At 43.3% G+C, this 63,933-nt stretch overlaps 2 protein-coding genes across 2 annotated transcripts; one reads left to right on the top strand and one right to left on the bottom strand.

Moving 5' to 3' along the window:
* Positions 1–16,966: 16,966 nt before the first annotated feature.
* LOC308299932 (phosphatidylinositol 4-phosphate 5-kinase-like protein 1) lies at positions 16,967–37,460 on the top strand (the record flags this gene model as incomplete). The annotated part of the gene is made up of 8 exons (XM_080743709.1): positions 16,967–17,182; positions 22,096–22,146; positions 22,270–22,424; positions 24,714–24,867; positions 30,057–30,112; positions 32,095–32,207; positions 34,709–34,871; positions 37,070–37,460. 8 exons carry the CDS (start codon positions 16,967–16,969, stop codon positions 37,458–37,460), a joined length of 1,299 nt encoding a protein of 432 aa, XP_080599835.1.
* Positions 37,461–42,790: 5,330 nt separating this feature from the next.
* LOC308299931 (G-protein coupled receptor 35-like) lies at positions 42,791–53,020 on the bottom strand (the record flags this gene model as incomplete). The annotated part of the gene is made up of 5 exons (XM_080743708.1): positions 42,791–43,255; positions 46,048–46,313; positions 47,023–47,181; positions 51,624–51,777; positions 52,784–53,020. The coding sequence occupies 5 exons, from the start codon at positions 53,018–53,020 to the stop codon at positions 42,791–42,793; spliced, it is 1,281 nt and encodes a 426-aa protein (XP_080599834.1).
* Between the last annotated feature and the right edge of the window lie 10,913 nt (positions 53,021–63,933).

Below are 63,933 nucleotides of genomic sequence, written 5' to 3'. Positions count from 1 at the left end.
GGCAATTTGTCCTGCAAATTACCCTTCCACCCCACGCCCCCCACTCGCCCGCGGTTGGTCATATCGTTCACACGGCAGCCATTTTGCTCCGATGTCGTGCTCGGAGGATGAGCCCGGTTAGAGCAGTGGTTCTCAACGTAGACATAGAAAGGTAGATGCCTCCTTCGGCTCTGGTGCATAAGCATTGGAGGACCAAGGGAATCTGTGTGCATTAGGGCATTCACCAAATATTCGATATCAAAGTCACTATTCGACGTTGTTCACTGAAGTCGAATATTTGCTTATTTTTATTTTTGTATTGTTTTCTCTTTAAAAAATATATAGTTTATGAAGCTTGACTAGATAGGAAGTCATAAAAATTTGTTGTCAATGCCCCTGGTGGATGAATTTGTTAATGCTCTATACCAGGGCTTCTCAAACCTTTTTAGGCTGTGACCCCCAAAATAAACATATTTGAACTGGGGACCCCCGCTCTGACAAGCACTTGGAATTGTAGGTATTAATGTGACTTGGCTCCACAGATAAATATTGTGAAAATAGTAGATCTACATGCTCAAATTGTGTTGTGAGCATGTAGATGGATTGAATGGATTGAATGGATGAAAAGATGGATTGTGCGATGCGAACACTTTTGAAGTGAAGTGTGGGGGCGGGGGGGGGGACCTGATTCAGAATAAGGTTGAGAACCAACTGTCCTCCTAGAACTCATCTCAAAACCCGGGGTCCTTCTAATTAAAAAAAAAAGGGTCGGAAAGCAAAATGGAAGTCGTGTGAACGGGTTTTTAGTCGACGGAAACAGTGTAACGCGCAACGTTCACACAGCGACAGAAACATTGTGGAACGTTCAAACAGCGGGCGCAAAAAAAGAAAGAAAAAAAAAGTCTTCCCGGATCTCGTGACTCAGTGAACTTTGCCGCTACATAGCCGATCTATAAGCGACGCGTGCTCGTGGGTCGGCCACGTATCGGCAAGACGAATGACTCAATGAACATTGTTGTTACATAATGTAAATACATAATGTCTCGTCTCATTCTTTGTCCTGTGTGTCCTTTTGTGTGTGTTTTTTTCTTCGGTTTCTTTTTTTGTGTGGAAAAGCTATAAACTCGGGTGATTTACTGATTGTCTTTGTATTTAAATTAGTAACTAATTGTGGCCGCACCTACCTTTTTTGCGTGGATCTTTAAAAAAAAGCATTGATCTTCAAACTGCGGGGCCAGGCCCGTGGACAGACACCTTGCTGGGGGTCTGACAGTAAGTTCTTGGCTAATTGTGTTGTTTTGTTTTGTTTTGAAAAGGCCCTGAAACATCATTAAACCTTTCTTTTTTCATATTTATTTATGGTGGCACTGCTTTACTAACTGTATTACTGCACCTGATAAACACTGAAGCTCACAGATGCACACACACACACACACACACACACACACACACACACACACGGCACTTTCCTCTTTACTTTCACTCCAGGGGTCATCACCATGCCAATCTGGCTCACCATTGTCAAATAAAAGGGGAAAACAGCGCCCTCTCTGTTTTGTTCCTTTTGCATTAGATAGTCCATCTTTTTTTTTCTTTCTTTCTTTTTTTTGATTTGTTTTTGGGCTTTTATGCCTTTATTTGATAGACAGTATTTGATAGAGAGATGGAGAGTGACATGTGTGGCGGAGAGAGTCACAGCCCCAGCCTGAAGCCTCAAAAGTCTAGCATCTGCATTCCATAGGAATATCCCTTTGGAGTGATGGTTAAGATATTGGACTTTCACGCGGGAGACCCAGGTTCACCTCCGTTACACATGCGGCAAAGGTCCTCCGGATCGGGAATCGAACCGGCGACGCCGTCAGGCATCAATAGCGACATTAAGCAGACCGTTTCTGCTACCGCAACGTGAGGCGGGACTACGGCTGCTATGACGTAATCGCCGTAGCGATCAAAATGGTTAAGCAAAGCCTCGGCGGCGACGGGTTCCCACCCCTTTCATTGAATGCTTTGGTTCCCATGGCGACGCGCACATGCAGCAGACGGAGTAGGTGCTACGTGGGAAGGGACCTTCTGCCGTAGTAGAGACGGCCGCGGCGACGGCAGGTTGATCTATCGAGCGCGGATCATTTCCGATTACCGTTGTCATCTGCCGTTGCCCTTAGCGTTGCTTAAACTGGCTAATGCCTATGTGGTCTAGGCCTGGACCAGTAGGCCAACCCTAGATAGTCTGTTCTTGAGAGACTCTCGCCAAGCTGGCTTGTGGTGGACATTTTTGTCAAAATTATTGACAAAGTGAGAAGACAATAACAAAAACCAGAAACACATAAAGAGCTATCCCTGAATGACCATAACAGGTCTGTAACTCTGAGAGTGTGCAAATGGAACCTTAGCCTTGCATTAGCCAGACTGATATTGTGGATTCACTCACACGTACCTCCGCCTGTGAAGGAGCGTGTGAGTGAATCAATGTTTATCAGTCTGCCTAATGCTAGGCTACCATTTGGTTCCATTTGTTGTACACTCTCAGAGTTATATAAAACATTTGAGAACCACTAGTACTAGCATGGACTCATAGTGTCGTAGTACATGTCATATTTATTCTGAAGAAAACCTGGAGACTTGACATCTAGTGATATCTAGTTCTTTTGATGAAAATAAAGACATAATGGTGTGTAAACAAAACAAAAAGCCTAGCCACGGACACATTTGTCTGTGTATGGTTGATGACCCCTGTTTCACACACACACCGGGCGTGTGCACGCGCGCGCGCACACACACACACACACACACACACACACACACACACATAGGGCTGTCACAATTATTACATAATCGTCTAATCGCAATTATTTTACATAATCGCGATTATTTTTCATAGTCGTCATAATCGTGAATGTTGAAAATGTTTCATATATACTGTATATATTTTTTAAAGTAAAAAATAGTGGAAATAGCAGATCTACAAGCTCACAACGCGACGCGTTGTGAGCTTGTAGATCGGCTCTTTCCACTATCAATGTTCTTTTTTAAGTAGAACGTTGTCAAATGAGTCCATAATTTCTTTGTATATATAGGTTATGTGTCATATCTGCCATGTGCAACTTCAAAGCCTAAAAGCCAAACAGAAATGTAATTGTCAACGACAAATACACAATTAAATCGTTAATCGCAATTACTTGAGTGACAATTAATTGTCATGTAAAATGTCATATCGTGACAGCCCTACACACACACACACACACACACACACACACACACACACACACACACACACACACACACACACACACACACACATTCACGGTGGTGGAAACCATACAGGGTACCAACCTGCTCTTCAGGGGTTTAGTGTCTTGCTCAAGGACACTTCCACACTAAAGCCTCTATCATAGTCCCAGGTGAAGAGGTATCACCTCACCGCGGTGTCGTTTTCTAGCTATCACCTAAAAATGTCATGCATGGGCAACTGGCGGCCCGGGGGCCACATGCGGCCCCCACCTTTCACTTAATGCGGCCCGCAGGTTAATATCAGAACACTGATATATTATTGATTTCAGCTGTTACAATTCCAAACATGACCTGCTTTAATTCCATCAGTCTATCTTAGTAGCTTAATGACTAGTATAGTAGTATTCATTTATTTTATTTTATTTAGATTGTATTTAGATTCATAAAGTTAACATGAGTATATAACTAAATGCGTTTGAAATTAAATCAAAAATGTTACATTTCGGGATTCCAATTAAGAAATAAAAAAAAAGAATTCAGGATTCCAATTCAAAAGAAGCAAAAATAGCCGATCTACAAGCTCAAAACTTGTAGATCTGCTATTCTTTGCTTCTTTTGTATGAGATACTAGAAAGTGACAAAGTAGGACGTGAGCAATATGCAATGTGGCCCTCTGGAGTGAAGGTGGACATACACTGTATAGTGGCCCTCGCCATCATCAAAGTTGCCCACCACTGGCCTAGGTGATAGCTAGAAAACTACACTGCGGTGAGGTTAACCCAGAGGGCGCTGGGAACCTTTCCGTTTCCCAAGCAGACGCTCTACCTCCTGAGTCCTGAGCCATGAGTCGGACGTAAGGATTAAGTTGAAAGCAGTCTGTTGACTCAGAGATGAACCTAGGGGCTTGGTTTGTTTGCAGGCAAATAAAACAGAGACTCCTCCAGTGTTTAGCTTAACTCGGGTAGTACAAATGTAACCAAATGAACCTGTTAGGCTTCATTTGGTTCCATGTGTACACTGTCTGAGTTACAGACGTGTATGGGTCAGTTTAGGCCCCCATAAAAGAAACCACAGTCCCTGGATTCCACTTTGGGAAGGACTAGGGTTAGGGTATCAGTTGCTCGGGGACACTGGAATCGACGCATCGCTGGGGCCTGGAATCAAACCTTGGAACTTCAGCCTACCAGGCGGGCTCTTTTAACCATTCAAACTAATCTATTCACACTTCTCTTGTGGGTAAATACAGGGGCTTATTCTTTTCACCGTCAACCATGCTGTCAGATAACAGCACCATCGCTGTGTTGCACCTGTAGTGGAAGTCCCAGACTCGCACCAAAGCCAAACTGGTTTGGTGAGCTGTCGGCTGCCTAATAGCTGTTGGTCATTTGGTATATTTAGTTCTGAAGTCAATATTAGACTAACTTCTTAAGTACAAAGTTGCTGTGAATAATTCTTAGCCTTGTGCTGGAGAAGAGAAGCAGGCAGGTAGTCAGGGTTCTTCTCCTGCACAAGGCTACAAATTATTCAGAGAAACTTAAGAATTCAGTCTAATATTTACTTCAGAACTCTTTAAAATATACTACAGCCATGAGGCAGCTAGGCTACTGTTGGTGACAGGAAAGCTCAGTTTTGACACAAACTACAGGTGCTCCTTCTCAGCTGTGGAAGCTGTCTCTGGTGAGTTACAATAATTGTCAGTTGCATTTTTTCAGTGGTTGACAACGAGTGGTACTCAACCCCATTACTTGAGTCAAAGTAGCCTATAGAAAACTCCTGGTCAAATATTACTCCACTACAAGTGTAAGTTGCTAAAGTACACATTTGTATACTTAAATATTCAAATGTACAAGCTTTTAAAAATTACCTCTGGCATGAACTGCACTGCCACATGATGATTATTATTATTATAATATTTATTTTCCTTTCCTCGTAGTTTGTGTTTGTGCAAGAAAATCCCACAAGATCAGACATTCTGCATAATGACTACTCTACTTTTGGTACTTTGAGTACATTTTGGACGTTAACTTACATAACAGAGTACTTCTAAATTGCATTATTGATACTTTTACTTTGGTAAAACATGCAAGTACTTTTCCCACCACTGCCCCTGAGCAGGCCAACCAGGTGTGTGTATGTACCATGTCACTCTGTCCACCAGAGGGTGCAGTTTGTCAAAGGTGACATTTCTTTCTGCTGGTGAATTAAAAGGAAACGGTACTGAGGATAGCAGAAGCATCGTGAGTGCACCTCTACCTGAAATGATGGGAACTGCACCACCGTGGACAACAAAGCTCTACAGTGGTTTGTGGGGACGGCTCGGCGCATGGACGCAGGTGAGCTTCAAGTCGGTCGGTCTTACAATGATGTGTGGCACGACATTCTTTCAATATTTTTGAGATTTTTCAATGTATTCCCTTCAAAAATAGCAGATGTACAAGCTTGTATATCTGCAATTTTTGAGTGGTGCTCCTGGAAGGAGCTAAGCTCCAACATCTGGCTTTGTCCGGGCCTCCCAAAAAATCTGAAGCGTGGCGTGGCCTATGCATTTACAGTATGTTTGTTGTAAGTTTGTTGTACATTGTCCAAGTTTGTGTGATGCTTAATGAAATTAACTCATAAATAGCACCCCTCAATTCACTTTTTTCTAAATAGCCAATGTATAAAAGATGGATAAGTGGTTCAAATGATTTCTATGCTGTTTTAACACATTTTGCTGTTGACCCCACTTTGAGAACCACTGATCTGTGAGAAAGTCAAAAAGTGATTGTGCCTTAAAACCAGCACAGTGACAGATATATGTCCTCACTGTTTAGAGACATTATTGCAGTTACAGTGTGGATGAACATGGGTTCAAATGGACAGATAATGTGTAAACATATTGATTTATAGAATATATCTGTAGGGCAAAGATTCTCTGGGTAGAGACCAACATTTTTAATGATGATTGCATCTGGCTACATTGTTGCTAAATTACATGTTCCCATTCAAGTCCCGAGTGGGACTAACTTCATCAATAATATTGATGAATTTGGAGATATTATCTCCAAATGTACAATAGATATTAACTGAACTACTCCTTTAAAGTGGCAGTGCCATAGTTTTGTTCTTTTTTCTGGTTTTCATGTGTCTATGAGGTTGACAGTATTTCGTTAGACCCCCTGGTGTGGTTGTTATGAGCAGTTATGTATTCCCTTTGTTTTTGGGGTTTCTTCCTGGAGGCTGACACCTTGTGGGTCAAAAGTGCCGGTCCAAAAACACAGATAAAATGACATTATGTATTACCATTCAGCCAACACTGTGGGTGTGGCTAACTTCAGCTGGGTCAGCACCCAGCACGACAACCAGGCATACTTATTGAACTGGTGGGTGTGGCCACATAAAAACCAAATTTTAACACTTTGGGGTAAAGTAACATAGTACATTCAATTTCTTTTTAATTTTTTGGTACTTTAGTGGAGTATTTCCTTACTCTACTTCTACTCCACTACATCTCTGAGGTAAATCACTCAGGCCATTTCGTCATGGCAGCCTTTCGTACATCGAAGCTACTGTATAGTGTGTATACTGTAGCTTCGATAGACAGATTATTGTTTGTCTTGATTGTTTTTTAATTTCATAGATTTTATTGAATAGGTTATCAATGTTGATGTATTCATGTATTACCACACTGTCCTTATTGTAAATCGCTCTGGATTAAATTGTACATTGCAGTATTGATACTTTTACTTATTAAAGCAAAACATGTGAGTACTTCTTCCATCACTGGAAAGGTCAAGGAACGAGGATATTTTTTTTATAGCAGTGCAGTGGAGGACTTTATTACCATGATGACTTTCACCACAGTCACATCAGCCATTAGAAACATATAGTACGTTTTTTCTTTTCTTGAGTACTTGAGTACAGATCCCACCTTCGGGCAGGTGCTGAGTGACGAACAGTACAGTATATAGAAGAATAAATAAATATACTAGGGATGCACGATCAAGAAATGATGAACGATATCCGATAACCGATATTTGCAGGGTCATCCAGGGACGTGCTGGGCTCCTAATTCAGCCTGGGAAGTGTAGGTGGAGAGGCCTTCAAGGCACTGTTGCACGTCGGCGACCACATTTTAGGTCACTTTGACTTTAGGTCCTAAAGTTTTAATGTCATATTGCTTCAGGTTAAGTTTAGCAAACTTACTTACTTACTTAGGCCTTTAAATTCCCTTGGGAACATAGGCCATCGATGAGGCTCCTCCATTAAGTTTTAAGGGCTAAACTTAAGTTTTAAGGGCTAAACTTTGCTAAACTTAAGGTTAAGTTTAGCAAACCAAAGACATATTGATTCAAGAAATTAGATCTAGCCTTACAAAAGGTTGTATTAATGCAGATACTAAGTATAGCCTTAATGCAATAATAATATTAGCCATTCATTCATGGTGGAAATTAAATTGTCCTTTTGGTTTGTGGGAGAAGTAGTTTCATGAGGGACTAATGGGAACAGAATACTTTCAGTTGGACACACACATGCACATATGTCTCTCACACACACACACACACACACGCACACACACACACACACACACACACACACGATTCCAGAGACAGAAATGTTTACAGCTGCAGTTAATGACAACCCACATGGATTGTATTTTGGTCAAGTGGTGATTACAACAGCAAGGTATAGTAAACACAAAGGTTAGTATATTTGAGATTTAGTATTTATGAGCATTCCAGGCTATCCAAACAAGACAAGAGATTATGTGTCTGCGTGACGCAAGCATAGACTTAAGGCTACCTACTGTAACATTTGCACATTTGGGTTGAAAACATCCACTGAGACATCGCTACCCTAATCTATTGGAACTCACATGGATTGTATTTTGGTCAATTGGCGATTACAACAGCAAGGTACACAGTACACACAAAGGTTATTTGAGATTTAGTATTGATGAGCATCATAGGCGATTCTAGCCTCTTCCAGCAGGGGGTGCACGACCTCTATTACCTCATGCACGTGCGCGCGCGCGTGCACGATGCTCGCGCGCACGCGAAAAAAATTGCGGATATTAGCGGTTTTGTAATGTTGTTTTAGCGGATTTCTGCAGTTAATTTTGTACCCAAATGTAACACAATATAAACAAAAAAAAGTGTAAAACAGGTGCTTCTTTTTCTAGACACCATATGTCTATCTATAGGATTTATTTACTTATTTTGCAGACAGAGGCAGCACAGCCAGGACATATAAAGCCAAACATCAAGTTAATCATCATTCATCAAGCAATCAAGCAGTCATTTACAGTGTCAAATAAGCATTTCACAAAAACAAATAGTAGACACATCCTTATTACACAATGAACTGCAGCCTCCGGGTTTTGGCACTTGCAAACCTTTCAATTATTTTCTGCACTTTAATTTCGTGTATTTTCTCAATCTGTAAAATGCCTATATCTGACACTCTTTTATCAGTCATGGTTGTCCGTAAATACGTTTTTAGTTGTCTCAAAGTAGAGAAACTGCGCTCATAACATAATAGACTATGCACTTGGAGGGAGTACAACAGCATTGTGTAAACAGAGATGTGTCTTTATGTACCTGTCCTCCTGAAAGCTTGCTCGGCGTTCTCAGAACCAAAGGCCCGACATGGAAAGCAGAACGCCCGGTCATGGCGCACGCTATACTCCAGCCAGGCAAAATCTTTAAACCACTCCTTTCTGAATTTGCGTTGTTTTTCGCCAGCGGCCTTTAATGGACATTCTACATCTTCTGGCTGATATGGACCCAAAGCCAAAAACTGCTTGGCTTTATCCGGGCCATGGCAAGGGTCTCTTTCATGAACAAAGTTGGCTTCATTTGGCTCCTCTGGGTCTGGGCCTGGGGTAACAACAGTTGAGTCTGGAGTGGGGCTTGCTTGCTGTGGAGGAACCGGGGCCTCGGTCTCCGGCAACGGCGAGCCTTCCACAGTGATGTCGGTGGCTGGATCACTGCTGCTGCAAGCTCCGTCCACCTCCTCTGGTTCACGTTCATTAGCATTACTGTCAGTGTCGAGTGAACCCGTGTTCACATTTCCTGATGATGAATTATCGGTTGTGGCACTGGGTTTGCTCTTTTTTATAAAGAATTGGTCAATTGTCTTTGTATTTATAGTTCGTTTCGCCATTATTGCTGCTCTGCTGCTGTATCCATATTGTTTTAGGCGGGCGGAAACAGATAAGGAAATCACGGAATTGTGGGTCATCATATCAGAGAGTCACACAGCCGGCCAGCACAGGTGTCAATCTCACAGCCCACCCACAGTGCCTGCCAAGTCTGCCAACAGCGCCGTCGCCAAGCAAGCTGATAGGTCTTACATTGCAAGCAAGCAAGCTGAAATACTTGCCCCTCCACCTCTCTTTTTGCGCACATTTTACAAATCACGATCACTGTTTTATTTAATAATTACAAAAAAAAATAAAAAATCAAAATGGCCGCCTGGCGGCCAGGGGGTGCACGTGCACCCTAGGACACCCCTTAAAATCGCCTATGATGAGCATTATTCCAGGCTATCCAAGCAAGTTAGAGATTGTGTGTCGGTGTGACGCAAGCATACAGTAGACTGTAGAGTAAAGGACGCAAGGCTATTGTGTGTAAGCGGCAGCGACGAGCAGCTGTGCTCAACTTGGCCAGCCTGTCACAGTCACGCACGCGCACACGCACACGCACACGCACGTGCGCACACGCACACGCACTTTTTTATACTGTTGTAGTGCAGTGGTCAGTGGAGGACTTTATTACCATGATGACTTTCACCAAATAGTCACATCAGCCATTAGAAACAGTTTTCTTTTCTTTTCTTTTCTTTTCTTTTCTTTTCTTTCTCAACCATCCCCAGGGTTTACAGAGAATGATGAGGAACAGAACCAAAGGAAAGATAAATCCTGCGAGTGGCGGTTCCGTGGAGGAAAATACCTTGTTGATGTCAGAGGTACCTTACATTATGAAACAGGGGGTCCCTGCTCCATCTCCCCATCAGTTTGGGGGTCCTTGGCCTGAAAATGTTGAAGACCCCTAGCTGACATGGTCTGCACTACTGCTGGGGTTAGCGAGCAGCAGTCCCAATGGTTTCTTTAAGTACCGGTATGTCAAAAAACTGGATTTATTTTACTCCTACTCATTGTCCACATTTTTTTTTACTCAAAGTAAAAGTAGAGTATTTACTATTTAAATTACTCAAAGTAAGAGTAAAAGTAGAGCATTTAAAATGTACTTTAAAAGTACAGATCATCAAAAAAACTAATCTTGAGTACTTGAGTACAGATTTTCCACCTCTACCAACCCATACATTCGGGCAGGTGCTGAGCGACGAATTGATTGATTGATTGAAGACTTTATTAGAAGTTTGCATAGGAAAAGGTACAGTTTCATGACGGTATACAGTTCACTGGTACAAGGTCTACTAAAAGGAGATCCTAGAAAAGACTAAGCTTATTTCCATAGGAAACCATTGAAGTATCTCATATAACATAGAAAGACAGACGGATAGAACACAGTACTATGCAGTAGATATAGTCAGGAAAAAAAAGGGAAAACATAAAAAAAAACAATTAAAGAAAAAGTAAAATAAAAACATACAGTAGGTAAATACAAAGAAGGGTCAGGGGGAGGGTAGGGCTGGGCTATGTTTGTTTTTACCAGTTGCGAACGGCTGCTGCGAACAGCTGCTGCGAACAGCTGCTGCGAACGGCTGTGAACGGCTGCTACGAACAGTACAGTATATAGAAGAATAAACAAATAAACTAGGGATGCACGGTCATGAAATTATGACCTATATCCGATAACCGATATTTGCAGGGTCATATTATCTGTCGAAACTGATATATTTTTTAAAACAGTGCCTTGACATTATCATTTTTAAGGCTGAACAGAACACTATACACAGGACCACAATGGAAAGCCCCTAGGCCCTAAGACCTTGACCCAAAGCCTGTTAATAAAGTATTCAATCAGAATCAATCAATCAATAATAAGTGTCTGCTTTCAGCTTCTCCAGAAAACACTGATTGATTCATCATCACAAAGGAAAACACTGATTGATTCATCATCACAAAGGAAAACACTGATTGATTCATCATCACAAAGGAAAACACTGATTGATTCATCATCACAAAGGAAAACACTGATTGAATCTTCAGCCTTCACATTCAAAGATGCATATTAAAAAATAAAATATCGGCTAAAACGATCAATTATTTTGATATTGGTTTGATACCGATATTGCATTTTTATGGCCGATATTGCTGGTACCGATATGATGACCGATTATTCGTCCATCCCTGACATTTGCACACTGAGGGCTCCAATGCAACAGACGCTTTATTACACCACAAAATCGGTGACGTTTCGAGCACAAAGCTCTTCCTCAGACTGAGGTCTGATCTAATTAGTGTATGGCCAGGCATTGCATGGGCAGGCAGCAGTCGCCACATGCCATGTTATGTCAGCGCACTTGGATATGGTCGCTGTCGGACCGGGAGGAAAACTTGATTTCAATAAATATATTTATTTAATGTATTTTTTCGTAAATTAGTGCTCTGCCTCGTCATACTACAGTGTCCCACTAAAGTAGCTAAAATTGCCGATCTACAATCTCACAACAAGTCGCATAGCTTCTTTTTTGTCTCCACCAGCCGAAGGCTGAGGGAGAGTATGTTTTCCCCTCCGTCCGTCCGTCCGTCCGTCCGTGCGTCCGTGCATCCGTGCGTGCGTCCTCGCAGTTTGTGAACAGCTAATCTCAGTCACCGTTGGCCCGATCGCTGCCAAACTGAGCACACACACTCCCTGGATGCCAATCTAGAACCTCTGCCCCACATTTTTCAAATCAGCCTCATGGTGGCGCTATAACAGGCCGATTTGTGTGGCCTGGTTGTTACCAGCTAATCTCCGGCGCCGTTGGCCCGATCGCTGCCAAACTGAGCACACACACTCCCTGGATGCTAATTCAGAACCTCTGCCCCACATTTTTTAAATCAGCCTCATGGTGGCGCTATAACAGGCCGATTTGTGTGGCCTGGTGGAGACCTGTGCTCGGAAGAGCACTGCTTCTAGTTTGTATGTATATTTGTTTATTTCGTTTTTGGTGTTATTATATCCCCCTTTGGTCCCAGGGAAACAAATAAATCTTAATGACCAGTAGGACTCCCTAATCCGAGAGATAAGCGACCGTCAGGTCGCATACACAAACTTTAGAAGGCAGTCGTAGACAATCAGGAGGGAATATGGGAAATGGGACAGATCCATGTTGATGACATGACTTTAGAGATACTGTGTACCGTTTTGCGTGATTCTAGGGCAAAATGTGTCCAAAAATGTGTTTTGCAAGAATAGGCCTCATGGTGGCGCTAGAAGAGGGCCATGTGAGAAATGAGGGGTGGAAGTTGTGGTTTGGCAGCCAAGGAGTGTGTGTGCAAAGTTTGGCATGATAAGAAAGAACTGTTCAGAATGTACAGCCTGGTAGGCTGCAGATAACCAACACACCAACACAGCCAGCGCAATATGTATGCTTTTCAACAACAAATAAATATTGTTTACTGCCACTGGTTAATGTCAGCTTTATTTGCCGATATCGACATTGACCGATAATGGCAAATATCGTCCGATACTGATACGTGGCCGATATATATCGGTGCATCCTTACTTTTTAGTTTATCAATGTATTTATTGAAAGTGGAAGTGTTCACAATTAAACCTCACTATGTGACTTATTTTCATGAATACATTTTAATGTTGTCCTCATATGAAATATCTGGGTTCTCGAAGCTTATCATTAATTAAGTTATGTAGAAATTGGGATTGGTACCAAAACTCGGGGTAGGTGTAAAAATGCTGAGGCCACGAGGTTGAGCATTCCTCTTGTGCTAGTTTGGCTGCTGTCAGAGAGAGATAGTTTGGCTGCTGTCAGAGAGAGAGAGAGAGAGAGAGAGAGAGAGAGAGAGAGGGTGATAAAGAGAAGGAGAGACAGACAGCAGACAGAAACAGAGAGAAAGAGTGGGAGAGAGACACAGACAGAGAGAAACAGAGTGAGAGAAACGCACACACACACACGCACGCACGCACGCACACACGCACACACCGACACACGCGCACACACACACACACACTGCTGCAGAGAGGCCATACAGTGTAGTGCAGCAGAGTGGTGTGTTGCTGCTGCATCACTGCATCGGGGGCCGAGCACGGAGCAACACAGAGGACAGAGCCGGGTGCGTGGCTGGCTGCATGGAATGGATGGACACAATGCACTGACTGGCACCACCACACCACTGACACCCAACCCGACTGAGGCAAGTCCCACCAGCCATGCTGCCAAAACAGCCCGTCCACAAGCCCACCAAGCTTGTAGATTGACTATTTTTGCCAGACATTTTTTTGTCAAGAGGGGGGGAAAAGGAGTGGACCTAGTATAGAGCCTTGGAGGACTCCGTTTGACTTAGCATATCGTCGTTGTCGGGTGGAAACCTTGTATGTCCAATACCGTTTGTTTTGTATTTATAATTTTAAAAATGATTTAAACTAGTTAAAACAGCCGATCGACAAGCACACAACGCCGCGAGGCGTTGTGTGCTTGTAGATCCGCTGTTTTCACTAGTTTTGTGAGACAGCCTTGTATGATGAAGCAGTGCTTTACTTTGTCAAAATAATTAACACATTTGAAACTTGGAGATACAAGGTTTCTGCCAGACAAGTGACGACATATGGGTTTATAGGGGGGTTTAAACTCACAGCATACTAATGGTTATTATTTGCAATGTGATGGTTTCTTTCTTTGTCCAGAATCTGAGTTGTGATAGTTTTGCTTTCCGAGCTGTCAATTTATTGCTAAAAACCTACAGAGTTGGCAAAAGTGTGACTCGTAGCTCTTGTGATGTTTTAGCTTAAAGGGGTAGTTCAACTGTAAAATGACTATTTTCTTCCCCTCTATTACTCATCCCATGAAGCCTTCAATTCACGGAGATTGTGTTGTTTTTTTATTTGTTGCATTCCTGATGCGATATTTATAAGTAAATATGAGGCCATGGTAGAACTAAATTAAAAACATCACTACTGTTATAAGCGAATGTTTTAAATAGGCCTATAGTTTTGCTCTTAAGCCTGGCCTCCTATATTAGTTCAGACATTTTTGGAATATTGGATCAAAAACACAAACATATCCATAAATATAAGGCTTCATGGGGAGAATAGGCCTAATCGATGTATTTATTTTATTTTGGGAGTGAACTCCCCCTTTAATGACTGCAACATGACCAGTAACAATCTGCTTGCTCACCCTCACTTAGTTGATCACATCACGGACGGACGCGTTTCACTTTAAGATTGATCCTCCATTGAATTGTCATCAAGGGAGACGACCTTTATCTAAGAAGCCTTTTGTGACGGCTTGTATTTCTGTTTCAAGATCTGGTAGCATGAAGTAGTAGTGAAGATGTGTATTGTTATTTTTTTGGCTAACAGCAGGCCGCTACATGAATCTCTAATGGAATTGTCTGCTTGTGGGAGAAAGGCTACTCGACTGCATAGAGATGCATTGCATTTATTGATTAAATATCAGCTTACAGCAGGCCTATACATATGCTGTGTGTGTGTGTGTGTGTGTGTGTGTGTGTGTGTGTGTGTGTGTGTGTGTGTGCGTGTGCGTGTGCGTGTGTGTGTGTGTGTGTGTGCCCGTGTTCGCGTGTGTGCGTGCGTGCACATAATCGTCACTGCCGGGTAGAAAAATGTGTATGTTTTTTTTTCCGTAAAGTAAAAGCCCTGCTTCATCATACAAAACTCTCGCACAAAACTAGTGAAGCACACTATGCCTTGCATTGTGTGCTTGTAGATCTGCTATATTCACTAGTTTAAATCATTTTGAAATGATAAACACAAAACGAAGGATTTTGGACATACAAGGTTTCCACCCGACGCGCATGAGTGTGTCTCAAGCATGTCTCAAGCACCGTCTGACCAGTGGTCTTTGAACTTGACATGTGTGTCACAGAGGACCCGCCTCCATGTGTTGTGCCAATTGGGCCATTTGCGGCCTGCGGGGGGCTACTGTCTGGCACCCACCAACCCCAGTAATAATGGTGGCATAAGAGCAGCAACAATACAAGTATATCATCATATTGTCGGGTGGAAACCTTGTATCTCCAAATTTGTACATTCTTTCGCAAAGTAAAGCCCTGCTTCTTCATACAAGGCCGTCGCACAAAAGTAGTGAAAACAGCAGATCTACAAGCACACAACGCCTCGCGGTGCGAGGCGTTGTGTGCTTGTAGATCGGCTGTTTTCACTAGTTTGAATCATTTTTAAAATGATACCGTAAATGCAGAACGGTTTTGGACATAGATTTTCACCCGACAACAACGATATCTGAACTGTCGCTGGAGTAGCGGGAACGCCACCGTCGCCCCCTGCAATGTTGTGGCCCTCGGCTTGGTACCCTAGACATAATTCGGCCCTTGGGGAAAACTAATTGGGGAACCCTGCTGTATGCGGTTGTCCAGAAGCAAAGATGAAACCAAATCTCTGCATAATCTGTCTAGTATTCTGACAACGGGTATAGCATGACCAGAGTGGCATGCATTTCCAACAGCATCGCTCCCAACGGGCACTGCCACCCTAGGACATATCGGGGGAAAAATCTAGTTAATTTCTACTAGGGATGGGACAATATGAAAACGTCATGTCACGATTATTGTGACCAAAGAAATTGCGATTATCGAAATATCCCCACCATCCATTATCTTGGGGCAGAACATTTGCCCCCCAAAGAATTGCAGATCTACAAGCTCACAACGTGTCGCAACACGTCGCGTTGTGAGCATGTAGATCGGCTATCTTTTGGCAAAGAGATTTGGTAGAGAGTGAAAAAAGAGCATGTATACGTTATTTAAAGATCCGTTATACCAATTATAGAATGGTTTAATAGGGTCCAACTCCCATCCCTAATTTCTACATGTGGCGGAGAGAGTCGCAGCCCTAGCCTTGAAACCTAAAAAGTCTAGTATCTCCCTTGTTCCATAGGGATATCCCTTTGGAGCGATGGTTAAGATATTGGAAGCCCGGGTGGGGAGGTCCGATTCACCTCTGTTACACACATACGCTGACAATGATGTTATGTGTGTGTGTGTGTGTGTGTGTGTGTGTGTGTGTGTGTGTGTGTGTGTGTGTGTGTGTGTGTGTGTGTGTGTATGTGTGTGTGTGTGTGTGTGTGTGTGTGTGTGTGTGTGTGTGTGTGTGTGTGTTAGGGCATTCACAAATAGTGATTTTTAGTATTTGAATTATTCTACCTCAAAGTATTCGAATAGTCGAATATTCGACAGGACTGGCCCAATTGTCAAATATTAAGTAAGCAAGAGGCGACCATTGTGAAAATAGCCGATCTACATGCTCACAACGCCTCGCGTTGTGAGCATGTAGATCTGCTATTTTCACAATATTTATCTGCGGAACCGAGTCACATTAAATGTAATACCTACAATTCCAAGTGCTTGTCAGGGTGGGGGTCCCCAGTTCAAATATGTTTATTTTGAGAACCCCTGGTATTAACAAATTCATCCACCAGGGGCAGTGACAACTCATTCTTATGACTTCCTATCTAGCCAAGATTTAGAAACTATATATTTTTTTAAAGAGAAAACAATAAAAAATAAAATAATCGAATATTCGACTTCGGTGAACAACGTCAAATAGTGACTTTGATATTAGAATATTCGAATACGCTGACAATGATGTTATGTGTGTGTGTGTGTGTGCAGATGGAAATAGCGGGGTCTCCGGGCGGGGACGCCCCCGGGCGTCAGCGTCAGCGCAGCGCGGGGAAGCCCAGGCGGAGGTGGGGCGGCCTGCGGCAGCGCTGGAAGATGCTGGGCGTGTTCGAGATCGACCAGCGCCACGCCTTCCACGGCCTCACCTGCATGATGAAGGAGGGGCTGTCCGCGGCCGTCCAGAACACCATCGACAACCCGCCCACGGTGAGTGTCTGAAGCACAGGTTTTCTATAGTCTGGGATCACTTCACTTTTAGAGGTTTGATCCAGTCGGGAGAGGAAACCACTTTACGTCATGTTGTAGTACTCAAAGGACTACAATTTGCCTGAACTATCAAACCAGATTCAGTTTTAACCCAAAATAATTCCCCTGCGCTCAAGGACATACTTTTAGGGCCTACCTAATAAACTCCTTGATGCGGAGTAGTTTTGCTTTTGAAAAATGTGTTTGGCATATGCATCTTTTAGTCCAACTCGTAGCGACTGGAAAGACAACACTAGGCTACTCAAGCATTTTAATATGGATTGGGGAAACAAACGGAGGGAACCAAATCAAAGCGACGCCGCTTCTTCTAGTGGTTTCCGCGTTGGGCGGAAACCAAACAGCCTGTCGTGAACGAACACCAGGCTTTCCCCCAGAAAGCCTGGTAGGCGAGGTTAGGTTTTCTAAGTGGGTGATCATCATTTGATAATATTTGTAATTCATTCGGACAAAAAAATATTTAGTATCATTTTAAACTTGAAGTATAAAGTTATTTTCAGTCAGTTCTAACCAAAATGTCTTTCTCAACGTTTTCCTCGCAACATAATCACTAAAATATCGTCACTGTCGGGCAGAAATCTTGTATCTCCAAGTTTCTCCAAGTTTCAAATGTGTAAAGCAAAGCCCTGCTTCATCATACAAAACTGTCGCACAAAACTAGTGAAAACTGCGTGTAGATCTGCTGTTTTCACCCCCAGGTTGGGTCTGGATTTGGACTGCCAGGGCCTTAGATGTCACGTTAACGCAAAAACCTGACAAACATTGAGCTTGTTGAGTGTCGTGTTGCTAACTGCTCATCACAGAAGTCAGGGACATGCTGGGCCCCTGATTCAGCCCGGGAAAAAGAGTTGGAGAGGCCCTCATTGCGCGCTATAGAGAGAGATCTCTCTATCTAGCGCTGCTGCTACTCAAAGATTTACCATTTCAGATCATGGCAAGTGACAAGCCAGTGGGCCAGTTACATGAGTTATATTTCGTCGTTGTCGGGTGGAAACCTTGTATGTCCAAAACCGCTTGTTTTGTATTTATAATTTTAAAAATGATTTAAAGTGAAAACAGACAATCTACAAGCACACAACACCTCGCTCCGCGAGGCGTTGTGTGCTTGTAGATCTGCTGTTTTCACTACTTTTGTGCGACGGCCTTGTATGATGAAGCAGGGCTTTGCGAAAAAATTTAGATACAAGGTTTCTGCCCGACAGTGACGATTTACTTTGTTGGCCACCCAGCCCCCAAAATGGAACGAAGGCCGACATTTTATTTTTAATTTTTCCCTAATGGCCGGCCTGGACCGGCCGGGAATGAACCGGCCGTTCGGAAGTTGTCCCACTTTTCCCAATGGCCAGCACGTCCCTGACAGAAGTCCAAATATTGTCCATCATCTATTCCCTTTTCTGCTGCAATTCCATCAAGATTAATATAATGTGAATACGGTGAATATAGGCCTACAGCCATTTCACTTGCAAAACTTTCAGATCTGTTTGCAAATGGGACGACCGATGTTTCTGGTCCCTCCATCATAGAGCACAGATTAGGGATGGGACGATATGAACATTTCATGTCACAGATTATTGTGACCAACAATCGTGACATGATTATTGTGCAGATCGGCCATCGACCAGTTTAAGAAACACGTGGTAGAGAGTGAAAAGAAAAGACTTGATCCATGTTATTTCCAGGTCCGTTTGACATTTATATTTTTCTCTGCAAATAAAAGGTTTGATCCCAGCTTGCATGAGGGAGGATAATTTCACGATGAATTCAGTGATTATCATCCCATCCCTAGATGATGGACAGTGTTTGGACTTGTACCATGACCCCGTGCACCTACACAGAGGCCATGTGTTCTAGTCATTGTCACTGGGCAGTGACACAGAATCATGTGCTACTGGGCAGCCCTAATCCACTGCCCGATGACTCAGCACTTTGACAGTCAAAACAAACACACACACACACACACACACACACACACACACACACACACACACACACTCATGCGCGTGTACACACACACACTATATATTTACCCTAACCCTCACTTGTGGGGACATTCATTTTATGCAAGTCCTGTGGCCTTACCCTAACCTCTATCCCTAAACTTAACCCCTAACCCTAACCCTAAACCTAACCGTTGTGGGGACCTACTATTTTGTCCCCACACTGTCAGAGGTCCCCTGCAGGTGACTGTGTGAACATGCGTTTAGTCCCCATAAGTATAGCTAGACAAACTCACGCACGCACGCACGCACGCACGCACGCACGCACGCACGCACGCACGCACGCACGCACGCACGCACGCACGCACACACACACACACACACACACACACACACACACACACACACACACACACACACACACACACACGTGCGCAGGAGCATGCATTCCTCAACTGGTGAAACGCATGCTTCCCCTAATTCGTGGTTGTTTCCAATGACACATTCACAATGGACAATGTTGTGTTATTTTTGCATTCCGTTTTAACACTCCCTCGATTCAGTCTTTTCTTTTGACGTCAGGATGGGAAGCTGCGGGCCACACAGTTCTACTCCTTCCTTGTTGTTCTAATGCAGTGACTGTGGGTCAGGACCCCCAAGGGACCCCCCAAATTATTTTGGGGGGTCCCCAGATGATTAACTTAATGTGCAACATTGTTTTCTCACTCAACAGTAAACAAACCAACATACAGTATAAGTGTATTAGAGGGTATCTGCACATTTCTAAAGTGACAATTTAAGGACTTTTAAGACCCTTTTAATTCCTCTAAAATAAAAATAAAATCAAACCTCGGTTCGAAGTGGAGCGGTGAGTGTGTGTGTGTGTGTGTGTGTGTGTGTGTGTGTGTGTGTGTGTGTGTGTGTGTGTGCGTGCCTGCCTGCCTGCCTGCCTGCACAACAGCGCCCCTCCTTTAACTTGTGTGGCCACTGGCCACACAAGGTATTGCCAGGCTACAGACATACCCAGCCAGCCACATAGCCAGCCAGCCAGCCAGCCAGCCACAGACATACCTGTCTATTGGGAGCGCTTTCACCGCTCCAAAAACGTTAGCCATATTGTCAAATATTATAAGCTGAAATTGTGAAAATAGCCGATCTACGGTCCCCAGTTAAAATATGATTATTTTGGGGCCTGAAAAGGTTTAGAACCACTGTTCTAATGCAGTCGTTAGATTTTCCCCTGTCAAAGACCCCCGCATGTATATGTATTTTAACCCCCATCTGAAATGATTTTGTGGCAGGGACCCTCATACATGATTTGTGTTGTTAAGATGTTTCAAACACATTCTCAATTTTCCCAAAATGTTCTCTTTTAAAAAAGCTCACAACGTGTCACATTGCAAAAGGCTGTGAGCTTGTAAATGTGCTATTTTTGATTAGCCAGATTACTGTATATAGGGTTATAGTAATTAAACTGATTCTGATGCTATGTCAACACATTTAGCTGAGGACCCCTGGGGGTCCCCCGGAGGCCAGACTTCACTTTCAGAACCGCTGTTGTAATGGACGATGAAAAGAAAACCCCCTTTTGGAATTCGAATTTTGTCTAGGTGCAGAGCAGTTGCACTTCCCAGGGACGTGCTGGCCATTGTGAAAAGCGGGACAACTCCCGAACGGCTGGTTTCCGAATTGGCCGGTCCAGGCCGGCCATTAGGAAAAAATAAAACATAAAATGTCGGCCTTTGTTCCATTTTGGGGGCTGGGCGGCCAACAAAGTAAATCGTCACTGTCGGGCAGAAACCTTGTATCTCCAAGTTTCAAATTTATACATTTTTTCGCAAGGCAAAGCCCTGCTTCATCATACAAGGCCGTTGCACAAAAGTAGTGAAAACAGCAGATCTACAAGCACAACGCCTCGCACCGTTTTCACTAGTTTAAATCATTTTTTAAATGATAAATACAAAACAAACGGTTTTGGACAAGGTTTCCACCCGACAACGACGAAATATAACTTATGTAATTGGCCCACTGGCTTGTCACTTTGTCACAAATCTTTGAGTAGCAGCAGCGTTATAGAGGGAGATCTCTCTCTATAGCGCGCAATGAGGGCCTCTCCAACTCTTTTTCCCGGGCTGAATCAGGGGCCCAGCACGTCCCTGGCACTTCCTCTGAAGTTTGTGAGAAACCAAACAGGCAGCTAGTGATGATAGTTGCTCTCCTCTGCCTCCTTTGTTGGGAACTGATCGACAACCCAGGACGAGTGCCATCATGAATGGCTTAACAACTATTATGAAAAATATGAATATTCCACTCAGGGTGAAGTGTATAGATAATGTATTGAAGAATATTCTAGCATAAACACATCATTACAGCAACACCCACACCGCCTCGAGCCTAAGTGTTCATTCATTATGTCATGTTTTTATCAGTCATTCAAAGGCTACAATCTGAAATGTGTTTTGCTTTTTGCTACCTACACCTGACATACAGAAAGAGAGGGGGAGAGAGAAATGATGTATCAATACTGTCTGTGTTATTAAAAAACACCCTAGCTACTGTATCTTAGAACAGTAATTCATCAAGCTTTAAAAGTTGGATTATGTCCAAGATTGCTCCTGTTTGCTGGTTGATAATAAGTGGATGCATGCTAGGTAGGGATTTTACCCCATCTAGGGGCAGTAACGTGTTACTACACCAACAAAAGGAAGGATGGATTGGGAAGATAAAGTTTTGTCATGTATTGTACGCATTGTAGTTTTGTGTTCCGAGATCCACAGCTTTAGACATCTTTTTGCTTATACAACACAGGCTTTCTTTCTTTCTTTCTTTCTTTCTTTCTTTCTTTCTTTCTTTCTTTCTTCTTCAAAGCCGATTTTAACGTGTTAACAGTATTCTTTTCCTCTTCTTTTTTTACCCCAGAATGAACTTTCAGATGATGATTTCCGATCCGAAATCACTCAAATCCACCAGGTATGCCTAAACCTCTACAGCGCTCTGGGGCTTCTAATGAGTGAAATTATTAAGTAGGCCACAGATAGGCTACATTTACATTTACTTTGTGTAATTTTCTCGCGCGCGCGTGTGTACATGTAGGAGTTTAGGATGAAGACGTTTGCAGGCAAGGTGTTCGCCAACCTGCGCAGCTCCTTGGGGATCTCGGAGAGCGCCTACCAGGAGTCTCTGTGCTCAGAACAATGCTACCTCCAGTTCATCAGCAACTCCAAGAGCAAGGCCGACTTCTTCCTGACGTGAGTTCACCTGAAATCAGCCCTGAATACAGGACGGTCATATACATGACCGTCCTGGTGCCGCCTCAATCTGAGGAGCAGTGGGGAATCTAGGATCTAGGGGAGCTAGGAACGTCAGATTTCAAAAAATAAAGTGCTTACCCAAGCCAACTTTGACAACGATTTGACGCCGTGCAACGTTCATTACACGCCACTCCCGGATTTTTGAATAAAAAGCATTTTTATCCGAAATTATTTTTGCTTAACATTGTATTTCCGGCTCAGATCATCATTTGGGGTAAGCGAGGAAATGAGCCGGAAATACAATGTTAAGCAAAAATAATTTAGGATAAAAATGCGTTTTATTCAACAATCCGGGAGCGGCAAAGTTGGCTTGGGTAAGCACTTTATTTTTGAAATCTGACGTTCCTAGCTCAAACCGTTGAGTGTCGGATTCCCCACTGCTCCTCAGGTTGAGGCGGCACCAGGACGGTATGACCGTCCTGTATTCAGGGCTAACCTGAAATGTGCAACCATTCAAGAAAGTTGTAATGCAGCCGCCATGACTGATTTTTTTATATGTTTTGTGTGGACTATGCATGGCAAAAAAACTCCACCTTTTCCACACCCCCTTCCCTCCTGGGTATTGAGTAGGGATGGGACGATATGAACATTTCATGTCACGATTATTGTGAGCAAATACATTGCGATTCACGATATTATCGTGATAATCAAAATATCCCCAACATTCATTATCATGGGGTGGGACATTTGCCAAAAAATTGCAGATATAGAAGCTCACTTGTAATGCGTTGTGAGCTTGCAATTTTTTGGCAAAGAGATTTAGTAGAGAGTGAAAAAAGAATGTATCAAGTACGTTATTTCCAGGTCCGTTTTACCAATTCTAGAGGGTTCAAATGGTACCGGATATGCAGCTCGGCAAATAAAAGGTGAATTGGTCCCAGTGCATGACAGAGGATAATTTCACGCTAAATTTAAATCTCCACTCTACGATACGATTATTGAGCGTGTTTTACCACGATAAACGATAATAACAATCATACCATCCCTATAGTCTTGAGTCTCTGCAGTGTTGCTAGCTCTACTGTTGCGCCACACTGCTTTTAGGTGGCGTGCCTTTCCCTACCTAGCATGTTTCCTTGGCCCAGTGTTGCTTGCCATCAGTTCCCGGATGTCTGACACAGTGTCCAGTCAGCCCATGGGTAACTGGCGGCCCGGGGGCCACATGCGCCCCCCACCTCACTTAATGCTGCCCGCAGGTTAATACCGGAATACTGATATATTATTGATTTCAGCTATTAGAATTCCAAACATGACCTGCTTTAATTCCGTCAATTATGTGCAATGTAGGTATTTGTATTTAGGTTCATAGAGTTAACATGAATATATAACGTGGTTTCACTGTATTTGCGTTTCTGACCAGAGAGAAGGCTTTTTTAGAGCAGGGGCCCCGGCTCTCCCGGTCGCTCCTAGCCCAAGTTACAGCATTGTATGTGTGCTGCAACCTCTTTTGCATCCGTTCTGGAGCACCAGGAGTTGGTGATCCCCGGGAATTCCCCATGAGCAGCCCCGTTGGGGTGGTCATTTGGTCATTTTTGCACTTTATGGCGGCGGCGCCAAGGGGTCCCTGGGGGTCCCTGGAGCTCCGGGGGTAGTGGTTTGGCATGCAAGGAGTGTGTGTGCAAATTTTGGCATGGATCGGGGCAACGGTGGCAAAGATATGAGAAAAGTGTGACGTGTGACGTGTGACGTGTGATGTGTGAGTGTGACTGACTGACAGACAGACAGACTGACAGCCGGTGGAGGTTTTGATAGTAACTGCGACCTGACGGTCGCAATAATACCAATATAAGACAAACAAGATTCTCTCGCTTAGGGTATAGTTAACTGAACAGACCAGATCATTGGCAGATGCCAGGTCCAAATCTGTGGACAGTAGGTGATCGGATAGGGTTTTTGTGAGGCTGAAGATGCTTTCCAACATTAAAAATATGATTTCATAGTATGGTTTTACATAGAAGTCAGTCAATTGTCCTTTACATATTCAAATATATTTTATGTATTTATTCCTTAAATATTTTTCATCAAAATTGGGTTTGTGGGGAGGGGGGACTAAGCCTTCACCAGGGGGGGCTAAAGCCCCCTCTAGCCCACCCCCTAGAGCCGCCCTTGGGCCCCATAGAGGTCTTTGTTTCTGATGTGGTCCACCTGTGTGTGTGTGTGTGTGTGTGTGTGTGTGTGTGTGTGTGTGTGTGTGTGTGTGTGTGTGTGTGTGTGTGTGTCCTCTAGGAATGACAAGCGCTTCTTCCTGAAGACCCAGAACAAGAGAGAGATCCACTTCCTGCTGTCTAATCTGCACATCTACGTGGAACACCTGAGGAACTACCCTCACTCACTGCTGGTCAAGTTCCTGGGTACGCACGCACACACGCACATGTCTTTTGTATATATAAAGACAGTTGGAAAAGGACTCTGTTCTTAACAAATCACCATTATGAGAAAAAGGCTGCTGCAATAATTAAGCTTGTTTATAATGTCGGGCTGCGGGCTGTGTCGGTCTCCAATTGTGAATCATGTATCGGGCTTTGGGTCGGTCCCGGGCTGAAGTTCTGTCGGGCTGGGTTGGGCTGGGCTCACTTTTTTAGGCCCGATCCAAGCTCTAGTTGGAATAACGTGTTGCTTCCACGCGCTATGTCCTACAGGGAAAAAGTCCCACTGTCAGGTGATAAGAAGAAACCTGATCACTTCTAATGCACTGCTGGAAGCATGAGTTCCGTTCGGCGCTCTCCGCAGGTTGGCAGAGGGAGTGCTGCACCCAGGATTACATCTTAGGGCTTTGGCAATTCGCACTGGGTGAAAATGAGTTACAAAATCGTCAAAAAAACAAAAACAAAAACAAAAACGTATCATCCAGTATCATCCATTTATCAAAACAGATATTATGGCAGCATCGCATGCTACATAACAGCACAGCAAGCCAGCGAAAGTGCATTCTATTGGGGCTTAGAGTTCGGTTTTTGACATAAATGCAGGCTTCCACTCGACAGAGACAGTTATGTGAGTTACTTAAAACAAAGTGTTGTTTTTACTCCAGGTCTGGGTCTTACTGCATTTGGGTCCATATGACCACATGGCTGCCAGTTCCCACCTGATGTTGTGTGGGAGTCCCGACAGCTCCATACCGCACTGCATAACGGCTAGCTTACATAGCGTCTTCAGACTGGTGGGTTCTAAGATGTGCAGGTGTGAGCAATGATCTTCTGAACTGAACAGGATGATGCGATCTCTCACCGCACAGCACCTCACCTCTGAGGTGAGGTGCTCATAGGTGTTCTTTGAACCCGCCGGGCCTTTCCCCTTGAGCTGAAGCTTCTTCCAGCACAGGCTGTCTGGATCGAACCTCCACACGTTGGTGCTTGAGTTGTCCCCACCAGATGTGTAAATGTACAGCTGCTCTCCATTGCAGGCAAAGGCTGAACGAACGTAGTGTCTTTCTGGAAGGAGCGGTGCAGAAGGTGCCAGCCAGCGGTCGGTCTCTGTGTCAAACACTCTGATGAGGTCGTGGTAACCCCCGTTCCTCCAGCCCCCAAATACAAACATCTTTGTCCCGATGATGGTGGCAGAGTGACGTGATGAATAAGGAATAGGTCCTCCGGTGTTAATTAAAGACCAGACCATAGTGGTGGTGTCCAACTTGTAGATATCAGTAGTGAGATATATATGGATCCATCCTCCATAAATATACATGACCTTCCCCAAGGCACAGGCTGAGTGGTCGTACCTCCTCGATACTGGAACCGTTCCTGAAACCTGGGGTTTGAACCATCGGTGGGCGTCCACGTCAAACGCGTGAAGGTCTTTGCAGTAACGGGAATAATCACCACCCCAGAGGTAGACGACGCCCTCGATCAGCACGGCTGTGAGTCCCCGGCGTGGGCAGGGAACGTAGACTCCAGTCGTTGCTAGTGGCGACGCCGTCCAGCGCAGAGACACTGTGTTGAAGACATGCACTGCCAAGCGTTTACCGGCTTTATTACACATATTTATATACTTGCTTCCAAACGTGTACACCTGGTGCCCTACTGCGACGGCGGCCTGGCATGGCCTTCCTTCCAGGCGGGCCGACCAGTGAAACATTTCACACGCTCTGCCGTGTGATCAGAACCTCAGGATGTGGCCTCAGAACCGCTACGTGACACTCCAGGTAGTTGAGTGTGTGAAACAGAGGAGTTCAAGATACTCACTATAGAACTCTGTTTATCAATCGCAGCAGTGTCCAGGGTTTCACTTTACAGTCTGGACTTTGAATGAATGACCGTGTAGGAATTAGCTTTCAGCACGCGCGTGTTCGCTTTAACGACTACTCGTACCTCAGCTTCCATTTATACAATTCTTGCCGTGATGTATATGTCCATATTTAGATCATGTACAGTAGATGTATATGTCCATATTTAGATCATGTACAGTAGATGTATGTCCATATTTAGATCAGGTACAGCAGATGTCCATACTTGGAATAGAGGATATCATGACATCCGTTTTTGTTTTTACACAGACTAGTGACAATTTATGGAATTTGTAATACATCTAAAATGACAAATTAAACATTGGCCAAATTGTAAAAATAGCCGATCTACATGCGCCTTGCAACGCGAGGCGTTGTGAGAATGTTATACAAAATGTAATGCCTCAACTCTTAGTGCTCCTCAGGAGGTTGGGGGGGTACCCAGTTAAAATATGATTATTTTGAGGTTCACAGCCTGAAAAGTTAGAGAAAATGACTTGTGTTCAATATTTTATTTATTATTATTATTTAATTTTTTTGCATTCCTAAGTAAAAATAAGTAGACTATTGTAATTTATTTGAAGGCTTGTTTGAATGCTTGATTCTGATCGCTGAAATCAGCTGTGAATTATATCCGTCCAATGACTGCTCAACGGACCGATGCCTAATCAAAGGCTCAGAGCACCCGCTGCACTCAGGCTGCACTGCGTGAATGTTGTGCCGTATCCTAACATGAGAGGCATGTAAACAAACACAGTGTGTTATTTACAACTACATGTTGCTCTCAAGAAGCTGAGGGATATTATGGGATGCGCTTGGTGCTGTTGTTGACTTCATGTTCAGGTCGAGAGAAATGAGGCCACGCATAACACAGTAAAGTGATATTTTTTGAGCGGTGGTCACAACGCTCCTATACGTGGCCGTGTGTGTGGGTCTCCGTCCGTCCGTCCGTGTCTGTCTGTATGTAGCCTAAACTTCGGCGCGTAACTAGTGCCGCACCATTTATGCCACTCGCGCAATATATACATCAAAATGTGCGGCTCGGCCGGGAATGGTGTGCTATTACCTTTCGTTCCGATCCGCCTTACCATGGCGACGTAATCGGCAAAAAACGACGCTTAATTGTCCCCATTGACTTATAATGGGACAATGCAAGAAATCACTTTCAAGTATTTTTCTCTCATAAACCATAGGAGCTACAGTTTCAAACCTCGGAGAGGAGATTCATAATGATTTTAAGAATGAATCGAAAAATAATTACATCACTCGGCCTCATGGTGGCGCTATAACGGCCCACTTTACGTTTTGCCCCGTAACTCTTGAACCGTAGATCGGAAAATTAAAATTCTTTTTTCCCTGGATTCCTTGGGTCAAGACGCATCTCCCCATATAGGCCACGCCCATTTGCGCCAGGATAGATTTTCCTTCATCTTGAATTTTCTCCAAAACACACTTTTTGCTCCTTTTCCTACATATTTTCTTCAAATGTCACAAAAATCGGTACACATGATCTATGAGGTGGGTAAACCACCGCTCAGTTCACACGGGTGTGATTTTTGTTGTTACGGATGATACTGAAGATAGAACCCTGGCTGTTCTCGTGATTATGTGGAATCTTTGTTTATTAATCAGAATGGGTACACATAATTGTGTATCATTATTTTATGCTTTAACTATTGAAAAATAGCAGATCTACAAGCTCACAGATTATTTTATGCTTTAACTATTGAAAAATAGCAGATCTACAAGCTCACAGCGCGGCACCGAGTGCCGCGCTGCGAGCTTGTAGATCTGCTATTTTTTTTAAATCGTGAAAATTAGAATTTTGACCCGATAATAAGTGTCTTTTGAATCCTTCTAAGATTTTTTGAAATACCTATGTTTCTATGTCAGCAATCTGGCCAGCCATTGTCAAAGAAAAGGTCCTTTTCACTTAACTGGAGCTCAGTTAGTCTGTTCTTGAGAGACTACTATGACAGTGGTTCTCAAACCTTTTCATGTGAAGGACCCCCAAACTGATATTTATTTGGCCACGGACCCCCATCTCAAAATATCTAGTTCCAGGGACCACCCAGAAGCAAAATTTGAGTAACAAACGTTCGCTTTGAAAATACATACTTTCAAAGATTTGCACACATTTTCACGACTTTTTTCAAAAATAGCAGATCTACAAGCTCGCAGCGTGGCACTCGGTGCAGCGCTGTGAGCTTGTATATCTGCTATTTTTCACTGGTTAAAGCATTCAATAATTCTAGGCCTAAATGTGTTAAATTGCCAGTTGTCCAGCACGGACTCCTACTTCTTTTAGTATAAAATAAAGTTAAGGATGACTCCGAAACGAAGGGGACGGTGGTTATAGGAGGGATTTTTATCAATCAATTATGACCGCTGAGCAAGACGTTATCCCTTACAAATTAACCCCCTTTGATTCCGGATGGGGACCCAAATGCATTACTCCCAATCCGGAATCAATGGGGGTAAATGTATTATAATCATATTTTTGTCTTAGGAATGCAACAAATACAAAAAACAAATGTATTATTGAACTCAAGTCTCCATGGCGTGAGTAATCAATAGAAAAACAATCTTCTTGGGGGTGAACTACTCCTTTAATTGTCACTTACTTACAATTGCCATTAACGATTTAATTGTGTTTTTGTCGTTGACAATCACATTTCTGTTTCTCTTGTAGGCTTTGAAGTTGCACGTGGCATATATGACACATAACCTAAATATACAAAGACATAACTGACATATTTGACATCTTTATACTTTAAAAAGAACATTCATACCCTGAAAACACTCACATTTGGAGATAAAAGGTTTCTGCCCGACAGCAGCAATGTTTTCTTTAATATCAATGAGTTGCTGTATTTAAATGTGCAAGGTAAAAAGAAAACATCACCACTGTTCACATTTCTCTCTGAATTCAGCCTGACTTCAATGTCAACTGCTTTTAATGTGTGAATGTCTCCTATCTTTATTTTCAAGGTGTTCACAGGATCACTATTTCCCGCAGACAGGTACTGTTGACATTTGAGTTCTCTGTATGTGTGTGTGTGTGTGTGTGTGTGTGTGTGTGTGTGTGTGTGTGTGTGTGTGTGTGTGTGTGTGTGTGTGTGTGTGTGTGTGTGTGTGTGTGTGTGTGTGTGTGTGTGTGTGTGCGTGCGTGCGTGCGTGCGTGCGTGCGTGCGTGCGTGCGTGCGTGCGTGCGTGCGTGCGTGCGTGCGTGCGTGCGTGCGTGCGTGCGTGCGTGCGTGCGTGCGTGCGTGTGTGTACATGTATTAAGTGGACCGTGGTTGTTGGACAATGTTTCCTAAAACGCACACCCTGTCTTTCCTTTGCAGAAATATTTTATTGTCATGCAAAGTGTCTTCTATCCAGATGAGAGAATCAATGCAAGGTAAGCTGACCTTAACTACTAAATTAGTGGTCTTTATTCTGAAATCCCACTCGTTTGCTGTGATTGGTGGAAACAGACAGCTTCCAGGGGAAGTCTTGCCCTATATGGACACTATGAGATAAGAACAGGCTGGGAACCAGGTTCAAAATATATGACCCACAAGCTCACGTGTTGCGAAGCGTTGTCAGTTTGTTGTCAGTTTGTATGACAAGGATAATTTGTTTCTTCCGGGTATTACATTATACAAGAACTTCACCCTAGCCTGACACTCAGCCTGAATTGACATTTCGTTTCACTCCATTATTCAGTCTGAACTCGCTTCCATCTGCCGCAGTTTCTGGTATGGGCGTTGCCAAAGAGGCAGTCTTCTGCGATTGGCTCACCGCCTGACCAATCACAACAGTAGCAAAGCAGATGACGTAGAGTTCGTTAGCTGGCTAGCCTTTTGCTTGCAAAGAAACAGGCAGAATAGGAGCACTACGAACTAGTAATCAAACACAGTAAAACATGTCTGCTACTGATGTTTCATAGCGAGATTGATATGATCACATGTTACCGTGGTGGGCGACGCAATGTTTATGTTTGGCAATGTGCGCATTGTGCGGTATTGTCTGGCGGTGGCGATGGGTTACTTGGAATCGTACATGAGTTCTGGGAAAACCCCATCCACGCTGCTCACAAGCCCTGACGTCATCGAATTTCAACCGAGAAAAAACACTTCAATGAGAGTGTCACCAGACCTGAATCGCCGAAACAAAATTTTAAAGGGCGTGGTAGTGATTCAGGACCAATCATATGAAGATAGGTTAAGACGTGAAGTGCTCATTTAAGGATAGTTTGCTTCTTCCAATTTATGACATTAAGGGTTGTGAGGTGTTCTATTAAGGATATTATTGCGACTGTCAGGTCGCAGTTACTATCAAAACCTCGACCAGCTGTCCGTCAGTCCGTCAGTCACACGTCACGCGTCACACTTTTGCCCTGCTCATATCTCTGCAACCGTTGCCCCCGCGGGGCCCTGGCCACCATGAGGCCGATTCTTGCAAAACACATTTTTGGACACTGCTCCTACAAATTTTGCCCTAGAATCACGCAAATCGGTACACACTTGCTCTACACTCATGTCATCAACATGGATCTGTCCCATATAGCGCCACCATCAGGCCATTTTTTTCCAAACACATTTTATGACACTGCTCCTACACATTTTGCCCTAAAATCACGCTTATTATGCCCTAAAATCACGCTTATCTCCCGATTAGGGAGTCTTACTGGTAGATTGTTTCTTCCAGGTATGCTGTTAAGGGTTGTGAGGTATTCTATTAACCATTTTAGGTCTGAGGCCGATTCTAAAATGCCTTTTCGGAATGGCACTACAAGGGCTCTATTTTGATTGTCTTAAGTACCAGCTCTTATGCCTTAACTTAAAGGCCTGTCCATACTGTCTCCGGCCACTAAACGTTTTGTCCGTTTCAACTACAAAATGATGTCATTCGAATCTTCTGAAAAGCATTACCCCGAATTAGAGTTTGGAAAGTTGCACGTCGGAAAGTCGGAACTCTCCAACGGAATGTTCGGTGGTCGGAGACAGTATGGACAGGCCTTTAAGTTAAGGCATAAGAGCTGGTACTTAAGACAATCAAGATACAGCCTGATTCAAATCGTTATGCTTTTTCGTAAATTAAAGCCCTACTTCATCATACAAAAGTGTCGCACAAAAGTAGTGAAAATAGCCGATCTTGTAGATCGGCTATTTTCGTTACTTCAAATCGTTTTAAAAATAACACAAAAAAAGGAAGATTTTGGACGTACAAGGTTTCCATCCGACAATGACAAAACAATGTATTCCAAAACTACAAAACATATAATGTTGCTATATAATATATAGCTATATTATAGCAACAAGAACCCCGAAAGGGGCTCCCATCTTGAAAGGTAAAAACCCCAAATGGTATTCCTGTATAATAGATTGTTTCTTCCAGGTATGACATCAAGGGTTGTGAGGTGAGCCGATGGACAGAACCGGCTCCGGAAGGGAGCCAGGTCATTGTGGTCCTGAAAGACCTCAACTTCAAAGGACAACACATCGTTCTGGGTGAGTTCCCACCAGGGAGATGCTGGCCATTGGGAAAAGCGGGACAACGCCCGAACGGCCGGTTCATTCCCGGCCGGTCCAGGCCGGCCATTAGGAAAAAGATAAAAATAAAATGTCGGCCTTCGTTCCATTTTGGGGGCTGGGCGGCCAAGTAAATTGTCACTGTCGGGCAGAAACCTTATATCTCCAAGTTTCACAATTGTAAATTGTTTTGCAAAGCAAAGCCCTGCTTCATCATACAAGGCTGTCGCACAAAAGTAGTGAAAACAGCAGATCTACAAGCACGGGGAGGGGTTTCCACCCGTCAATGACGAAATATAACTCATGTAATTGACCCACTGGCTTGTCACTTGTCATGATCTGAAATGGCAAATCTTTGAGTAGCAGCAGTGCTATGGAGAGAGATCTCTCTCTATAGCGCGCAATGAGGGCCTCTCCAACTCTTTTTCCTGGGCTGAATCTGGGGCCCAGCACGTCCCTGGTTCACACCAGCGTTCATTTTGTCGACCAGAACTGTGACGAAAAAATCTTCGTCGACTACCTTTTTTCACTGATGAAAACACCCCAAAAGACTACAACTATGACAAAATGCACCGACAAATTTGTCAACATATAAAAGCTAGACTAAAATGTGAGAGAGGGACTGGTGGAGAAGTACTGAGACAAGTCATTTGTGTGCGTCTCGCGCCGATCTACAAGATCACAACGCTCACAGCTCAGGGTCTTTTGCTTTTCAAATAAGGGACCATTCCTCATTTCAAGTGACGGTTGGCAACCCTACTCCACAGCCACAAATGAATTATTTCTAGCTGTAGGCTATATGCACAGCAACCATTTTGGAGAGAAGTTGGGTCTCTTATCACTTCTTTGTGTCACCAATAATACTAATGAAGGCTCTGTTCCATTCTGGTCAGAGAGTCAAGGTGCTGATAGCCTTGGGATCCATTCAAGTAAGAAAAGCCTGGGTATAGCCCCCAGTAACTGTGGCCCAGCCAACCACAAGCCGCGGTCGTCAAGGCATCGCCTACGGACACTATAGTGTTGGTGTTCCTAATGCAGAGGGGCTCACATGAAAATGATTTTTAAATGTCATTTTGCGCACTTAAAATATCTTATTTTGCATCAATATCGTTCATGTGAGCTGGTTTGTTTATGCTTATTCACTCATACAAGTTGTCAGTGCGAGCAGACCAGGGGCATAGTTCCGCCAATTTAAAATGACTCCAATACGGAACTAAAACTTCCTATGATTGGCCGCTAGAGGGGGAGGCGGGCACAGAGATCAGTGAACAAATGCTATTGGCCGGAGTGATACTCCGTCCTGCACATCCCCGCCCTTCTGAGCCATAAGCTAGCGCTGGATCAGGGTAGGGTGCTGATATTGTGCACGTTGGCTCACTGGAAACACTATGCTACACCAATGGGTCTCACAGGGGCCTTTTCCACCGGCAAAAAAACGGTTCTGGTTCTTTCTCCCGCCTATGGGATGAACCAGAGGTGAGCTTTTCCACCGAGAACCGGAGTTGGTTCTGAACCGTAAAAGCTGGTTCCGAACGGGAACCACAAAATCCTTGGTTCCTCTGGTTCAATCATGGTTCAATCTGGTGGAAACGCAAGCCGGTTCGCAAGAACGAACCAAGGTTCCAAGAAAGTTGAACCGGCACTGGTTCTGGAACCGGTTCTTTGCCGGTGGAAAAGGCTCCAAAGTGTGGTACAGGGACCCCCATGGTTCCTTGGGGGTTCCAAATTACCCGAGTGTACAAATGGAACCAGATGGACAAATGGAGCCAAATGGACCTGTAAGGGTCTCTCCAATTGTCAGAGATCTGGTCTGTCTTTCTGTCTGTCCAGGCACTTGCACTTGCCCCTGCCCTTTTATCCGTCTGTAAAAAAGTGCCCTCTCCAGACCATGCATGCAGGTTTTACTATGGTGAAAGAAATGCAAATGCCCTCTTTCCATGGCATACCTGAAGGCAGCATCCAAGAGAATGTCCTTGTCCAAACTCTCCTGAACTTGAATGCAGCATCTTATGTTGAAGAATTGCCCTCTCTGGGGCCCTTTCCACCAGCAAAGAACCGGTTCCAGAACCAGTGCCGGTTCAACTTTCTTGGAACCTTGGTTCATTCTTGCGAACTGGCTTGCGTTTCCACCAGATTGAACCATGATTGAACCAGAGGAACCAAGTATTTTGTGGTTCCCGTTCGGAACCAACTTTTACGGTTCGGAACCAACTCTGGTTCTCGGTGGAAAAGCTCACCTCTGGTTCATCCCATAGGCGGGAGAAGGAACCAGAACCGGTTATTTGCCGGTGTAAAAGGCCCCTCAGTGTAGAAATCAAGCATCGGAAATAGCCGGCCTCCAAGCTCACGTTAGCTTGGAGGTCTGTTATTGTCGATATTTTCACCAAAAGGCCCCTTTAGAAATGTCAGCCCCTGCCTCTCTAACATTCTCTACATGTCCCTGTGTCTGTCTGTCTACCTGCGTGTGCGTGTGTTCACAGACCAGCAGCGTGCGTGGCTCCTGCGTCAGATCGAGATCGACACGCAGTTCCTGCAGAGGCTCAACGTGCTGGACTACAGCCTCCTGCTGGCCCAGCAGCCTCTGCACTACGACGAGAGGCAGCAGGGCCTGTCCCTCGCCACGCTCATCGTCAGGACCAAAAAGTAGGAACCAGGATGAGATTGTCAAGTCATTTCTTAATGTTTGAACCCATTAAGCAGAAATAAGCAGTTTTCTGCTGACATAAGCAGGAATCATGTAATTGCTTATTTAAAAAAATATATATTTAAATTTTATTTTATTCAGGCGGCTAACAATGCTTCCTAAAGAAATGTTGTGTGTGTGACACTTCCTGGGACTACAATCTGCCTCCAAAACTATTATTTTTTATCGGTGAGAAGTTCTGTTATTGGTCGATTAAACTGGGTGCCCATCCAAAATAACAGACCAATCAGGACCGCTTGTTGTTCTTGTTCAGATTGGTTGACCTGTCTGTCAATCCTTTTAGCCCCGGTCGGCTGGTTCATGCACCAATGAGCTGCTAATGACAGAGCTTCTTACAGATAAAATAATACTTTTGGAGTTAGACTGCGGCTCCTAGAAGCGCCACAGAGACTAGATTTTTTTAGGGAGCATAGACGGGTTTCTTGTTTACAAACATTGAGACTAAATGCACAGCTGACTGTATCATGTAATCAATTCCGTCCAATCCCCAAACCTGTTGTTTTGGGTAGCGCTGGTTTCATTGGCTAATTTTGGTACCGACCCTGCGCACGCATCTATTTCTTATCAGTGTAACGTGGACCAGAAACCCGTCTATTGTTAGCCGCCTGAATATAATTAAATAAAAGACGGGGAATTGTGTCACATATTTCTGCTTTAAGACAGGGAATTGTGTCACTTAAGATTGTGACCATCTTAAACGTTATTTTATGTTTTAGCTATAAAAAAAATATAGCAGATATACAAGCTCACAGCGAGCATGTAGATCTGCTATTTTTTTTAAATCTGTGCAAGTCTTTGAGAATATTTCGACCCGATTCTATAAATGTCTTCTAAATCCTTCTTCTAAATCAGCAGTTCTCAAACTTTTTCACGTCAAGGACCCACAAAATTACATGTGTTTTGCCGCGGATCTCAAAATGTGTTGTTCCAGAGACCCCCCAGAAGCAAATATTTGAGTTAAAAATGTTAAAGAGATATATTCAAAGATTTCCAAAGATAACAGATCTACAAGCTCGCACCGAGTGCGGCGCTGCGAGCTTGTAGTTCTGCTATGTTTGAAAAATGGTGAACATTTGTGCAAGTCTTTTTGACCCGATTCTATACATGTCTTCCAATTCCTTCTTCTAAATCAGTGGTTCTCATTCATTTTCATGTCAAGGACCCCCAAAATGACATGCATTTGGCCATGGACTCCCAATCTCAAAATATGTTGTTCCAGGGACCCCCCAGAAGACAATACGATACGCATCACGATACATGGACGATATTGGTTCATTCATGGCGATACGATACAATTTGATTCAATGATTTAAAATCGATATAGTATCTATTTAACAAAGAAATTAAATCTGTGTGAAACTTGTCAATAGTGCATGTTTTTAAGGGAAAAATCCATTATTATGGATATAAATAAGTAAACACTGTGATTCTCTAGCAAATGCATGGACATTATATTTCAGCACATATGGACAAACAAACCCGCACCTTGACCTGAACACAGAGATTACACACATTTATCAATAGACCAAGAGTAGCTATATGGAATGGAAAAGTAATGAAACCCCTCTTTTTCAATTTCCTTCTTAAAATTGCTAAATACAAGGCACATATACTTAGTTTCCATACAATCAATTATTTGCACTGCAAAACGATTATCTGCATTTTAAAGCGATACCGATACTATACGAAGCCAAAACGGTACGATATATGCTTTTGCATATCGATATAGTAGATCATTGCAAATTAAAATTGATTTTCCGATTCACTTACTACATCGTTACAACCCTAGTCTATACCATGTGTCATGGATGGCCACGGATTGAGATTCACTCAATTCATGCCTGCCCGCTGCAATCTGAAAAAAAAAAAAAAAATCAAACTCTTGGTTCGAAGTGGAGTGGTGAATTTGAGCAGCTATACCGTGTGTGTGTGTGTGTGTGTGTGTGTGTGTGTGTGTGTGTGTGTGTGTGTGTGTGTGTGTGTGTGTGTGTGTGTGTGTGTGTGTGTGTGTGTGTGTGTGTGTGTGTGTGTGTGCGTGCGTGCGTGCGTGCGTGCGTGCGTGCGTGCGTGCGTGTGTGCGTGTGTCTAGGCTCCACGTGAATTTTCCGCAACGCTGCCCTGTGCTGTGACTTTTCAGATCCGTGAACCCAAGCAGTCCCATCCACGCGGACTGCTCCGCCCCTCCGCTGTCTGAGACGGACAGCAGCTGCTGCCTGCGACCACCCGGGGGCCCCAGCGAGCCGACCGGCAGCGGCATAGGCGGCGGCGACCCGCCGATCTCGCTGGAGGACTTCCGGGCCCAGAACCGACGGCTGCTGCCCAACTTCAAGAACCCGCTGCACGTCATCGACGGGCCGGAGCAGCGCTACTTCGTGGGCATCATCGACATCTTCACGGTCTACGGCTTCAGGAAGCGCCTCGAGCACTGGTGGAAGAGGCTGAGGCACCCGGGACAGTCCTTCTCCACCGTCAGTCCCCCGGCGTACTGCCTCCGGCTCTGCCAGTGGGCACGGGACAACACCGAGTAGGGGGCCTGTCATCTAGTGCTTGTCAAACATTTTCATGTCGAGGACTCCCAAATCGACGGACCCCCCCATTTGAAAAGATACACCAGGGACCCCCGTGAGAGAAGATTTTCACGCCTCTATAGCAGTGATTCCCAACCATTTTAATTTCAGGGACGCCCAGGCTGACATGCTTTAGGCTACGGACCCCCATTTAATGGCATCTCTGAGACCCAATTTATATTGTAAAATCAATGTTAATTTAACTCAGATTTAACTATATACCCACAAGGGTTCATTTGTTTCCTAACTGTCTATTATTTAGCTGGGGACCCCCTGGAACCCCCTCAAGGACCGCTGGGGGTCCCCGGACCCCGCTTCGAGAACCAACGCTGTAATCCATCGTCGCTGTCACGGGAGACGAAACCTTGTGTGTTTCAAAACCAGTGGTGCGTTCTAGATCTTTCCCGAAGGATATGATAACATGCCTGCGCATGGTCCTGGAGATACGCTGCCGCGTTTTCAATGGATGAAATGGTGTGTAGAGGGCTACTCTTTCTTTCAAACAAAAAATACAAAATCTGCACGTCATACTACAATATACGTATATAGGGTTAGAACACGCCACTGTCCAAAATGGTTTACCTTTCAGGATAATGGGGAAAAAAAGAAAGAACCCGTGGATCCTATGTAGTTAGTATTTAGTCACAAGCTCTTGTTGATATTTTTCATTGGTTCAACGTTGATGAAAACCCAAAGACACACTTAACCACTGACTTTGACTGTTAAAACGCTACGAACGTAGCACCGAATCGCGACGTGTTGTGAGCTTGTCGACCGGCTATCTTCGCTACTTTTGTGTGACAGTGTTGTACAACAAAGATAGGGCTTTCATTTAGATGAAAACATTAAAAATGTGAAATATGGAGATACAAGGTTTCTGGCCAAAAGCAACGATACAGGGTAGCGAGCTGCGGCCTACATACAAACATGTATGATGTGAAATACAAACATCCCCCATGTACATGAGACTTTGAGAAGATATAAAATTACCTTTATTAATCGCCATGGGGAAGTTATTTATGCTTGGGATATGGGATAGTGCTTATCCCACATCTATGGCACCACTGCTCTGTTGAAAAAATGGAAACGTTTACAGCCAGTAGGCCTTTTTCTCTTTCTTTCTTTCTTTTGCAAACATGGCCAACATTTCTCTGCTTTGTCTTAGTGGAGCAGGGTGGCTCACAGCCTCAGCCTGATGACCCAAAAGTCTAACATTTCGCCTGGATTACAGGGATATCCCCAGTGGCGTCAGTTCAGAAAAAGCTAAGGCATGGCAACATGACTGGTGTCTTGGCATGATACAGTACAATTTATTTTTTCCCCCCATTTCGTTTTCTTGGGCAGGATATGGCATTGGCAGCCTGGAACAGTTGTTCAAGTGCAGCTAAACTTAGCATGTTAGTAAACGTGTCACAATTAACAATAATGCATTGCACCTGTGCAGCTGACCTGCGGAACCTGGGAATATACCATTTTGTCAAGATGGGGAGAATAAAAGTGTGGAGAATATAATTATAATTCCTTGTTAACGTGACCATTTTGTTAAATTTGTAGTTATTTGAATGTAATTTAACAATATAATAAACAGCGCAGATAGACAAAGAGATATTAATGGATTTATATCTAAAAGTAACTTTTATTCTCCTCCCTGGACCCAGGGTATGGCAGCTGCATACCCCTGCCATACCCAATTGACGCCCCTGGATATCCCTTTGATCTAGTGGTTAAGAGATGTTGGCTTTCCACACGGTAGGCCCGGGTTAGAATTCCAGGCGTTACGTTGTAAGCGTATAGGTTTCTTCCTCAACACTGATTTTCTCTGTGATCACTTAGTTTGTGTTTTAATGTAACATTATAACCGGGAGTTGAATTGGAATTTGGTAAAGTGGTGGAACTCTTGGCGGTGAGAGTCAGGTGAGTGAGTAGCTATAGGGAAAAATAATATAAAACAATATATTTTTGGTCAGCTTTCTCAGATCAACTTTCCGTAATACTGCCAGATGAGCCTTTTAATTTCCGTAAGCATTGCTACAACGTGCTAACACGATTTCATTGGACATTTCTCAGTAACAATTGTGCGGATTTCTAAAATTGTTTTCAACTATTGAAACTTAGTCCCTCATAGTTTTAATTTAACTATGTTACTGCCTTATTTATTATTTATTTATTTGTGCTACTGCCATCAAAAAATAGCTTACCTTTGCGATGTTATAGAAAATTATCTATGCATTATTTCCAAACAAAACCACAATTATATCTGTACTTGAGCCAAACTGACTGCATGGGGCAGCCAAATGCAATGAACGAATGTGGAAATGGCACTTCCCTCGCCCCGTAGTTCAGGCCATAGAAATGCAATTTCTAGATCAGGTCCACAGAAAACAGCCAGGAAGTGATTTCGACGTCCATTATTGTTTATGTGAGGTGGAGATTTGAGAGCAGCGTTACGGGAGCTGTTTTTACTGTACACACTCGCGCGACCCCTCATCAGCTTACAGTGCTCAAACAAGGTAAAAGAACGAGCCTTCGTATTGGCAACAATAACTCGCCAGAATGGGGCGAACGTTAACGTACATAGCGGTAAAAGAGTTGAAGTACTTCAAAAAGTATGAAATACATTTTTAATTTGTTCTTTATTGAGAACCCAAAATAAGTCATTTACAGACATAAAGTTGGCTTCTTAACACTGAGCGAATAGGAAGAATTCTACGTATGCTATACTACGACAATGCTGCCAAAGATTAACAGCCATTTTTTTGCTATTCCGATCTCTTTTCAATGATAAAATAAAAAATAAAAAGGCACACCAACAAGCCATTACCTAAGGTTCCAGTGATGGAACTTCTCAATGGGGCTGGCCTACTGTATGTTGTTCTTTAAGTCCGCTATTTTCTAATATCAGATTGCCTTTTCACCACAAATTGACAATGGCCTTAAAATATATGATCAGTACCTAATACTAATGCCTCATTCACATACAGAAAAGCTGAGCTAATGGTTTGCTTGGTAATTCAATGTATTCTCTATGCAAACCAGCTTTTACAATTTCCAAGCTGGAAAAAAAGCTTGGACATTTTTAAAGCTGGTTTGCATAGATAATACATTGATTTACCAAGCAAATCATTAGCTTGGTTTCTCTCAGTGTGAATGCAGCATAAGAGTTTGTTTCATTTGAATTCATTCTTTTGGGACTGCTCTTTGTGTTTGTGATTGAAGAAACTTGAATCCTTCCCTGAAGTGCCCTTCATCAGAAGAAAACTCAATCCACATCTGGTCAAGAAATGCAATGTCATTAAATATAATTAATTTGCTTCTGATTTATTAATAAATTAATATAACTGTCTTCATATTAACTAAGAGGCACCGTTTTATGAGACATACTGTACAAAAACACTTCTTTCAAATTGTCTGACAATAAATGCTTGTTTGTGCCTTATACCTGTGAATATTTGTCCGAGGCTTTTCATTATGTTGGTGGTCTCGTTTGGTCTCAGGAAAAAATAAAAATAAAATCACCAACATGGCTGACATCGTATAGTCCATGGGCCGTATGAGGTGTCACTCTCAAAAAGTGATGACTCATCACTTTTCATCACTAAACCATAGTTTTGTGGGGGACATTTTTAGCCCAAGGAATGTTTTTCATGCAAAACACATGCTTGCAATGGATTCAGAATCATGAAAAAGCCCTAGTTTTACCCCTCGTGATACTTAAAGCAGATTATTCTTTTGCATTTCTTTCCCCCTGTATAGTAAAGTTAATGGGACACCAACTTTAGCAGCTGATAACACCAATTTAGCTGTGACTCACGAGGGTTATTATACCAAAATATAGTCTACAGATATAGAGTTTGCCACCTTTACGAGAGCGACATCTCGTATGGCCCATGGACTATTAGTAGAGTATATAGATTGTCAGTTACTGTACTTAGTCGTTGCATTTTTACTTTGCCACAGGGCTGTGGCAGGACTTGGACATGTTAATCCAGCCTACGTGACTCACAGGGATGTCACATCAGGCACTGTGTGACTGGTCTGGTAACATGTTACCATGGTACCGTGACGGGGCCATGACAGCCCTGCCATCAGTACTGTGAAAGGGGCCTGATGTGACAGGGCCTGACATCCATATACAATTATATTTATAATCGTAACAGGCTTTTTCTCTCTCTCCACTGGGACGTTTGATAATAATTACATATTAATGAATAATATTTTGCAGAAGAGTTAATGCCACACTGTGCAAAATTATATTTAGAATAGCAATTTAGGAGGAGGGGCACAGTGGTGCAGTGGTTAGCACTTCGCCTCACAGCTAGAAGGTCCTGGGTTGGGGTTGGCGATAGGGCCTTTCTGTGGTGAGTTTGCATGTTCTCCCTGTGTCTCTTTGGGCATAGGCCCTCACACAAAAACATGCAGTAGTCCTGGTTTCTAATACCTCCCCCTAGCCAGCCGGGTGCTCCCCAATGTCCCCTGGCGTGGCAGGGGGAGAGCGGAAACCAGGACTACAGGTTAGGTAGTCACTGGGTGAGAAAAATGGGTTACAAAAACCGTGGGATAAAAAATATATGAAAAAAAAAAAGAATAACAATTTAGTCAATTTTAGTCAATTTAACAACATTTTTAAAACAACATCTACAATATTCTTCATACAGTAGTATATAATATTCAATTTACAAGTATGTACAATGCCATTGTTGTTAGAAAGGAGTACTGTAGCATGTTACCAACATCTGTAATATACATTGTTTTTTAAATGATATGAGGGGGAAAACATCCTGGAATGGATTTCTTATTAGACAACACCCAACAAAATCATAGTGCTTGATTCATCTTTAAATCTTATAGTCAGTATTCTGCTATTGATCTGACAAGAGTGTATTGCCTAACGCTAGAACGCTAGTTCATCAATGTTCCAACCCAACAACTGTTTAACCAGCCATGCAGATTTATGTAGCAATAACGCACATCCTCCATTTCTTGGTGCTGAGCCAAACAGAATCATGAAAACAAAGCGGGGGCTCGCAACTCACTTTTTGTATGCTCCAAGTTTCTTATTTGCAATAAAACACCAGATACGACATTTAGACCATCTGGTCTCTTTCATATATACTTGGAAAAAGACTGAAAGGATTGAAAAATTGTATAGCTGTTTTGACGCAAAAAAAAAAAAAAAAAAAAAAAAAAAAAAAAATATATATATATATATATATATATATATATATATATATATATATAAGTAGTAGTACTGTAGTAGCAAATATGCAGTGGATTTAACCTCCACAACCAATTTAGCTTTGTTGCTCAGTGTTACTTTTGCAACACAGGCCAAAGCCCCCTTTGGACAGATAAAGCACGGGCTGGATGCTGCTGCTGATGTCCATCAAGCCAAACGCAAAGTAACGGACGTAGCACTCGTGCACGTCGGGGGAGAAATAGCTCTTGAAGGGCAACAGCGCCACGAGCGGAAAGTAGTGGCAGACTATGATGGCCAGGATGAGGATGACCATGTTGAAGGCCCTCTTCTTGACGGGATGCATGTCGTCGCGGCCCGGCCCGGACTGCCGGAGCGCCCGGAGGATGGCGATGTTGCAGAACACCATGAAGGCGAACACGGCCAGCAGCATGGCGGAGTAGACGTAGGTCTCGAAGTTGACGATGGTCCCCACGCACTTGGCGGCGGCGTAGGACAGCGTGATGATCCACACCGCGCTGACCAGGACGGACCTGTGCTGGCGGTCCTTCAGCTCGTTGAACTTGATGGGGGGGAACAAGGTTGTTATAGTTAACAAAAACGAACGAAATAACGAAAGCTCAGATTGAAAACTGAACTAAATAAAAACTGATGATAATACAAAATCAAACCTCGGTTCGAAGTGAAGCGGTGAATTTTTATTCTATGTGTTCATGTCAGTGGTGAAAGTGGTTTGAAATTCTTGCCGGAACTGTCATAAATTGGGAGGCTCTAATCCCCCAAAACCCCTGAAATGCATAGAAAACTGCATTTTGGGAGGCCCACCTGCTGCCCTTCTATAATAAGCCTCTTCATATTGTTCATTGTTCCATACAGAAGGGTAAGCATATATAGACCTATATATATATTATTATTATATTTATTATATTATTATATATATTATTATTAATATTATTATAACCAGTTATCTAAAGTAACTAAGTAGACCTACATTTACTAAAGTACTGTATTTAAGTACAGGTTTTAAGTATAGCCTAGCCTACTTTACTGGAGTATTTCCAATACTTTTAATTCTACTCCACTACATCTCCCATTTCCAGATGCAGAATTGAATCATTTTGGTCTATTCTGCATTTATTGCCGCATGCAGGCACAGACACTAGAGATGGGATTTATGGCTCTTTGAAGTGAGCCGGATCTCTGGGATCCGTTCCTTTCAAAGAGCCGTTCAAAAGACGTAGGCCTACATTTTGATACTTTTACTACTCAAGTACATTAACATTCCAAACTTCTCCTTGATTGCAGTATTGATATTTCTAAAGAAATTGAGTAATTTTCCCACCACTGTTCATTAGAAAGGAACGGCTCCCTACTGTGAACCGAATCCTATCGTTCATTTCAAAGAGCCGTTCAAAAGACTCGATTCGTTCGCGAACGTCCCACTCGCTCCGTGTCAAACAAACACTGAAACGCAAACAGACTGGATCACACTGACCTACACAAACCCACGGGAATAATTTAGAAGCACTTTATCAGAAAATATAACTAGTAACACTTGTGTACTGTATGTTAATCTGACTTTAGTATAGGCTATTGTTTTCTTCCTGGACGTGCGTTTGTGGCTGGCTATTTAACATGGGATTTTGACAGCTGGCTTCTCCTCTTCTTAACGGAACGCCGTTCCGGCCCCGAATGTTTTAACGGAACGGGGGTTCCGGCCGTTCCGGCTCACTTTCACCACTGGTTCATGTGTTCTAGAGCTATGAAATCTGTGTTCTAGATCTATACATTCTGTGTTCTAGATCTATACATTCTGTGTTCTAGATCTATACTTTCTATGTGCTTTAGTTCTATATTTTTATGAATTCTGAATGAATGAATGAATGATTTTTGTCTGGAGGGCCAAATTGTCATGTGAAGCTTGACCAATCCTCAATTCTGCATGCACAGGACATGTACGGGACATGACATGACATGACATGACATGACATGACATGACATGACATGACATGACATGACAAAGCCACTCCTTGAGAATCTATGGGAATCCTCAAAAAAACATGTAAGGGACAGACAAAGCCACTCCTTGGAAGCGGCTTTCACCGCTTCAAAAAAGATAACTAACTGAAACTGTATTGTGTGTATCCACAAGTTTCCGCGGGAGTTTACTGGAGACTATCAGGACCAAACTTCCGGGTTTAACAGCAGACATACAAGCTCACGTCGCGACGCAGATGCAACCCGTTGTGAGCTTGTAAATCGGCGCCGGAAGATCGATGCAAACGTTTGCGCAATGCACTATGGGGCGTAGGAAACTCGTGGATACAAAACTAACAAGAACTGCACTCTGTCAAGGTGCCTTGTGCACAAGTATGGCCTACTTGTGCCTGCCATGAGGTGCGCTCAACACTGGCATCCCCACTGCCGATGCCAGTGACATCACCACTGGCATCACCAGTGCATATCTCCTTGTATGGGCCATTCTATCCGTGACGTCAGTTACTTTATGTGTATGCGTACATACATGGAGATGACTATATTCTGTAGCAAGTTAACTGTCATATGAAGCTCAACCAATACTCGAGCTAGCTAGCACCACTCCTCAAAAGTTTTTCCTTCAATTTCCAATTCACCCTTTGTCAGCCTTCTGATTGGTCCCTGACTGGCCAACAAGAAAAATCATTCACGTTTGCTACCGGGGGCGGAGTTATGCAGTGGGACAAAGTCCTTTCATTTTTTCACCGCGGTGCGGTGATGCGCAGCACGGCCGCGGCGCAGTACGGCGCTGCGCAGTCATAGCGATTTCGATAATTATAATGAATAAGCTTCAACAAACTAGTTCACATGAACGATATCGGGTACATATATTTTAAATGGGCAGAATTACAATTAAAAAACATTTTATGTTGAGAGCGAGGCTATAGATGCACTGCTCTCTCTCTCTCTCTCTGCCCTCTGCCTGTTTCAGAGGATTAAACTAATTAAAACATGTATTTTCAGGGGAAAACCCCTGTTTTGCAATGTATCTACTGTACTTTTTTGTTCCTTTTTTATTAATATCACGTAGATGTTTTTCGTTTGGTACTTTAAATAGCAATAATGAGGCTATGAAAAATCATGTTTTTATAATGGAAGTGAATGGACAAAAAAAGTCTTCCCTGGCTTTTTTGTCCCACCTAGTAACAGAGCGACATGGGGTGGGACTTGACAAAGGGTGAATTGCATCTGGTTTCCATCAATTTCCAATGGCAACGGAAACGTTTATCTAGTGAAAAGTTTATCTAGTGAAAAGAAAGTTTCCCCAGAACTACAGTGTGTTAACCACACTAATGAAAAATCCCAAACTATTCTAACCTTGATGGGGTGCAGCACGGCCGCGTAGCGGTCCAGACAGATGCAGGAGAGGAAGATGGGCGAGGAGTCCTTGATGCCGTAGACGAAGCTCAGGACGTACCAGGTGCTGCTGGTGGTCAGGAAGACCAGAGTGGTGATCTCCAGGGGGATGGTGACGCAGAAGATGATGTCCACCACCGCCAGGCCCTGGATGAAGATGTCCGAGGTGGACGAGTCCCCCTTGTTCTTGCGGATGAGCCACAGCACCATGATGTTAGCCGGGAGACCTGGCAGGGGCGGACAATGTTTATACTCCAGTACAATACTACAGTATTTGAAAGAACCACAAATTACAAAGGATGTTTTCAACTATCTTCAGATTAAATAGTGAAAAACGCAGCTCTACAAGCTCACAACATGGAAGCGCTGTGAGCTTGTATACATTATATTTTTTTTACAATTTTTAAAATTTGGATTTAGTAGTTAATTCTTAATATATTTCAAGTCTCAGTCAAAAGTGCAATAAACTAAACTGTATTTCTATTTGACATGTAGCACAGTTAAAGTCTTTAGCATAGAAAAAATCAAACCTCGGTTCGAAGTGAAGCGGTAAACCTTTATTCTATGTGTTCTAGAGCTTAAGAATTCAGAATTCTGAATGAATGAATGGTTTTATCTGGAGGGCTGAATTGTCATGTGAAGCTTGACCAATCCTCAAAGTATGGTCTCATTGGACATTTTTAATCATCCAATCATCATACCGGGACGGACACTACAAACATATTCTGGACGTACGGGACAGATAAAACCTGTTCATTCTGGACTGAAATGACCATATATGGACATGGGGGAAACACATGGGACACACATTTACGGACAGATAGAACCTGTTCATTCTGGACTGAAATGACCATATTATGGACATGGGGGACACACAAAGCCTACTTGAGAACAGTACTCAAGTAAATGTACTTAGTTACTGTCCACCATTCATACCTAGCACCATGTTAATGGCCTGCAGGCTCAGGTACCAGAAGAAGGCTTCTGGCATGTGTTTGCAGCCCTCGTACACAGTCTGCACTTCAAGGCTGTAGTTGACGGTTCTTGGGGAGATGAACAGCACAGGAGAGCTGATGTGAAATGCCTCCATGATGGCTGGAGTGGGGAGGTCTCACAGGATGACAACAGCTGGAGAATTGATAGTGATCTGTTTGGGCAAAAAATAGAGAGTAATATTTTGTAAATTTTCTTTAATATATATTTGTTTAATCCTACAATTTGTAACCCATTTTTTTCACATATTGCCAATTGCTAAGTGTAATTCTGGGAGCTACTCTCCCTCTGCCAGCCTGGGGACTGCATTCATGCTTTCTTCAATGCATGCAGGAGTCCAAGCTGCTTCGTATCACCTGAGAGGAAGGAGTTTCCCCGGCGGGACATACATTAGCCTGTGGAAGGAACATGTTATTACGACCAGTTCTTTTCCCCTCCATCAGGTGCCCTGGCTGACCAGGCTGAGGCAGTATAGAGACAGCGGAGCCAGGATTACTGCATGTGTTTTTCTTTTCTTGGAGCAGCCGCTTGGGAAACGAACCGGAGGTTTCCGAAATTGTGTAGAATGAAACTGTATTTTGACTTCTTCTGAAAAAAATCTTTCAAATTTCAAAATGGCAAATAGCCACATTTAATATCCTGGTGGGGTAATTTTGGTGAATTTTGGTTTGATTTATTGGACACTGAATCCATTGGATAACATATTACTTACAGTATTTATTTGAAATAACTGAAATACATTGAATATTTATGAACACTTTTATCCACACGGAACATGTGCATTTAAAATGTATTTAGATGAATAAGTACATTTAAATCCATATGACAATCCGACATGTCTCCATTCCGACACTAACCCTATCTCTTACCCTAACCCTAACATTAACCTCTATGGAAGTGTTGCCACTCCGACAATAAGAAGTCACTGTCGGAAAGGAGACATGTCCCCCTGTCATGGATGAGGACTCTGGCACGGTACAATCCTGGTGGTCTCTCTAATCCTTTAAATTTAATTTGTTGCCTTTTTTTAGGAAAAATAATAAATAATGAATAATAAATGTCATGGGGCAGCCGTGCCCGTGCCCTATACACACACAACTGACTGCTTTCTATAATATGCAAGGACTAATGGTTTTAAACTTGTAGTATTGAACAGTATATGTGTTACAGGATGTTTGGGTAACGCAGGACGTTCATTGTAAGAGCGCTTGTTTTGTCGTTCACCACACACTAATCACCACCAGGTGGCGACGACAGCCATTCACTCGCATTCACTAGTGAAGGCGCTGACGTCACTCGTTTGCGACTGTATTTACTAGCCTAGCCTAGCCTAGCCTAGCCTAGCTTAGCCATTAGCTCCATTGTAGTCACTTGGACAGGGTGTTTATCGTGGGCTTGCCCAGGCCTTACGGCCTGGGCATAAATATAACTATTGCATTCACCACGGCTTCGTAACTCGCGGCCCGCTCTTCGCGGCCACTCGCACCTGCGGTGCTCGGGGTCGAAGAGCAGGACCAAGGTCCGCTGGCCTGCGCGCCGCTTGCAATGTCGTGGACAATCGAGCGGGCGCGGCTCCGCCTGGAGGATGTTGCTGTGGGCGACCGCTTGTTCCGCCCCGTGCTGCACACCGAGTGCTCCGTTTCTCGACCGTCCTGTTTCTCTAACAAACCGTGACATATGCACTGCTTGTTTGCTTGTCTCTCCTGCAATCCACCTCCTGGTGGCAATCCTTGATTAATAGGAAGGTGCCAAGTGCTGTGGAGGAGAGGGGTGTCACTATGCTTTGTGTGTGTTCAGGTCCTTTGTTCAAATGTCATTAAGTTGAAGTTCACCACAATAGTTTAATTGTGACGCATCATTGTGCATGTTTAGGTTACTCTTAGCTGTTATGGAAGTATTTATATGGAAGTATTTGAAATATTTTTACTAATTGGTGCTGTTTCCTGTGGTAGGATCCGCTCGCTATTTAAGGGGAGGCTGCAAGGAAAGACAGGTTAGTTGGGGGTGGCAGGAACACAGATAACATCCATTAGTCGAGGATACACATGGCCAAAAGCTCAAAGAAAAGAGGGGTACCTGTGATTTTCTGCCGTACTTTTTATTTCAGTTTTATCTATTAGGTTGGTCATTAAGGTCCACAGAATGAGAGGCCTGCTCTGCCGGAAACATCGCGAAAAAAAGTTATGGCCATTTGTATATTCACTGTCCCATTGACTCCAATACACTGTGACTACAGAGGAAAAGAAAAATATTAAAAAAAGAAAAATATCTACTTTAAGTAACATGTGAGGGGTCAAACTGGGGGTTCTTAATGATTCTGAATCCATTGCAAGCATTTGTTTTGCATGAAAAACATTCCTTGGGCTACATTTCGACCCCAGAAAATGGTGAAAAGTGATGAGTCATCAAAAAAAAGTTTAAAAAATCCATTGCAAGCATTTGCTTTGCATGAAAAACATTCCTTGGGCAAAAATTCAGACCCAGAAAATTGTGAAAGGTGATGAATCATCACCTTTTTTTTACTTTTTTTTTATGACTCATCAACTTTCACCATTTTCTGGGGTCGAAATGTAGCCCAAGGAATGTTTTTCATGCAAAATAAAGGCTTGCAATGGATTCAGAATCATGAAAACACCCCAGTTTGACCCCTCACGTGCTACTTAAAGCAGATTTTTTTCTTTTTTTAATATTTTTCTTTTCCTGTGTAGTCACAGTGTATTGGAGTCGATGGGACAGTGAATATACAAATGGCCATAACTTTTTTTCGCAATGTTTCTGGCAGAGCAGGCCTGTCATTCTGTGGACCTTAATGACCAAACTAATAGATAAAACAGAAATAAAAAGTATGGCAGAAAATCACAGGTCCCCTCCCATTTTGGGGACTGGGTCCCCGACTACATGCTGTGATCAAGGTTTAGCCTGAAGAGAGTTCTTATCCAGTCTCATCCATGTATTGCCAGGATAGAGCGACACTGCTTACCCATATTCTCTACAGTTGCATTGATGTTGAGAACAGTGATCCCATTTCTCCATCTGCAGTAGAGCTGGGATCGGGCCCATTTTTTTCTGTCCGTTCCGAAACGTGTCCGACAGATTTTTGTCCGCCCCGAATCGACGTCCGAGTATTAATCATTAAAATGCATCCGACCCTTAATTTTCACTGCTTTTTCCCCCTCATTTCCTTTTCTTTGAGGAAGCCACTGATTTACACTCACTAGCAAACTTGTTCCAATGTCTGTGCAGTGCATGCAGCGAGCGTGCCTGCTTGTTACCCTTAATGTGTATTAAGCCACACTGTGGCTTTTGAAAGTGTTTAAATAGTAGGCTGCGTCGATTATTAAATAATACAAATAACGTGCGCTGCGCTGGACGTCTGACTGCAGTGATCGCTGAACACTCATTCTGTACGTTTCTGCGCCTGGAAAATAGCAGATCTACAAGCTCACAGCGCGTTGCGGATGCGAGGCGTTGTGAGCTTGTAGATCAGTCACTTTTTGCACGCAACATGTGTTGAAGTATAAAAAGGCAGGATTTAGTGATGTGATGTGTTGAACGGACCGATGGACGAGGCTGGCACAGTGCACTGCGACTGCACACAACAGCGCCAAAGAATAAACATCCAATGCAATTACAGTAGCTAGGAGCTCCATTCAGCAGCACGCCACTTCCAATCAAACCACAACAACGCGTTTACCTCAGCGTGGGACTTTTTTCCATGCTCAGAGTTATGTCTCCGTGGCTGCAGCATTAGCGTGAGCAGCACACACACACACACACACACACACACACACACACACACACACACACACACACACACACACAGTGCCACACACAGGAGTTATATGCTGCGTTGCATCAACAGAGAGAGAGTTCATGATCGCATGATGTCATAGGTAGGCAGAGGCTATATCAAAAATATGTCCGACCCGAATCGACGTCCGCCGATTAATTATGAAAATACGTCCGCCCCGAGCCCGTTGGGCTTGTCGGGCCCCACGGGTTTTCGGTTGGGTATCCCAGCTCTAATCTGCAGGTCACATTAGATGTCCACCTGCACAAACACATCAGTGTCGTTGCTGAGAATTCAGACAGTTGTAGCTCCTCGCCTGAGTGCATCCATCATGTATGAGATGAGAGAAACATCAGCCTCATGAGTGACAATACTATCTGCTCTGCTGACCCTCTCAATGGGATCTCCAGTGCTGTGTGTGCACAGGAGCTCGCCCAGTCTCCGCTTGTTTTTGTCTTGTTCTTCATCACTTTGTCTCACATTGGTAGAGGAGTTGACAGTGAGAGTTGGTGCACTGTAGAGCTTTCCTTCTCGTGGTATTTGGCAGAGACTTGCTAATACCGGTCAAAGATTACACAGGTTTGAGTGGTGTATCGATTAAGCCGACGCCCCATGCTAGCTGTGAGGTGAGCCATGGTGCCTGATGATTGCCAAACCACGTGGTAGATGAGTTGCATCAACAAGCACAATGTCTGGTGGGTGGGGGTTGTGGTTGTGTTGTGTCCAATATGCTGGATGATCACATACTTGTTACCTTTTCGGAGGCATCCATACTCATCAATGATGGATGCAGGGTCCATTCTTCTCTTGCTACCCACCACCAGCAGCCGAGCAAACAATGGCTCAAAGTCGCAAATGATCTTCCCATTGACCTTCACTCGTTTTGCCTTGAATTTCATTGTCACCACCTTATTTGAGATTGGCACATGAAAGTGTGCTCATGTCCGTTCCGATCATCAGTGCATCTTGCGCATTCACATTTCTATCTGCTACCTTGCCATTTATTATATGGTGGAGGGTGGTAGTCTCCATGGTGAGTCTCTCATCCAATGATTTGTAGAGATGGGAGCAGATGCTTAAAGACCTGCTCAGCGTTGGTGGAGATGCCCTTCATGCCTCCTACCCCCTTCCCATGTTTGATGCATGTCTGCTCACCAAACATGTCTCCACTCACTGCAACTGCACCATCTGAATGGCGGCACATGTCTTCCAGCGATTAGGTAACCCTTGGCATCAGCAGGAATATTCTGCATGTCACGCAGATGCCATGTGATCCATCTTGCATAATGGTGATGACCAGCAGCCCAGAAATAGGGCAGCATCTCTTTGAAGGCAGTCACCCTCTCTTTCTGCTCACCAAAACGTGTGAGCTATTAGACTTGGGGTGATGAAGCAATCCACATAGCTGGCCTGTGGGGTGCTCTTTTGCTTTCTCCAGGAATGCCGTTATCTGCTCACGCGTCTTCTCTCCCTTCTCCAAGAAATCGTAGAGGAGAGCAGACCCTGCCATACGAAAAGGCTTGTGGGCCAGGCCTTCCCATTGAAAATGGACTTCAGGCCTACAAATTCCACAGCTGCTAGCTCCTTCACACCCATTGAATTCTTTCGTTCAATGATTGAGCCGATAAAGGACATGAGAGTGTGCATCATCCCAGGTCTGAGCACAACTGATGACCATCGCTGCGGATCAATCCACTTGATCTGACAAGCGATCATGTACAACTGCATGTCAAATGTTGTGTGACTGTAGCTCATACCAAGTTGCTTGAGTGATGTGTCTAAGTAGGAAATGGTACTGAGCACTGTATCTGTGTGGGCAGGGGGTGAGTAAAGCAGTGGTCCAAAGACACTTATTGTGATAGCCTTTGTGATCCTGTATCCATAGTGCTGGTCTGAGGAGAGGTCTTTGACTACCTTGTCAGGAAGATCAGGGAGACTTGTCTTCCCCGGGATTGCCGGGAAGTAGAGGGTTCTCTCCAGAGAGCTGACAGTCGGCAGCAACTTCCCCAGCTCTCCCTCCCACCCATCCTTGCTGCTGGTCTTCCCATCTCTCTGAGTGATCAGCCTCCTCAGCTTCAGCTCGTTAGTGTGCAGCTGGCACACAATCCAGAACAGTCTTCTGTCCAGGTATTCCTCCAGGAAGTGGAACATCCCACCCTTGTACCCGGTGTTACTGTTGGTGCTGTCTCCAGCAATGAACTCTAGGGTGTCAAGAGACTCCGTACTCCGTGCACCACTCAAAGACTTGGAGAGCAAGTGCCTGTGATGATGATATGGTGGCGTCGTCAGGAACCTTCTCCTTGATGAAGTGGTCGAGAAAGCGGCCATCAGCGTCAGTCATGGTGTAGATATCCTTCTTCTGGGTGGATGTGTAGAACTTCTTGGTCTCCGGATTGAATTCTCGAACATTCATCTTAGACTGAACTGAGCATTGGCCCTCTGCCAACAGCTCACCACCTCCATCGTGACATCCATACTCAGCTGCTTGATGCTGCAGTTCCTCCTATCCACCCCTTCCTCCAACAGCTTCTTCTCCTGCAGGTAGATGCCGTGCCTCAGGACGCCCCGGAGGGTAGGTAGCTCGGTCTGTGCCATGGGTTCTCCTCGACCTGTCACATCAGCAAGGCTAGTCCCAGCCTCATGCCTGGTCTTGGGACCCATCCTAATGTGAGTTGCCTGAATTTAATTCAAATAACAGGTTGTGAAAGGTGAGAAACCAGTCCAGCGTACAGAGTGTACTCTCAATCAGTTGTGATGGCTGGTAGCAACTGGTTTGCTGTCGTCTTTGCAGGTCAGAAAATTAAAGGCTTTATTGGAAAGTAAATAAAGGTTTTATTTTTAAAAGGACCATTTCCAACTGCTGTAAATATTTGGTTTTGAATGGTGGTGATGAAAATTGCCCAAAAAATTACAAATAAGAAAAACGTGATTTAGGCGGAAATGGTCAAAATCTACCAAAAACGCCTAAAAATTCATTTTTTCAATCAAAAAAAGGGGGTAGGTAAATGAAGTCAAACTCACTTTTTTGCTTTTGATTATGGTTTATTATATCATAATACAACTTGAAACCATAGGGCAAACCCTGATTTCTCAATTTTTCATTTCATGACACACCCCTACTGCTCCTATCAGCTAGACAAAGTTTCACAGCTTCATGACCGCAGCATCAGGAGTGGCTCTTCCAGTGAAGAGGATGCCTGCTGGATTCTGCACAAACTGAGTGGCCATGACATGAGTTGTACGGCGACCATTTGGTGTGAACCACAAGATCAAAATGATCACCCCAACTGTGGATAGGGCCAATGCGCCTTTCCAGGCCAACTGCAAGCAGGTATTTATTTGGCACCTCTGACGCATAGTTGGCAGCTGACTTCCGGAACCGTAGAACGTCATCATAGGTAGTCACAATGCCATGCTCTTTTAGGTTCTGAATCAACTCTGAGCTATCATGCTTATGGTGGAGTTTTACAGCAAGCCCCAAAGTTGTCTGATTCCAGCTCCTACTGATGTGCATCTGGATGCATTGAGCGAGTGAAAGTGATGGATTTGTCACTTTTCCTTCCTTGGTCACGAGACTGGAGACAAGCTTGAGTAGGGTTGGACTGGTGTCTTGCACAACCTTGTCGTGTCGGAAGCTGCCGCCTGCACTCTCCTAACAAGGTTGGTGATATCATCATTGGAAGTTTCAGCTTGTTTCACTAGTTTGAGTGACATACTAATGTGATGTCTAAACGCAACACAAGTCTGGAACCCTTCAATGCTTAATACAACTACTGTGTCATCATAATAATCACTCAAGTTGCGTAGCATCTGCCTCCTGCTGAGGTCTCCAGAATTAGCCGCATATAAAGTGTACAACTCTGATACAGTCCATGTCAGTGACTTGTTTGCATACATGTGGTTAATGACCGCAGCTAAGCAGCTATCAACTCGTTTACAACTAGCACTTGCACTTGAGTCAATAGGAACCTTCCTAAAGTCATTCCAGCACGTGGTGTGTTACTGGGTACCAGCTGAGGGCAGGTGATGCCATTCACCCGTAGCTGCACTACCTCAGCCCAGTCATCCAACGCTCATCACATTTGGATAGATGACATCTTTGAAGGATGGAATACCTTCTCTCTCTAGAGTCTGGCATTGCTTAACTGGCTTCCACCTTTCAGGGTGTGTGGGGTCTTTAGGTTCACAAATGAGACCACAGAACAGACAGTGTTTTTTGAATAATCAAAGGCAGAGACTTTAGAGCGAATACTCCGCTTTCCTGGCTCACTGGAGTCAGGAAGGTTTTGTCACATTTCTGGACATGGAGGTATATGAACTATAACATGTTTTGTGACTTGAAACAGAGGCTGATTGTCCATATGTAGCATTGATTCTTGTCACAGTGGCATGTAAGACTTTGACTCCCAGCTGTGAAGAGATGGCGTTATGCTATGCCTTTAGATCCAGATGTCTGTAACAGGCATTTCTTCCCAGACATACCAACCTGAAAAAACAACATATCTTAAAATTTGTATATCAATGAATCCAATGAATCCATACATTTATTTAATTTTAATCAATGATGTATGAGGATGTTTACACCTAAAATTAAAATTAAATTGCATTGTTTTAGGCCGGCTTAATATACCGGCCGGCCGGCCTAATGTACCGGCCGGCAGGCCTAATGTACCGGCCGGCCGGCCGAATTTACCGGCCGGACGGCCGAATATAGCACCGGCCGTCTGAATTTACGGATAGACTTTGGCACTCGCCCTCTCTCTAAATTCTCCTTCTACAACACTGCCACCCAGGTGTGGAATTCCTTGACTATACCTCCCTTGAAACATGTAGCACGCTGGCATCCTTCAAAACTGCCCTGAAAACTCACCTTTCAGGAGGCCAGAGAAGGAGGTAGTTATCACTTCTCCCATAGACAGGCGAGAAATGAGCACCCCCCCCCCCCCTTACCTTAGCCCCCTTGTTTTCCCGATCCTGTACATAGGCCTATAGTGTTTTTTGTTTGTTTTTCTCTTTGCTTGCTATTTATTATGTCCATGAATTAAATACAGAGGGCTTTCAATGTAAAAAAGACCGTTAAAGTTATACTATGTAACTTTTTTTATAAAACATGTCTTAAAATTGTCCTAACTATTAAATCGCTAAAGTTTTAGAACCCCCACTCTGTTAATTTCAGCTCCCAAAGCCTTTTCTATATATGTGTTCTACTGAGCCCTGGTGGCCGTGACCGGGGCTGTTTTTCCCGGCAAAATTACGTCATATGCATCATTCTGTACACGTGTCTCCCTACCGGCCAATCAAAGCCCAGATCATAAAAACGGCCACGAATAAGATACTGTACATTGCAGCTAACTAAAGAAAAAGGAGGTCTGGCGCTCCCTAATTTAAAAGAATATTATCATGCAGCTCAATTGCGCCCACTTCTGTACTGGTGTAGTGATGACTATGTTGCTCGATGGAAGGATATAGAAGCACCTGGGTTTGCATTCCCGATACAGACACTTATAGGAGGAAAAGAAGTCCCAGTAAACCTTAAAAATGAAATCGACCCAATAACAACCTACACTCTGAATATCTGGTACTCAACTGTTAAAAAGTTGAAATTGGGTAAAGAGCTTGGTTTGTTGAAATGGATTGCATTTGATCAAGAGTTTAAACCAGGGAAGATGGATCCAACGTTTAGGCAGTGGAATCGAATGGGTGTGACTGCCATGTGTTTATTAATAGAAAAAGGAGAGATGAAGAGTTTCGAAGAAATTAAAAACAAATATAATTTGGTTAATAAGGATTTATTTAGATACCTTCAACTGAGAGATTATTATGATAAAGACATTAAAAAGAAGGAAATGGAAATTCATCCTATAATAAAAATGATAACAAGAGCATATGGTGAACTCATACCCAGGACAATTTCATTAATATATTCATGCTTAATGGGTTCCAGAGGAGATTCAACAATTTATGTCAAAAATAAATGGGAAAAAGAGTTGGGTGAGGACATCTCAGAGGAGGTTTGGAATGATATGTGGCGAACACAACAAACAACAACTCAATCATTAGGATGGAGAGAGTTCGCTTGGAAAAATTTAATTCGGTATTTTATCACACCCCAAATTAAAAGTAAACAAATGAAAACTCAGCAGATCTGTTGGAGGAAATGTGATCAAAACGATTCAAATCACTCCCATATATTTTGGTCCTGTAAAAATATTCAGCCCTTCTGGGAAGTCGTACACTCAACTGTTAGGTTCTGGGTTATAATATACCTAATTCATGTTTGGTACTCTATATGGGTCACATGGAGGAATCTGTACTCACAGAGGACCATTATTTAACCAAGATCCTTCTAGTTGCTGCGAAAAAGGCAATTACCAGGAACTGGCTTAACACTGAAGCCCCGGACTATGAGCAATGGAGGACGATAATGGACAATATTCAGGACATGGAACAGTTAACACACAAACTGAGGATAAAAGAAGATCTGTTTAACAAAAGATGGGATAAATGGTTGATGTATAAATTCAAAAGAGGAGAACTGCAACTTTGATAATGTAAATGTGAACCCCAGTAACCCCTTGTTTGCTTTTTGTTTTATTTTATTTTATATTATTTTGCATGATTGATCTATATATATTGTTGATGTGCAGTCTTGAATAAAAACAAAGTAAAAAAAAAAAAAAGCCCAGATCATACACTGCTGAGCTCTTCAGGAAGTACACTGCAGTGTTTACACTGGGCTAGGAGTCTAGCATGTAACTCCCCAACCGAGGCTCGTAGAGGGACACGAAAGACCTCTATGGATAGGTCTCGGCGAGGCGAGGCGGACGCGGTGGTCTGAAAGCCTGGTCCGCGGCGAAAAACGGCCGAAAAAAGCAGACGTGACCGCGGTTTGCTCTACTGCTACTGACCACTAGTTGAGCAACTTACACAGTATAGCTTTAAAGGTCTTATTGTGGGCTCGCCTGGAAGGCGAGCACACGTATGTTATCTTCATTATTTATTTGTTTATTTATATACTATACTAGTCAGTATCTCCTCAAAACTTTGGCGCGATTCATCTCTTAAACGCTTACACCTTTCAACACCATTCAAATTTGTATGTGTTCAGCTTACTGAGGACATGTGTGCTTGTATTTTTGGTTTTGAAATGTTTTGTAGTATAAATATAAAAAATAAAAATGTTTAACTTTAAGCACCCAATGCATTTCCAATGGGTGTAGTGAGTGGGGACAGGGTGGAGAGAAGGATAATAGACCCATGTTTATGTTAAGGCGCTGTGGCTGCAATATTCACACTTCAGATATGCTATTTATATCAATGCGTTCACACAGGTCTGCTCTCTGATTTGATCCAAATGTCTAAGCTGTGTGATGTATAAAACTATAGTTATAGTTAAAACTATAAATAAATGTCCCTCTCCACTCTACTGATTGACACAGCTGTGATTAAAGGCCTGTCTGTCATTGGCTGTTCTGTGGTGCTGTAGCCTTACATAAGACGGCCCTGCAGTGACAATGCGAAAGTCTCGGCAGAAAGCGTCTTAATGTAAGGCTAGTGGTGCTGCAAAGTAAGCAAGTACATTTACTCAAGTACTTGTACCTACAGTACAATTTTGAGGTACTTTTACTCTACTTTCCATTTTTGTTACATATACTCTACTATAAATACAGCATTTGACAGCCTCAGTTACTTGTTACTTTGCAGATTGTATTATTAATAAAAAACATAGATGGACAACTTAATAATGCTATGAAGTTGATCTACAATGTGCACACGCACGCACGCACGCACGCACGCACGCACGCACGCACGCACGCACGCACGCACTCACACACACACACACACACACACACACACACACACACACACACACACACACACACACACACACACACACACACACACACACAAACAACTGTTACTGTGTTACTGTGGAGACGTTTGCTTGTATTTGTCTTTGAGACATGTTTTGTAGTGTTTTAGAAATTTTACTTAAAAAGAATAAGGTTTTAGGATCCCGGGCAATGGGATTTACAGTATATATCCTAGAACCCGCAGGGACAATCAGCCGTATTAGTGGTTGTTGTTGGTTTTCAGGGAGATATCACAACCAATGCATTTTCAAATCAGATCCACAAACACAATAAAAGTCATGCTCCACTCCTCAGTCTGGAGTGGCCACATAGAAGAATGCCTTGGTTATAGACATAGCGGAGGACAGATGTGATCTGGGATTGTTAACCTACAGTATATGCACTCAATATACACCTCTAGAACACATAGAATATGTACAGTAAGGTTCAGTAGAGTACAGTAAAAGTACAGTAAGGTTCAGTAGAGTACAGTAAAGTACAGTAAGGTACAGTAAAGTACAATAAAGTACAGTAAAGTACAATAAAGTACAGTAAGGTACAGTGGAGTACAGTAAAGTACAGTAGAGTACAGTAAAGTACAGTAGAGTACAGTAAAATACAGTATAGTAAGGTACAGTAGAGTACAGTACAGTAAGGTACAGTACGGTACAGTAGAGTACAGTATAGTATAGTACAGTAAGGTACAGTCCAGTACAGTACAGTACAGAAAGTTACAGTAGAGTACAGTAAAGTACAGTACAGTAAGGTACAGTACAGTAAGGTACAGTAGAGTACAGTAAAGTACAGTAAGGTACAGTACAGTAGAGTACAGTAAAGTACAGTAAGTTACAGTAGAGTACAGTGAAGTACAGTAAGTTACAGTAGAGTACAGTAAAGTACAGTAAGGTACAGTAAAGTACAAAACAATACAGTAAGGTACAGTAGAGTACAGTAAAGTACAGTAGAGTACAGTAAAGTACAATAAAGTACAGTAAAGTACAATAAAGTACAGTGGAGTACAGTAAAGTACAGTATAGTAAGGTACAGTAGAGTACAGTACAGTAAGGTACAGTACGGTACAGTAGAGTACAGTATAGTATAGTACAGTAAGGTACAGTACAGTACAGTAAGGTACAGTATAGTACAGTAAAGTACAGTACAGTACAGTACAGTACAGTACAGTACAGTGCAGTACAGTACAGTACAGTACAGTACAGTAAGGTGCAGTACAGTATAGTAAGGTACAGTACAATACTGTAAGGTACTGTACCTTACAGTACCTTAAAGTATCCTATTTGTTGGGTTGGAAGCGAGCCCACACTGTTTCGAAGGAACAGTATTTCTAGTTTGGGATGTTCCTTTTAGGCAGTGTATTTAACTGTACTTGTACTGTACTACGTTTCAGTTGTATTGACTATACTTGTACTGTTCTCCATTTCTGTCTAATAAAATAATCAATCAATCAATCAATCAATCAATCAAAAAGCATCATGTAGGCATATAGGGTACATCCCCCCAATTTCCGACACTAACCTTGTATCTAACCCTAACCTCTATGGAAGTGTCGCCACTCAGACAATTAGAAGTCAATGTCGGAATGGCAGCATGTCGGAATGGAGGGGGGGTTGCCCTAGTCTGGTTTCAGTTTTTCGGTCATCTCCCTCTGCCCTCACTCACCTCTGGGGTCCCCCAAGGTTCTATCCTTGGCCCCATCCTGTTCCTCCTGTACATGCTGTCACTAAGGATCAATTTCCACAAAACATAATATTGCTTTCAAATTTATCTACCCCTCACTACCAATTCCCATAATTCATCCTCATTGAACATGGCAGTCGGGAGTGGTGCCAGCTCATAAGTGAGGACATCCTCCACGTGAACATCACGGTCACTGGACAGAAGTACAATCAATGACCCTTGAATAGATGGCATTTATGTCATAAACTGTGTCTCCCACTTATCATCATTGGACCTTAACAGAGGATATGCTGTACATGACCACTTCCACACAAACATTAAAACTTTCTTAGAAAGCTAGTATTGTGCACAACATGTCATAAATATTTTTTTAAGGGATTTTGGTGTTTCAGGTGCAGGGACGGATTAACCCCCGCGAAGGCCCCTGGCCTGTGTGTGTGTGTGTGTGTGTGTGTGTGTGTGTGTGTGTGTGTGTGTGTGTGTGTGTGTGTGTGTGTGTGTGTGTGTGTGTGTGTGTGGCTATCTGTGTCTATGCCAGTACCCATAGCCAAGAGGGGCAGAGAGGGTGACGTCATAACATCGAGGCATAAAAGGGCCACGAGAGGGTCCGGGCCGTCTATGCCCGTAACCAATCAGAGTGGGGCAAAGGGTCAGCGGGACAAGAAAGGTCAAAAAAAGCTCCAGAGATGTTCCAGGAAACAAGATCAACAGCGACAGATGTCCCGGAAAAAGAAGAGCGGTGCGTATCTGAAAGATACGCTTAGCAAAGGAAAACGCACATCAGAAGTCCTAGCTCGTAACCTATCACAGAAGCCAATCAGAGAGGGGCAAAGGATGACGTCAACATATCGAGGCATATATAAGGACCGCGAGGGAGGCCGTCTATGCACGTAGCCAGTCAGATGGGCATAAAAGGGCATATTATGCATGACATTTCTCGCAACCAGACAATGAATGGGACAATCTCCATGATTGGTCAAGTTTCACATGACATCATAATATCTTACTATAAAAAATGAAAAGCAGGTGCAAATAGTAATTAGAAAAGATGAAATTCTGGGAATTGCGAGTGTGGTTGCCTATATTATATTGTCTGAGTTGCCAAATTGTCATGTGAAGGTTGACCAATCCTCAAGCTAGCACCACTCCCAGTGGACTTACTCTATAATGGTGACGTCACCAAGAATGCTGCTTCCTGATTGGCTATGTTGACCGTAATGATGTCACCGGCTTGTGTTGTGTGACGTCAGACCAGGGCTCTGGTCAACCTGAATAAGATGTGACACAGTTTTTAAACATCACATTTAGTGTGAGTGCGAGAAAGGCGTTACAGACAGGGTGTAGAGGACAGAGTGTATAGAGTGAGACTCATAGAAGCAGGGATTTATAGAGACAGACGAGGAGGGGAAGATATTGAAAGAAAATATATTAAAACCATTTTTCTCCAGGCACAAAAGAAAATAAAGGCCTTCCAATACACAGTCCAGGTAGATGTAGTGGTGACGATGAACCAATCTTTCAAGACGCAGGTCTCCTGTTCTGAGTGTCCATATGACTTCACGTCTCAGGTCCTCCTCCATGAAGACATGAAGAGCCACCACAACAACCTCTACTGTCAAATGATGAGCAATAGACAGACCACCTCATCTTCCTGTGAGAAAATCGCCAAATGTGTTACCAGCCAGGAACAAGAAGACGCAGACCAACCAAGATCTTGTGAGGAATTTGACTCAGCCAGGAGAAGTAAGGAAACATTTGACTTACACAGGAGAGAGAACCTCATATGTGATAAAAGCCTCATTGAGGTATTAACTCTGAAAGAACACCAGCATGTCCACAACAAAGAAAAACCTTTCCAGTGCAAACAGTGTGATAAGAGTTTCAGTAAGTTAGATAAACTGACAACACACCAGCGTATCCACACAGGAGAAAAACCCTTTGTGTGTAAACAGTGTGACAAGGGTTTCAGTGTGTTAGGTAACCTGAAGACACACCAGCGTGTCCACAGTGGAGAAAAACCCTTTGTGTGTAAACAGTGTGACAAGGGTTTCAGTGTGTTAAGTTCACTGAAGAAGCACCAGCGTGTCCACAGTGGAGAAAACCCCTTTGTGTGTAAACAGTGTGACAAGGGTTTCAGTAGGTTAGATCACCTGAGGATACACCAGCGTGTCCATACTGGAGAAAAACCCTATGTGTGTACACAATGTGACAAGGGTTTCAGTGTGTTAGGTTCTCTGAAGAAGCACCAGCGTGTCCACAATGGAGAAAAACCCTTTTTGTGTAAACAGTGTGACAAGGGTTTCAGCGAGTTAGGTTCTCTGAAGAGGCACCAGCGTGTCCACAATGGAGAAAAACCCTTTTTGTGTAAACAGTGTGACAAGGGTTTCAGTGTGTTAGGTTCACTGAAGCAGCACCAGCGTATCCATAGTGGAGAAAAACCCTTTGTGTGTAAACAGTGTGACAAGGGTTTCAGTGAATTAGGTTCTCTGAAGGACCACCAGCGTATCCATAGTGGAGAAAAACCCTTTGTGTGTAAACAGTGTGACAAGGGTTTCAATGTGTTAAGTAACCTGAAGATACACCAGCGTGTCCATACTGGAGAAAAACCCTATGTGTGTACACAATGTGACAAGGGTTTCAGTTTGTTATGTAACCTGAAGACACACCAGCGTCTCCACACTAGAGAAAAACCCTTCGTCTGTAAACAGTGTGACAAGGGTTTCAGTGAGTTAGGTTCTCTGAAGAAGCACCAGCGTGTCCACAGTGGAGAAAAAACATTTCCGTTGTAAACAGTGTGCCAAGGGTTTTAGTGAGTTAAGTAACCTGAGGACACACCAGCATATTCACACTGGAGAAAAAACCCTTTGTGTGTACACAGTATGACAATGGTTTCAGTGTGTGCTCCACAGAGTTGGCTACAATCTTTTTTTTTTTAAAATCTGCATCCTGCTACATAAACAATCGGCCCTCACCGCTCTAACCCTGCAAGGCCCAGCGTAGTTTTTTGGCAAAAAAAGAGTTTAAATAATTAGTTTTCCTGTTCTTTTTTCACATTAACATCTCCATTGGATCCTATTGTTTAGTATTACAATGCCATTGGCCACGATATTTGCATTTAAATACCCCCCACACGCATTGTAATACTAAACAATAGGATCCAATGGAGATGTTAATGTGAAAAAAGAACAGGAAAACTAATTATTTAAACTCTTTTTTTGCCAAAAAACTACGCTGGGCCTTGCAGGGTTAGAGCGGCGAGGGCCGATTGTTTATGTAGCAGGATGCAGATTTAAAAAAAACTAGACCAGGTCAACCTGGTTGTGCCAGACCCCGGTTCTGCCAACCCTCTGGGCCTATAAATTTAATGGTACATTTATAGGCTGTCTGTCCCTTTATAGGCTGTCTGTCCCTCCCTCATGTCATCATCATTTGTGACATCATTGTGACCAAATATGGAGAGGGCGGGACAGACCGACAGACAAAGCAAAAGGCTTTGTCTGTCGGTCTGTCCCTCCC

This window comes from Nannobrachium achirus (genome assembly GCF_963921795.1).
Source record: "Nannobrachium achirus genome assembly, chromosome: 15".
Lineage (NCBI taxonomy): Eukaryota > Metazoa > Chordata > Actinopteri > Myctophiformes > Myctophidae > Nannobrachium > Nannobrachium achirus.
This window is presented reverse-complemented; position numbering and strand designations above follow the sequence as displayed.